The 50,463-nt window shown below is 36.3% G+C and overlaps 1 protein-coding gene across 1 annotated transcript; it reads right to left on the bottom strand.

Moving 5' to 3' along the window:
- Positions 1-36,371: 36,371 nt before the first annotated feature.
- LOC103956987 lies at positions 36,372-40,837 on the bottom strand. The gene is made up of 5 exons (XM_048581278.1): positions 40,248-40,837; positions 39,343-40,091; positions 39,173-39,262; positions 37,153-37,905; positions 36,372-36,949 (listed from the first exon to the last, which is right to left on the bottom strand). The coding sequence occupies exons 1-5, from the start codon at positions 40,354-40,356 to the stop codon at positions 36,815-36,817; spliced, it is 1,836 nt and encodes a 611-aa protein (XP_048437235.1). The 5' UTR covers positions 40,357-40,837; the 3' UTR covers positions 36,372-36,814.
- Positions 40,838-50,463: the final 9,626 nt, after the last annotated feature.

The following is a 50,463-nucleotide window of genomic DNA, read 5'->3' as shown; positions in this document are numbered from 1 at the left end:
GAAAGTATAAATAAACTCTAAGTGTTAGTCAATCTATCGTTTTGATGGGATACGAATTCTCCAAAACTAATTTCAACGATCCAAACCGTCAAAATTGTTTGTATATGCTTGGAGATCACATCAGCAAAAAATCACAAAAAAAAAAACATTCAGAGATCAAGTAACGGGAAAAAACTTTTCAACGGTTATAAACGAAAAATCACGATTTAACGGTTGTTTTAACTCCGATTTTGATGATTTTTTATAACTACACTCCTTGACCCTATATGAATACAATGAATGAATTCGATCTTCAATTTAAAATATTTACACAAGTGGATACCACAAAATCTTATGTTATACTTAATGAAAGTATAAATAAACTCTAAGTGTTAGTCAATCTATCATTTTGATGGGATATGAATTCTCCAAAACTAATTTCAACGATCCAAACCGTCAAAATTGTTTGTATATGCTTGGAGATCACATCAGCAAAAAATCACAAAAAAAAAAACATTCAGAGATCAAGTAACGGGACAAAGCTTTTCAACGGTTATAAACGAAAAATCACGATTTAACGGTTATTTTAACTCCGATTTTGATGATTTTTTATAACTACACTCCTTGACCCTATATGAATACAATGAATGAATTTGATCTTCAATTTAAAATATTTACACAAGTGGATATCACAAAATCTTATGTTATACTTAATGAAAGTATAAATAAACTCTAAGTGTTAGTCAATCTATCGTTTTGATGGGATATGAATTCTCCAAAACTAATTTCAACGATCCAAACCGTCAAAATTGTTTGTATATGCTTGGAGATCACATCACTAAAAAATCACAAAAAAAAAACATTCAGAGATCAAGTAACGGGACAAAGCTTTTCAACGGTTATAAACGAAAAATCACGATTTAACGGTTATTTTAACTCCAATTTTGATGATTTTTTATAATTACACTCCTTGACCCTATATGAATACAATGAATGAATTCGATCTTCAATTTAAAATATTTACACAAGTGGATACCACAAAATCTTATGTTATACTTAATGAAAGTATAAATAAACTCTAAGTGTTAGTCAATCTATCGTTTTGATGGGATACGAATTCTCCAAAACTAATTTCAACGATCCAAACCGTCAAAATTGTTTGTATATGCTTAGAGATCACATCAGCAAAAAATCACCAAAAAAAAAATTCAGAGATCAAGTAACGGGACAAAACTTTTCTACGGTTATAAACGAAAAATCAAGATTTAACGGTTATTTTAACTCTGATTTTGATGAATTTTTACAGCTACACTCCTTGACCCTATATGAATACAAAGAATGAATTTGATCTTCAATTTAAAATATTTACACTTGTGGATGTGGATATCACAAAATCTTATGTTATAATTTATATACTTAATAAAAGTATGAATCAACTATAATATTAATAATTATATACATTAATTTAATAATTTTATATCCCTAAAAAGTAAAAACTATAATAATTATATATATTAAATTAAATTTAAAAATTGATGACCATTGGATCGGCTGAGATTAAAAATTGATGACCATTGGATCGACTGAGATTAAATTTAAAAATAGCTTTGTTGTGCACACGAGATTGGCTATTTGGAAAAGGAGGTAATATATTTTTATATGGTATAATATTATTATTTTATTTATTTTCATAATTATTTTGTTTAACTTTTCATAATTGAATGATTTTTAATGTTTGCTTTTTCTATACTTAGTTTATGCGGAAGAGAGTTCTGACGTGGAAAAGCTTACTGAAAACATCTTCAACATAACTCTTGAAGGCAATAGATCAAGCTAAAGTTCCAATACAATTTCATGATGATCGATGTAAATTGAAGATTTTGTAAATGGAGGTGTAAAATTTTGAGAAAGACTTACAATCTTAAAAACAAAAACTCTTTATCCTTGCACATTTAATATTTGTAATAGATTAGTAGTGTATGTATTATTTTTTTATTAGGCTTTTATTTTCGAGTGTAGATATAGTACTTGAACGAGAAATGTTTTAATGTTTTGAAGTAATATTTATGTGGCAATGTGTGGTATGTGCAAATTTTAAAAAAAATATTTTTTTTTCTTAACGGGTCATAACGGATCATAACAGGTCGGGTCACTTTACCCGTTGGGTAAAGTGACACGACTTGTTAAGGACCCGTTAAGATAACGGGTGTGACACGACACGGCCCGTTAAGATAACAGGTGTTACACGAAAACGACACGAACACGATAGACACGACCCGTTTGCCAGGCCTATGTGGAAGGCACGTTTTAGGAGATATTAAAATGGAGATATTATTTTAAGAACAATACCTCGTTACTTAAAAGATGAATAGCACTTCTACAGAAAATTCTTAATGTTTTAATCAGAAAGTTTTGTGTTTATAATCAGAACCGTCTATACTATGAATCACACTGTAAATATTATATTTGCAAAAAATAAATTAAAACTAAGATCGTTTTGTCAATTTATTATATCAAATATATAGATGGTTTGTAATGTTTTTTGTAACATCCCACATCGCCCAGGAGAGTGGATCCTCTAAGCCTTATATGTATATTCTCATCTCTACCTAGCACGAGGCCTTTTGGGAGCTCACTGGCTTCAGGTTCCATGGGAACTCCGAAATTAAGCGAGTAGCACGCGAGGTCACTCCCATGATGGGTGACCCACTGAGAAGTTCTCGTGTGAGTTCCCAAAAACAAAATCGTGAGGGCGTAGTCGGGGCCCAAAGTGAACAATATCGTGTTATGGTGGAGTTGAGTCCGGGATGTGGTGGGGGTCTGGGCCAGGATGTGATATTTTTACCAATACTATTCATTTGTTCTTAAAAGATTGATGACTAAACAACCTTAGTTTTAATTAATTTTTTTGTAGATGCGATCTTTATAGGGTGATTTATAATATGAACTGTTCTAATTATAAACACGAAGTAATATAAATTGATAACGAACAATTTTAATAAATTTTGAGTAGGAGTTCTTACTCATCTTAAGTAGCCAAGTATTGTTCTTATTTTAATACGTGGAGGCGGCATTGTAGCGTGGATTGATGCTAACACATTTGAACTCTTACAGTGGCACTGATTTACACGTGGCGTCCATTCATATGATGGAGTTATGGTTTTCGCCAAGTCATTTGTCTAATTTGGCACATTTTTAGCTTTTAAACTTTGTTTTTTTGTACTAATTCATTTACATTTTGGTTCCATTTTTTTTGTCAAAAAGAGATTTTATTTATAATCTAATCGAAATGTTTACATCCATAGCAAGAATATTAAATAAAAACTCAAAGCCTATTCCGTCCCAAACAAATGGAACACCATGTTTGGCAATAAATGAGGCAACCGTATGAGCAGCAAGGTTGCTAACCCACGGCACAAACCCAAATATGCTTCACCAAATAATTAATATCAAACAGAAGACATTCCAAATTAGTATCCACTTCAATCTCCTTTTGTAAACTAAAAATAAAGCTTTTTAACTAAAATGGTTTCTGAGATTTGCACAACTCCTCACTTTTGTCCATAATCAATCATTTTGGCCATTCCGGAGAAAATCTCAATAAAATAAGGGTAACAACAACAACAACAAAACATTTTCCCACTAAGTGAAGTCGGTTATATGAATCCTAGAACGTTATTGCGCTCGATTCTGTGTCACTTCTTCCATTAGATCCATGTACTCTAAGTCTTTTCTTAGAGTCTATTTCAAAATCTTCCTAGGTTTTCCTCTACCCATTCAGCCCTAAACCTCTATCCCGTAATCGTATCTTCTAACTAGAGCGTTAGTAGGCATTTGTTTCACATGTTCAAACCATTGTAACCAATTTTCTCTCATTTTTCCTTCAATTTCGGCTACTCTTATTCCTAATCTTATCTTTTCTTGTGTGCCCACACATCCACCGAAGCATTATCATATCTGCTACACTCATTTTATGTACATGTTGATGTTTCACCGCCTAACATTCCGTGCCATAAAGTATTGCCGGCCTTATTGACGTCCTATAAATTTTTCTCTTAAGATTCAGTGGCATACGACGGTCACACAACATGCTGGATGCACTCATCCACTTCATCCATCCAGCTTGTATTTTATGGTTCAGGTTTTCATCCAACTCTCCGTTCTTTTGCAAGATAGATCCTAGGTAGCGAAAGCGGTCGTTTTTTTGGCACTTCCTGATCTCTAATCCTCACCCCTAACTCATTTGAGCCTCCATTTGCACTGAACTTACACTCCATATACTCTGTCTTTGACCAACTTAGGCGAAGACCTTTAGATTCCAACACTTCTCTCCAAAGGTTAAGCTTCGCATTTACTCCTTCCCAAGTTTCATCTATCAACATTATATTGTTTGCAAAAAGCATACACCGAGAAATATTATCTTGAATATGTCTCATTAACTCATCCATTACTAATGCAAAAGGTAAAGACTTAAAGATGAACCTTGATGTAACCCTACAGTTATGGGCAAGCTTTAGGTTTATCCTTCATGAGTTCTTACGGCAGTCCTTGCTCCATTATAAATATCCTTTATAGCTTGAATATATGTTACTCATACTCTTTTCTTCTCTAAAATCCTCCAAAGAATGACTCTTGGGACCCTATCATACGCATTTTCTAAATCTATAAAGACCATGTGCAAATCCTTTTTCATATCTCTATATCTTTCCATCGATCTTCGTAAGAGATAGATTGCCTCCATGGTTAAGCACCCTGGCATGAACCCGAATTGGTTGTCCGAGACCTGTGTCTTTTGCCTAAGTCTATGCTTAATTACTCTTTCCCAAAGCTTCATTGTATGACTCATTAACTTAATACCCCTATAGTTCATGCAATTTTGTACGTCGTCCTTATTCTTGTAGATAGGCACCAAAGTTCTCTTTCGCCACTCATTTGGCATATTCTTCGTTTTCAAAATCCTATTGAAAAGGTTTGTAAGCCATGCTATACCCGTCTCTCCCAAAACTTTCCACACTTCGATCGGTATATCATATGGGCCCACTGCTTTTCTATGCTTCATCTTTTTCAATGCTACAACCACTTATTCCTTCCTAATTCGGCGGTAAAAGGAGTAGTTTCTACACTCTTCTAAGTTACTCAACTCCCCCAAAGAAGTACTCCTTTTATGTCCATTGAAAATATTATGAAAATAACCTTTCCATCTATCTTTGACCGCGTTCTCTGTAACAAGAACCTTTCCATTCCCATCCTTGATGCACCCCACTTGGTTTAGGTCCCTTGTCTTATTTTTCCTTGCTCTAGCTAGTTTATAGATATCCAACTCTCCCTCTTTGGTATCTAGTCACTTATACATATCATCAAAAGCCGCTAGTTTATCTTCTCTCACAACTTTCTTTGCCTCTTTCTTCATTATTCTATACCCTTCATTGTTTTCATCAGTCCTATCCTTGTATAAAGCTTTACAACATTCATTATTAGTCTTAACTTTTGTCTGTACCTCTCCTTCCACCACCAAGATTCCTTTTAGTGTAGAGCAAAGCCCTTGGACTCTCCTAATAACCCTTTTTGCTACTTTTCAGATACAACTAGCCATGTAATCCCACATTTGGTTAGCTTCCCCCTCTCTATCCCAAACAAATTGGGTGATTACTTTCTCTTTAAAAATAGCTTGTTTTTCTCCTTTTAGATTTCACCATCTAGTCCTTGGGCACTTCAAGGTCTTGTTCTTTTTTCCCTTTTTTGATATGTATATCCATCACCAACAAGCGATGTTGATTAGCCAAGCTCTCTCCCGGTATAACTTTGCAATCCTTACAAGTTATACGATCTCCCTTCCTCATTAGAAGAAAATCTATTTGTGTTTTTGACGACCCGCTCTTGTAGTTGATCACATGTTCTCTCTTCTTAAAGGTGTTGTCTAAGAAGAGATTGTATGTCATTGCAAAATCCAAGATGGCTTCCCCATCCTCGTTTCTCTCCCCAAAACCATGGCCACCATGAAAACCTCTATAATTGCCTGTCTTCTTGCCCACATCTCTATTTAATTCTCCTCCTATAAATACCTTCTTCATTTGAGCAATTCCTTGCACCAAGTCTCCAATGTCTTCCCAAAATTTCTCCTTCAAACTCGTATCCAACCCTACTTGAGGTGCGTATGTACTAATCACATTGATGAGTTCTTGTCATATTACAATCTTGATTGTCATAATTCTATCTCCAACCCTCTTGACATCTACAACATCTTGTGTCAAGGTCTTGTCCACGATGATGCCAACACCATTTCTCGTTCTATTTGTTCCCCAAATACCAAAGTTTAAAACCTGAGTTTTCGAGATACTTTTCCTTAAGACCAACCCACTTAGTTTCTTGTAGGCACATAATGCTTGTCTTTCTCCTCACCATAACTTCCACTACTTCCATAGATTTTCCCGTTAAGGTTCCTATATTCCATGTTCCTAAACGCATTCTACTCTTTTGAACTCTACCCTCTTGTCCTTGCTTCTTTACCCTCCCCCATATAATAAGGTCAAAGTACTTCTTTTGCATGTTGTATGTAAAGTTGATAAGAGCAAATGCTTCCAAACAACTTTGGATGGAGTCGTCCAAAAAGAAGTTTCTATGGCCCCTTTGCTCATTTAACACTGCATTCGAGCGTCGATAAAGATACAGTGTAACGCCTCACCCCAGAAGTATATATTTCCGAGAAATAATTCAGATGATAGTCCCAAATTAAACTCTTGTTTACATTACTATGAATAATCATGATTCTTTATCTAAATTTCATAATCCTTCACAAAAAACTATAACCAAAATTAACTTCTGAAAACTTACGATTAATTTTTTATAATTTATCACCAATTTCTTCTCTTAAATCAAATTCCCAACTAAAGATTAAATCTCGATTATAAAGGTTGCATCTAACTCTTGTTAGACTGTATTTCCGAAAATATTCTAGAATTGGAAATATTCAACATTAGTTTTCACAATCGAATCACATCAAATGGTTACCAATTACAGATTTAAAATATCTAAATTTGCATAAAAAGGCAGCGTCAGCCTACTGGCCACACATGGTGGTTGGCCGTCTCGACTTTCTGGAAAATTCAACTATTTTCAAAAATTACCAAATTTTAGAAAAATCTAAATCTCAATGAGTGGAGCAACTTTTATACCTGTGACCAAGGCCAATTTGGCCTGGAAAAGCCTCAATTTGCCATGAACCTACCGGAACCCTAGAAAATGATGTTCCTTGATTCGTCCTCAAATCAACTCCGACGCTCCAACCAATGATTGGGCATTGTTCCTGAGCTCAAGCAAGGTATTTTGGTGGTGAGGATCGATGGGAAAAGTTGCAGAAAATGGCGAATCACCGCCAAGTTACCACTACACCCACCAATGTTTTTTTTCCACGAAACCAAGGCCAATACTTTCGATTTTGGTTGAAATTGGAAGGGAAAGGATTGTGGAATATTTTTCTAGGTGGTGAGTGGCTTCAATTTGCCTGAAAATCACCAGAAATGGCGTCAAAGGCCATGGAACCCGTCGGGTCGGGTTGCGCGTTAGAAAAGGGATCCGGTTCCCTCTTTTTCTTCTCCCTCATTTCCCATCCTTTCCTCTTTTCCTGATTGACCGGTCACATTCCTCCTTTCTCTCATTTCTCCTTTCCTTCTCATCTTAGCCATCCATCTCTCTCTTTTCTTTTCTTTCTTTTCCCTTCATCCCAGCCACACATAGGGGTGGGCATAAAAACCGCAAAACCGCAAAACCGCATCGAACCGTAAGAAAAAAAACCGAAAAGAACCGTGTTGACCGGAAAAGTCAACTTTAAGTGAAAAACCGAACCGAACCGTTCAAACCGGTTCCGGTTCAGGTTTCGAATGACCAAGAACCGGCCGAACCGAACCGAACCGTTTTATTAATAATAAATAAATAAATTATATATACACACACATGTCATGGTATAATAGGTTGAAAAATTGTGTACAGGAGCTGCTGCTTCCTGCTTGCTCTCTGAAGTCTGAAAACCTGCAATTTGCTTCATCATTTTTTTGTTTGTTGACTGATTGACCAGTGCATATGTATTTTAGTTGTCTCTTTTTGTTGACTTGGTGCCACTACCAAAGACATTTGCATTAAAAAAGATGTGTTGTATGCAACTTTATGTAATCAGTTTTAGAAGATGTATTTGAATGCATAATGATTTGGTGTTCAAATAATTTATTATTAAGAACCGTAAACCGGTAAGAACCGAATCGGAACCGGTATAAACCGAACCGTAATGTTCTAGTAATAAATTTAAGTGGAACCGCACCGAATCGAACCGTTAATATATTTCGGTTCCGGTTCCAGTTTAGAGGTGGAACCGCACCGAACCGCACCGTGCCCACCCCTAGCCACACACGTGGCATATCACATGGCTCCAGAAAATTTGGAGCCTTCTAAAGAAGGTTAAAATTACAAAAACATCTCTGACTTCAAACGTTAATAACTTATTCGTTATAACTCCGTTCCATAAACGGTTTGTGCCTACGCATTCGTGAGATCGAGCTTTATTTAAACATATAAATTGTGACCTCAAAAGGTCTACGTATTTTAGGAAATAAATTTCCAAACTTCAAACTTTGTAACTAGTTTAATTTGGTATCAGAGCAAATGATCCTACTTTACATTATGAGATATTATTGAGTTTGTGGATGTGAATTATGAATTACATTGATATTGCATTATTTCATAAGTTATATGAATAACGAGGAATTCTTGTGGAAAGTGTATGTTGTAAATCATCATGAAATGAATTGAATTGAATGGGAGTATATTAAAATGTCATATTTCATGTAATAGCCTTAATGATGAGCGCTTGATTAAAGTTTCGGATTAACCTTAAATTAGGGTTGAACTTAGGTTATGCATTATGGAAATTTGAATGTTAAAGTGATTGTGAAATTGTGACAAGTAGATGGAAAAGTTGTAATATACCTATGCAATTTGAGAAATGTTGAATTGGGTGGAAAAAGGCCCATGAATGTTGAATTGGGTGAAAAAGGCATGTGGATGTCGATTTGGGCATGATAGCCAGTTGAATGAGAGGATGTGTGATTGGGCAAAGTGGTCCCGTGGATGATGAATTAGGTGAAATGACCCATGAAATGTGAAGGAATGATTGAATGGGCACAAAGACCTAGTGTTTTTGGGAGAAAAACTCCACGTGTGGGCTGCGAGAATGAGTTATCAAAGTGATAAATATGTGTAATATGTATATTGGCCAGGTATATTACGATTCCTTCCAGACTTCTAGTTACTAGTTTGGATGAACAGAAAGTTGTGGGAAAAATATTTGTTTGGTCAATGATGACTATGTTTAGAAATTCTTTATATTTGTATGGCTAATGATCATGATGGTTGGAAATTTTATTATTTATGAAAGTCATGGAGATTTATTGAACTGGAATGCAATCATAAACTAAGATTATGATTTGCCCATTAGAAATGGAATGGTGGAAAAACCATGAAGATTTCTTCATTGATCATTGGAGGACATAAATAAAATTATGGAATGAGACTTTGAGTTCATTTAATATAAACGATTTTCCAGTTGTGTTTTTTTTTGTTTGATGAAAAGAATTGATGGACAAAGTTTGTAATTACAAATTTGATTAGTTTGGTTGCCATAGTCATGAGTTGTCATTATTGGATTTGATATCACAAACAGAGCTGATGAAACGCACATATTCTCATGACCATATGATTAATAAGGTTTAATTTTGTTGACCGTTAGAGTCGTGATATATAAATTTCTCTCCTTTGGTTGATGGAATGTGAATAGTGCTCTGGAAGTGTGAGTCACTAATTTATTCGATCTGTGGCTACATTTCGAATCAATTTAAAAGAGAAACAATTGAAAGAAAGATTTAAAAGGCTTTTAAATTTACTATGGGTAATTTAGTTTAATTGTGGATATGAATGAAATCATAGAAAGAGATTTTGATTTCGTTCTGTGTTAACGATATTGCGGATTTGGTTTTAAACTTCTTTCCATAACCCAGTGAGTGTGATTGGAAATTTCAATGATTTTGGTAGGAATTTTTTATATTTGATTTGCCAATTATAAAGGTTTGTCTTGGAATTTTGATATTTAGTTAGCCAATGACGATTATGGCTTGAAATTTTGATATTTATTTGGCCAAAGATAGTTATGGCTAGAATTTATGATATTGTTTTTGCCAATATTGAGTATGGCAAAAATTTTCATGATGTTGGTATCGGTTGTGTGTGTAGTTATTATGATAGTATTTATCTAGTCAATGGTAGAGGGGGTTTAAAATATGGTATTATTTAGCCAATGGTAAATGTGGCTTGATGTTTGACATTATTTTTGCCAATATGTATAGCTAGAAATTTTGATAATTATTCTACCAATGAGGGTGGTAGGAAATCTAAATATAGTTGATTGCTTCGTGGAATTATTTATTTTTCTGAGCTTGGATTAAATCGTAGATTGAGACTATGCTTTTATTCACTATAAAAGGAATGGTGAGAACAAGTCTAACTTCTTTTCGTAATTCAATGGTTGAAATCTCGGGGACGAGATTTATTTTAACGGGGGGTAAATGTAATACCTTGAAAATTTAAATATATGAATATGTGGAGAAAATCGAAAATAAATTGATTTATGGTTATGAAAATTTAATTGAGGAATTTTAAAATTTTGTTACCGGAAATTATTATTGTGACATCCCACATCGCCTAGGGGAGTGATCCTTATATGTATATCCCATCCTTACCTAGCACGAGGCCTTTTGGGAGCTCACTGGCTTCGGATTCCGTAGGAACTCCGAAGTTAAGCGAGAAGGGGGCTAGAGCAATCCCATGATGGGTGACCCACTGGGAAGTTGCTCGTGAGTTCCCAAAAACAAAACCGCGAGGGAATGGTAAGCCCAAAGCGGACAATATCGTGCTACGGTGGTGGAGCGGGCCCGGGAAGTGATCCGCCCCGGGCCGGGATGTGACAATTTGGTATCAGAGCCTAACCCTGGTCGCGTGTGTGCCGACGAGGACGTCGGGCCCCTAAGGGGGGTGGATTGTGACATCCCACATCGCCTAGGGGAGTGATCCTTATATGTATATCCCATCCTTACCTAGCACGAGGCCTTTTGGGAGCTCACTGGCTTCGGGTTCCGTAGGAACTCCGAAGTTAAGCGAGTAGCGCGCGAGAGCACTCCCAGGATGGGTGACCCATCGGGAAGTTCTCGTGTGAGTTCCCAGAAACAAAACCGTGAGGGCGTGGTAAGCCCAAAGCGGACAATATCGTGCTACGGTGGTGGATCGGGCCCGGGTTGTGGTGGGGGCCCGGGCAAAACATGCATACATGAAAAGCATGATTTGATGATTATGTTTTATGAAACGTTTTACGAGATAACATGCTTACTGAGGTTAGTTTGAATTATTACTATTTTTCCTATAACCCATGTTCTTGTAGAATATCTGATGGATGACGATATGATATTTAGAACATATTTAGAACACCTCTTTATAGTATAGATGATGGATGACTTTATACTATGAAGTTGATTTTCAAATATATGTATGTTCACTGGTTTTGTACTTACCTAGTGGTCCTTTCCGCTACGGGACGTAGGGATAGATCTGATCCGTCCCGGGCGACGGTTTGGTGTTGGCATAGGGCCTGGAGTGTGTTTTCCTCTAACTGTCTGCTCAGAGACGGGGAGCCGGCATGGGGCCTGAAGTGTATTTTCCTCTGACTGTGTGCTCAGAGACAAGGAGCCGGCATGGGGCCTGGAGAGTTGTATCGGACATTCACTAGTGTTTATTATTTATGCGAATTATGATTTGAGACATTGCACGACATGCTAGGTTTCGGAAAACCTATGTTTATCATTATATATAAGTGTTTTCATAAAACCTGGGGGTTAGTATGTTGATAACTGTTTTATTATATATATATCAACTTGGTCCACTCATGTTTGTTTTGCGCCCCCTTCAGGACTTAGAATCGAGGCATACAATCCCGACGTCCAGGCACTTCCGCATCGGCATCTTCGAGCCCTCTCGGTGTAGGACCCATTCATTCATTTCATTCAATTTTATATTATTTTCTTTTAGTGTTCTAGATTAGTGGTGTGCTCTGAACACGGTCCTTATTTGCATATTCATTATTCTTTTATATTTATAAACCTTATTTATCCTTTATTTTCAGCATTTGTACTTAATAAATGGCTCTCGTCACCCTCGGGTGTCGGCCAGCACGTGCCTATCCTGGTATTCGGGGAATATCGGGGTCGGGGCGTGTCAATTATAATTTACGTATTTGTATTATTAAGATAACTAGTTACGAAGTTTGAAGTTTGGAAATTTATTTCCTAAAAATCGTAGACCTTTCGAGGTTACAATTTATATGTTTGAATAGAGCTAGATCTCATGAACATGTAGGCGCAAACCGTTCGTGAAACAAAGTTATAACGAAGAAGTTATTAACGTTTAAAGTTAGGAATATTTTTGTAATTTTAACCTTCTTTAGAAGGCTCCAGATTTTCTGGAGCCATGTAATATGTCACGTGTTGGAAATGTGCCCTAAAACCAATTATATGATGATACTTTACGGACATTTCAAACTAATGTAGTTTAAAGGGCAAACATTATTGTTTGAGCCGTCTCATATAAATGTTATATGCTTAAACGATAAGTCCAAGGAATATGTGATTGGAAGAATGCGATCTAAAGAAGTTAGATTCATGAGACCATTCTTTCGTTGACACATCCTAAACGTTCCTGATCATAGGATTGTCAATTGGGCATTGACAGTCCGTTAAGATCAGTACGTGCTATGTCTTCTCTCAGGGAGAGTGACTAGTCTCGAGTCATTGGTGTGTGTGACATCAAGACAAGTACGTAGGTGCTCAATAGAGAATGAGTTCACTGAACACGATCAACGAAGAGTTCTCATATTCATGTCACATGAGAACTCATGGTTGGGATAATGCAAATTAGTCTTTTGACCTGAGGCATCACAGTTGTCTTGTGGTTAGGTCCTTAATCTTTGATTATGTCAACGTCACTCTATCAGGGTGTCCACGGCATCGTTGGGGTTAAGCCACTTAGCCATGGAGGCAAGTGAATGCGCAACAAGGGATCTCTAACCTTCAAACTGTTTGAGGGAGAATACTCTATGATATGATTTGGAATCTCTGGCCAGAGTATGAATGAGATGTTGGAATGCGTTCCAGATCACATTCAAGGTAATCATATAAGCACAAGATTCACATTGGATAGTAGACATGAATAAACTATCAATCCAAACAATGTGGTCAAGAGTATTGTATTAGAGAAAGACCGTATTGCATTTGTAATCCTAAACTGAATAGGTTCTCCACCTCTTCTGATTAGCTTGGGTAACCATGATATGCTGCTAGGTGTCACTCATGGTTTGTGGAAGCCCTAAAAGTGTATTATCACTAACGGGAGAATTGAAAGTAAGTTTCAATTCACAATCGATTTGAAAGAGTTTGAATCGCCCACTGCCTCGCTAAAAGGAACCTAATGGATCGTACACCGTGTAAGGTAGAGTTTGAAGATTCAACGGAGATGAGTAAGAATAATTAAATGGTTTAATTATTTATGGCAAGGATTAATTAATATGTTAATTAATCAAACGAATAAGTTCGTTAAAGACCTCGGGTTAGTTTTGGGCCGCAAGGCCCAATGGGATTTGAATGTCAAGCCCATTAACTCAAGTTGTATGACAACTTGAATAAAACAAAGGGCTTGAAAGCCCAATAAACCTATAGGCTAGCCATGTGTAAAAGAATAGGGCTTTTGGTCCATTAGGTCACTTATTTGAAGGGACTATATAAAGGACTTTATAGCCTAAAATTTACTAAGGGTTATTTTTGGGGAAAGGATGAGAACACAAGCTCTCCTTTCTCTCAAAAATTTTGGCCAATCTAGAGGGGAAAATCTAGCAATCTTACTTCCTCTAGGTCACTCATTTCTTCTTTCAATATACCTTGGTGTGGAGACTTAGAGGTTCTCAATTTTGGGAACTTGGAGAAACCTTTTCATCCATCCAAATCCATGGATCCAAGATGCAAGGAATGAAGGCCCTCTCTTTGGGTGATTAGCCTTTGCTTATGCAAAGAGGAATCTACAAAGGTATTGATTTTTCAACTCACTTTGTTTTGAGTTGAGTCTTGATTCACCTATCTACTAGGCTTTGAATTTCATGGGTAAATGTTTTGTTTTAAGTGCATACAAGCATGATTCCGCCTTTAATTGTTAATTGCATGCTATTGATGTTGCTTAAATGAACATGTTTTTCACAAATTTTCCTTCAAGTGGTATCAAGAGCCTAAGTCTAGTAGTTGGTGAATCCTTTTGGGTTTTGTAGTTCATAGTTTGTGATTTGAATGTTGTAATTGTTACAAGCTTTATTCTTGCTTCTTTGAATGTAAATTTTGTTAGAAAATTTGCCATCTCAAATGTTGTAGATGTAGTTCATATGAGCATGAATTTTGGAGCTAAAATTTGGTGCCATGTTTTTTGGGAAATTCGGCCAAATCCAAAGGGTGGAATTTTGGGTTCTTGTTTGACTTGTTAAAATTGTTTTAAAGTGACTTTTGGAACCCCTATGTACCCTAGTATGGTTGTATGTTATTTCCCTTAAGTTTGAGTGGTTTTGGTATGTTTTTGGGTGAAGAATGTTCATGGAGCTCTTATGGGTTTTCATGAATGTTCTTCATTGTTCTTGATATGTTCTTGCCAAGAACAAAAGGTTTGGTGTTTTGATTCAAAGTTTTGATTTATTTCATAAAGTTTTTGTTTTGAAATATTTCTTATGTTTAAATATATTAGATATTTATTTTGAAAAATTAAAGAAATTATAGTGGGTTTGGTGTGTAATGATTTATTCCATTACACACACCCCACTTACAAAAACTTTGAAATTTTTTTTATTACTTTGCTTCAAAATCAGCCACCCTACTCAATTAGGGTCCTTGTGGGGCTTTTGTGCAATTATATAAAGTTTTGATACTTTTGTGTATTTGCATTTTGACCCAAAAGTTTACGTTTTTACGTAAAGGTCCAAAATCACTAAAAGGACAAATTGTTTTGCTCCTTTAATGAAGTTTTATTTTTTGTTGAAAATTTTGGGTTCTAGTTGTAATTACATGAAGTAGTGGGCTTTTGTGTTTTTACAAAGTGACCCCAAAAGTTTAAGTTTTTGCAAAATAGCCCAAAAGTTGAGGTTAATTGCACTATGGCCCAAACAAGTTGAGGTCATAGCATTTTGGCCCAAATTAGGTAGAGAACAAAAATTGTTTTGTCTCTTTAAATGAGAATTGGATTTTCATTTCATTTAGCTCCATTTAAATCAATTCTATGGATACAAAAACCAAATGAAAATGTTGCATTCAAGTTTAATTAGTTAAAGCGTTAATTAATTAAAGAAAGGGTGATTATGAACCTTAGCCTACGATAATTGAGCTATGTGAAAGGCCGTTTCAAATTTGTTTGAACCATGGGAATGTGTAGATTAAATTTTGGTTGTAATTTGATATGATCAATTGTTGTAAAAGAGCATAAGCTCTTCTTTACTTTAAAGTAATTTGATTTGATCAATTGTTGTAAAAGAGCATAAGCTCTTATTTACTTTGAAGTACTCCTTTCTTGTTTTATTCGATATGCATGAAAATGGAGTAGTTGGGTCCAACGCCCAATAAGACAACACGCCTTAATGTGATTAAACGCGTAACTAAAATCAATCTCCATCCCTAGACCGAGATTCAACACTAGGCTCGTGTTTGAATCGAATCAAAGGTTCATAGTCATCCTAAGGCCCTAAGGCAACTATATAGTCCATCAATGAATGCAAACCTTATGTTAGTAGTATCATATACTCTTGCTTTAAAAACCGTTTTAAAAGCTTAGTGGGAGTATTATATACAACTAAATCAATCAAATGGACCAATAGTTGTAATAGGACCAAAATGTTTTAATTGGATTAAAATGTATGTTTATATGTGATGAGACCTAAAAACCCTCAACCAAATCAATATTAAGTTGATAAGCGAGAGATGCTTTGAATATCTCTTCGTGGCCTTCCACCGTGGTAGGCTCCAATCGTTTGTGACTTGTACACCGGCTTCACCCTATCATGGGGGAGTACAAAGTGCATGCTTACACTCAGGAGGAGTCTATACGCATATGATGAGGTGAGTGTAGGCAACGAGGATGGCCAATATCATATCATTGTGAGGCTATTCTTGAACCCCTTCATGAACTAAGCATGGTGGGAATAACTTAACTAAGTGCAATGGCGCCGATATCATATCATTGTGAGGCAACATTCTCTAGAGGCCAAATAAGATGGGTACTTGCATGAGATGCAAATGAGTAAGCGTACTCTCTCATTATTATTAATGCTAGCCAATATCGTATCATCGTGAGGTGGGCTTGGTAATAGTGAGCCTCCCATACCCTACTAAGAGTTTCCTCCAAAACTCTCGAATTCCGATGAGGGATATGGAATTTGCCAAAAATAGTGGGTGGTGCTATTTGATTTAAAGACCCGAATCAAATGGCTTAAAATCGATCAATTTATATTCGTTATGTATTTGTTTACCAATATATTTGCAAACGCTATCCAAAACTTGACAAAGAAAAACCGAACGCTTTAATTTCCGGACTTAGTTCTACAATCCCATAGATTGTCTTTAATGGCTTGTAGATGTAACTAAGTAGTCTCATCCTCACAATCTTCCTATTGATAATGTATCAATGGAAGAACATGTTAGATAAGTCTACCATGAAGAGGACAATGCAAACTCTAGTGCTTGTCTCTTTGTTACACAAACAAGGAACTTGAGAAGTAAGCACAAGGGCATGGACACTTTATGTGCCATGATTCTTCACTTACAAATTGTTGTATGAAGAAATGAGAGTTGCCTTGAACAACTCTTGAGAGTTTGTTGTTATGTTTAGAACATAATGGTTGGTTGACAAAAATAGTCCATTTAGATGGACTTATGATGATTTTGAATCATTGAGTGTTGAAGTGTTAAACCACTTAACGAGACGGAAACTAGGCAAGGACTTCACTTTTGTGTCCCTATCCTAATGGTTCACTAAGTTTATTGTAAACTATATAGTGAACAATAACCGCACGCTCTCCAAATCGTTTGATGTGTATAACACATTTGAAATAAGTTTCAAGAGAGATAGTGGGAGTTTAGGGACCATGACTATTGTAGTAAAAAGGGAAGTCAAATGAAGAAGGCAAAATAACTCCAAGGGAACAAACTTTCTTTATGAAAGGATGGACATTGGAAGGGGTATTTGCAAGAAATGTCTTGCAAGTGTCAAGAACACACCTTTCGAAGATGTTGTAAAATGTTCTTGAAAAGTTCACAACAGTTGGTTCTTCTACTTGAATACATGATTCTATATTAGTAACTATGTTTTACAATGATGTAAAAGTGTGCTAATAAGAAGTAGAAGATTAATGAGAGAAGAGAAAGTACTTCACATTCCAAACGTGAATCGAATATAGATCTCTGCGAAAGCGGATTGTACTTACTTCCTCATATGAACTACCAAAGAAATTGGAAAATACTAAAGATTGTCTTTACATTCCAATTTTAAGGAACTTAAATCCGTCACTATAGTAGAGATGGATAAATGTTTTGTTTGACAAAAACATTGTTCTTTATTAATCAATAAATTAGATTATTGTAATTTAATTGGTTGTCTCTATAGTAGAGATGATGTGGTAGTTTAACTGTTTAGAATACGATGATGCTTAAAACCCAAAAGGTTGCAAGGTAGTGACTAATCCCAACTAAGTTGTGATACCTCTAAAACATAAGTTACGAGTTGGTCATAGATGGATGCTTTGGATCGTTAGATCCGGATCCAATACCTTCTTGTTAAAATTGTATAAGAGGCGAAATGTTCGAATCTTTATTCTTTTGAAAAGAAGAAAGAATCACAAAGTTGTTGAGGTTAATTCACTTAGATGTTAGTGGCACTTGTCCACAACATAATACTACTCATGTTGTATGACATTCACCGAAGATCACTCTCGGTTGGACTATAGTTTATTTTGAATAAACACAAGTCCGAATACTTTGCAAAAGGTTTCAAAGAATTCAAGAAATGTAAGTAGATGAGTAAGACATCTAAAGTATTTACCTCCTTAGATTTGATCCAAGGAAAAAGTAACACTTTAGATTAATTTCCTTGAAAAACATCAAGGAAAGTAGCATCATAAGATAATGAATTTCTCCATTAGGAGAATAATGAACATAAATAAGATTTAGTTCGTTGGACATTATCAATTACCCATATATATATGATATATACTTCTAAGACATGTTAGTTGTAGAGATCCATCCATCATGGATCTTAGCAAGCTAGTGGGAGCCATAAGCGTCTTATGAGAAAAGATCAATTGTTTGATTTCTCATAAAGATGTAAATGAATCTTTTGTTTACTAGGTTTACAAAAGATTAGTGGGAGTTAATCATATTCCTAAATTTGAATATATATACATGATATATATTAATTTTGAAAATGAAAGGAATTCTTCATCGTTAAAGTTATGACTTTAAACATTCTATAATGATAGAATGTATATGGGAGACATAGTCTATATACATGGGATGGAAATCTATAATGATAGATTTCAAGATATAATTGGATTATATCAATCCCTAAAATAGACAATGAGATGCTAGAAAGTTTCTCATATGATGATAAACTTCAATTAGAATGACAATTCTAGTGAGACTAGGAAGTTGTTCTTCTCAAAGGGAATGTACCCTTTGACTCCCAAAGAAATAATGCGTAAATAGAATCCTTTATGCATACGCAGAAAGGTGATTTATGTATTTCATATTGTATGGAAACATTGATATAAGTCGTACCTAGAACGGTACAAGATGATATCAGTGCAAGCCCAGGATCAGAACCATGGCAACTGTCAAGTGAATCCTTAGGTATTTAAGAAATACTAAGGATGGATTCCTCAAGAATGAGGAAGAATTAGAGTAACGTAATGGAAGCGTAAATGTATTAGATTATGAATCCAATCCATCATAGAATATCTCTTCATTATGAATGAAGTGATAAAGAGATATCTCTTTATTATGACTAAAGAGATATTTGGGTGGAAACGTTAAAAGTAAATGACTTTAATGTGTTTCATCATGTATGCAAAATATATTGCCATATAGAAGCTTACAACATTGTTGTTTGGATGGGAAAGTTCATTCATGAACTCTTCATTCGGTTCCAACCACAAAGTGTATGACACTAATGGGGCGATAGCTCAAGCCAGGGAATCAAGGTCTCATCAAGGTCCGAACTCAAATGAGAGACTGAACCACATGATTGAGAATCATGTATAATGGTGACGTCGTTATTCTCAAGGTTGCTTCTATGGATAACATATAGATATCCATTGTCTAGGCCTACTACTCAGCCATTTATGAAATGAATTACAGAAGAGGTATCATCAATGATGACTAAGCTGATTGGCTCTAGTGCAAGTGGGAGATTGTTGGAAATGTGCCCTAAAACCAATTATATGATGATACTTTACGGACATTTCAAACTAATGTAGTTTAAAGGGCAAACATTATTGTTTGAGCCGTCTCATATAAATGTTATATGCTTAAACGATAAGTCCAAGGAATATGTGATTGGAAGAATGCGATCTAAAGAAGTTAGATTCATGAGACCATTCTTTCGTTGACACATCCTAAACGTTCCTGATCATAGGATTGTCAATTGGGCATTGACAGTCCGTTAAGATCAGTACGTGCTATGTCTTCTCTCAGGGAGAGTGACTAGTCTCGAGTCATTGGTGTGTGTGACATCAAGACAAGTACGTAGGTGCTCAATAGAGAATGAGTTCACTGAACACGATCAACGAAGAGTTCTCATATTCATGTCACATGAGAACTCATGGTTGGGATAATGCAAATTAGTCTTTTGACCTGAGGCATCACAGTTGTCTTGTGGTTAGGTCCTTAATCTTTGATTATGTCAACGTCACTCTATCAGGGTGTCCACGGCATCGTTGGGGTTAAGCCACTTAGCCATGGAGGCAAGTGAATGCGCAACAAGGGATCTCTAACCTTCAAACTGTTTGAGGGAGAATACTCTATGATATGATTTGGAATCTCTGGCCAGAGTATGAATGAGATGTTGGAATGCGTTCCAGATCACATTCAAGGTAATCATATAAGCACAAGATTCACATTGGATAGTAGACATGAATAAACTATCAATCCAAACAATGTGGTCAAGAGTATTGTATTAGAGAAAGACCGTATTGCATTTGTAATCCTAAACTGAATAGGTTCTCCACCTCTTCTGATTAGCTTGGGTAACCATGATATGCTGCTAGGTGTCACTCATGGTTTGTGGAAGCCCTAAAAGTGTATTATCACTAACGGGAGAATTGAAAGTAAGTTTCAATTCACAATCGATTTGAAAGAGTTTGAATCGCCCACTGCCTCGCTAAAAGGAACCTAATGGATCGTACACCGTGTAAGGTAGAGTTTGAAGATTCAACGGAGATGAGTAAGAATAATTAAATGGTTTAATTATTTATGGCAAGGATTAATTAATATGTTAATTAATCAAACGAATAAGTTCGTTAAAGACCTCGGGTTAGTTTTGGGCCGCAAGGCCCAATGGGATTTGAATGTCAAGCCCATTAACTCAAGTTGTATGACAACTTGAATAAAACAAAGGGCTTGAAAGCCCAATAAACCTATAGGCTAGCCATGTGTAAAAGAATAGGGCTTTTGGTCCATTAGGTCACTTATTTGAAGGGACTATATAAAGGACTTTATAGCCTAAAATTTACTAAGGGTTATTTTTGGGGAAAGGATGAGAACACAAGCTCTCCTTTCTCTCAAAAATTTTGGCCAATCTAGAGGGGAAAATCTAGCAATCTTACTTCCTCTAGGTCACTCATTTCTTCTTTCAATATACCTTGGTGTGGAGACTTAGAGGTTCTCAATTTTGGGAACTTGGAGAAACCTTTTCATCCATCCAAATCCATGGATCCAAGATGCAAGGAATGAAGGCCCTCTCTTTGGGTGATTAGCCTTTGCTTATGCAAAGAGGAATCTACAAAGGTATTGATTTTTCAACTCACTTTGTTTTGAGTTGAGTCTTGATTCACCTATCTACTAGGCTTTGAATTTCATGGGTAAATGTTTTGTTTTAAGTGCATACAAGCATGATTCCGCCTTTAATTGTTAATTGCATGCTATTGATGTTGCTTAAATGAACATGTTTTTCACAAATTTTCCTTCATCACGTGTATGGCTGGGATGAAAGGAAAAGAAAAGAAAAGAAAGAGATGGACGGCTAGGATAAGAAGGAGAGAAGAGAAAAGAGAGAAATGAGGAATGGGACCGGCCAATCAGGAAGAGAGGAAATGAGGGGAAAGGATGGAGAAGAAAAGGAGGGACCCTTGCTCACTTATCACTGTGCTTAGGCCACACAGTGCACCACTTACGGGTGACGACCTAGTTTTAGCGCAATTTCGTTTAGGATTCATTATCATAAGGATTCGACGTAAGATAGAAGTGCCAACTGTTAGACGCCCTCCCCCAGCTCCTTTATCTGGGCTTGGGACCAACAGGTAATGTAAGATAAACTTACACAGGCGGAGTTCTCCATAAAATAAGGATAATATAACAAAAATATCCTCAATTTTTGTCAAATCATTTTGATATATTGTTTATTAAATTGAGCGTAATTTTGTCACGTTGATCCTTATTTAACATAATTTTTCACCAAATGACTAAAATGATTGATGGTGGACAACCTTGATAACCATTTCTATTGATTTCAAATCTCAGAGATCAAAAGGTGAAGTAATGAAAATCTCAAAAACTATTTTGACTAAAAAGTTAAAAGTAAATTACAAAGATTTCAGGAATCTTAAAATAATTCATGTTAAAAATAAATTTACAAAGAAGTACGTTGAAAATTACTAAATTAGATATAATAGTAAAGATGCTAATAGCAGAGTCATGATTTATTATATTTATTTCGATGTACGTGCAATAGTAATTTGAGGAATTTAGTGTAGAAAATATCAAATGTCTTATACAATTGAAGAAATTTGTCATGGCAAACAACTTTTTTTTTTCTTTTCATATCGTTTCTTCCTATCTCTCAAATCAAATCCGTATACCTTCTTCCCTGCAACATCCTCGATTCCATGAGGTTTTTTTTCTTTTCCAAAAAAGCAATTTGTGTGCGTAACCCAGCTCTCTCCCCTATGTTCACGTGGATAGAAGATTTTTATTATAAAGGGAAAGAGATTTTTTCCGGATCTCTTTTACCAAGATCACCGAATCAAGTGATCCGATTTTTTGAAATTTCATCAAACGGTCCACCTATTTTGATCCTTTAAAAGTTACAATAATTTGTTACCGTTGGATGAAATTTCAAAGGATTGGATCACTTAATCCAGTGGCCTTGGTGGAAGAGATCCGGAGAAGATCTCTTTCCATTATAATGTGATTGTGTTGTATATTGGGTGCTTTTAGATCCGAAGGTGATGGGAAATGGCTAGGCAATCGTTGGGGGAGAATTGAGTTGTTGTGTTATTCTTTCTTATGGTTTTTCGTGTATCATATTTGAGAGCTTTCCGGTAGCTTGTTAGGAATCTACCTTTTGTTTCTTTTGTTTTATGGAAGTAAAAATATGACCCTTTTTTAATACTTTAATGAATACTTCTTTCATTTGTGCAATATTGACAGAGGTTTTTTAAAGTACTTCATATATTTTACAGGTTGAAGTTACAACTAAGGGTAGACCTGGCATTCGTGTCGTATTTTTCGTGTTCATGTCGTTTTCGTGTCATACCCGATAGCTTAACGGATCGTGTCGTGTAATACCTGTTAAAGTAAACAGGTAATATGACCCGACCCAAAATCAACCCGTTAATATTATCAGGTAACATAACCCGACCCGTTACCCGTTAAGAAAATTATATTTTAAATCAATAAAAATGAAAAGAAAAACATAATTTGACCCAAAAAAATGTAAAACATAATACTAAATTAGTATATACATACTAAATGACACACCCCGACCCAGAAAGTCCACTTGGACCCTGAATCGAGCTGTGCTGGCCGACACCTGGAAGGTGACGAAGCCATAAAATGTGATAGTGTATAAAAAGTGAATGAATTTGATTCCAAAAGTGTCTAAATACCAGAGTGCGCTACGAGTGGGAGCGAACCCATTTCACGCGCGATGTCAGAGCATAAGTAAGGTACAGTAATGTGAGTAAGAATCATACCCTCAAAAATATCCATCAATACTAAGATTCGCCACAGATTCTTGTCGATACAAACTCAGTAGCTAAAACCTGGAGGGCATCAAACAAAAGGTGTGAGTAAGCAATAAAACCAAGCTTCCCAAAGTTACTACCTCTCTAAAAGTAATGCCCCTAAATGTAAAACCCGTATCGTTTTCCATAAGACAGTACAACATATATACATATATCCAAACCATACTCGGAAATGACCAAAACCACGGTTTGCCATCAAATCCACCATACATTAGTAAGTAGGCCAAATGAACTAAATCAATACAAAGTGATATATCAGTCAGAGTCATCTAAAATGACATGTACAACTTAATCGTATCTCGTCAATCATGGCTAGTATATAAGTCGGAGTCACCTATAGTGACCTGTACGACTTATCTATATCTCGTCAATCCTGACTAGCATGTAAGTCGGAGTCACCTATAGTGACCTGTACGACTTATCCACATCTCGTCAATCCTGGCCAGCATATAAGTCAGAGTCACCTATAGTGACCTGTACGACTTATCCACATCTCGTCAATCCTGGCCAGCATATAAGTCGGAGTCACCTATAGTGACCTGTACGACTTATCTATATCTCGTCAATCTTGACGAGCATGTAAGTCGGAGTCACCTATAGTGACCTGTACGACTTATTTATATCTCGTCAATCCTGACGAGCATGTAAGTCGGAGTCACCTATAGTGACCTGTACGACTTATCCACATCTCGTCAATCCTGGCCAGCATATAAGTCGGAGTCACCTATAGTGACCTGTACGACTTATCCACATCTCGTCAATCCTGGCCAGCATCTAAGTCGGAGTCACCTATAGTGACCTGTACGATTTATCCATATCTCGTCAATCCTGGCTAGCATGTAAGTCGGAGTCACCTATAGTGACCTGTACGACTTATCCACATCTTGTCAATCCTGCGTTCACCTTGCACTTGAAAGCATTCTCAATAATTATATGCAAGTAATATACATATGGATATAACATGATGCAATCTAATACTGAACCATGTCGTAGCATTTTCAATTATAAACAATATGGTGTGAAGTGTACAATCAGTAACGCCCTACTCCCAAACTACTTATTTTCAGAGATAATTATCCATGACAACCCAATTAACTCTAATTTAACTAACTAATTCACAAAACTAAAACTTGTCTTTACCAATTTTCTCCGCATTACTCAATTTCCCAAGCAAGGCTTTTGTCTCAATATTTTATGGCTGCATCTAACGTCTCGTTAGACTGCCTACGTACCCTAGACAGGGATCAAGCCATTCGTAGTTCATATAGGTACTTCAAGCATTCACAATAATTATACGAAGGTAATGTACCTAATCAATTTAAACGTGTCGATAGAACTCTCAATAATATGCACAATAAAAAGGAAAAGATCCACTCACCTGGAGTCCACGCTATACTACTCTAGCACGCGCATCGAGGCGTCCTGAATGATCGATCCCTGTGGCCAATTATCAAATCACATCTCAGAACTCTTATCTGAAGAATATGCAATTCACATAAAACACAACCTCAACGACATTCTAAAATAGGTTGAGACCTATTGACCACAAGTCAACCGTCGATCAAAGATCGACGGTATGGTTTACAACCCTGTATAACTTGACCCGGAAGATCCGCATATCAGATTTCCAATCCGTAACTCCCAACGATCCACAATATGTTTCTAGAATAACATATTAAAATTTCATTACGATCCAACGGTCAGATCTCCGCCAATTGCCTAAAACAAGTGGCCGTGAACATTTATTTTACTAACTTACAAATCCAATTCAGGAAGATCCGTAAGTCAGATTCCCGATCCGTAAATTCCTATGATCTTTAAATATTACGTATTATAATGTATCCAATTTTGGTGACGATCCAACGGTCAGATCTCCGCCAATTGCCTAAAACAAGTGACCGTGAACATTTATTTTACTAACTTACAAATCCAATTCAGGAAGATCCGTAAGTCAGATTCCCGATCCGTAAATTCCTATGATCTTTAAATATTACGTATTATAATGTATCCAATTTTGGTGACGATCCAACGGTCGGATCATCGATTCACATTTTTATCAAGTAACGTATCGTAACGAATTTAGGTTCCAACTATCAACCTACGTCATTCAAAGGACAAAACTGAATTCAAAACATTTGACATAGCCTAAAAATAGCATTGGCGGCCCACTGGCCACGCGCCGCCGCACGCGCCGCCGCGGGTGGCGGTCGGCCGCCCCGACTCGCCGGAAAATCCAACTATTTCCAAAAATTCTCAAACTTCACAGAAATGAAGATCTCAGTGAGTGGAGCAACTTTCATACCTGCCACGAAGTCCAAAAATGGACGGAAGATGGTCAATTTTGCCCACGAAGCCGGCGGGTGCCTAAAACTTCCCGACGTCGATTCGTCGTCCACGGTGGTCCAACGGGGTCAAGGTTGGTTGGGTTTTTCTCCTGGGATGATGGGCTACAAAGCCCAAGTGGTGGCATCGGCCATTGCTTTGCCGATTTGCCGGAAAATCGAAAAGGGTGGCCGGAGCACCATTGATTTTCGTCAACTTTCGTGGCCTCAAACCGCCTCATACCATGGTTAATCAAGGTGGTTCTTGGGTGCGTTTTGTAGAGGGGAATGAGAGCTTCAAGATGGTGGTGGTGGCATCGAAAAACTCCACCGGAGTTGGCCGGAATCGGCCTCGGAAAATGGGCACCCGCGGTGGTGCGGGTGGACGAAACCCACTTTTTTTTTTTTTTTTTTCTTTCTTCCAATTCTGATTGGGCCTTTCCCCACAAGGGGGAATTTAATTTAAATAAACGTTAACCCTTGAATAACCAATTTCGAACGTCCGTAACTATACCGTTATAATCCGGACTCGCAAACAGCTTTCACCGATACGTTCGTACCAATAAGTACTACGAGGATATGCTAAAAGAATAAGGCCCACATCTCTCGAGTCGATGGTCAACGGAAGTCAAAGTCCTTGCCTCTAGGCCAATTTTGTAAATTCACGCTTTTAAAATAAAATAAAAACGTAAAATTTGGAACGGGTTGTCACACTAAATTTCGGAGTTGACCCCTTAATGAACGTTGTAAAGTTTTTCATTACGTGTGATTACATTTTTCACACTTATTATTATTAATTTTTCACTCAAATAAATAACATTGTTCATGAGATTTTTAAAAATCTACACTTATTTATACTTTCATCAAGTATAACATAAGATTTTATGGTATCCACTAGTGTAAATATTTTAAATTGAAGATCGAATTCATTCATTGTATTCATATAGGGTCAATGAGTGTAGCTGTAAAAAATCATCAAAATCGGAGTTAAAATAACCGTTAAATCGTAATTTTTCGTTTATAACCGTCAAAAAGTTTTGTCTCATTACTTGATCTCTGAATGTTTTTTTTTTTTGCAATTTTTGGCGTATGCGATCTCGAAGCATATATAAACAAGTTTGACGGTTGGATCGTTGAAATTAGTTTCGTAGGATGAGTATCCCATCAAAACGATAGATTCACTAACACTTAAGAGTTTATTTATACTTTCATCAAGTATAACATAAGATTTTGTGGTATCCACTAGTGTAAATATTTTAAATTGAAGATCGAATTCATTCATTGTATTCATTTAGGGTCAAGGAGTGTAGCTGTAAAAAATCATCAAAATCGGAGTTACAATAACCGTTAAATCGTGATTTTTCGTTTATAACCATCGAAAAGTTTTGTCTCATTACTTAATCTCTGAATGTTTGTTTTTTGCAATTTTTGGCGTATGCGATCTCGAAGCATATATAAACAAGTTTGACGGTTGGATCGTTGAAATTAGTTTCGTAGGATGCATATCACATCAAAACGATAGATTCACTAACACTTAAGAGTTTATTTATACTTTCATCAAGTATAACATAAGATTTTGTGGTATCCACTAGTGTAAATATTTTAAATTAAAGATCGAATTCATTCATTGTATTTGTTTAGGGTCAAGGAGTGTAGCTGTAAAAAATCATCAAAATCGGAGTTAAAATAACCGTTAAATCGTGATTTTTCGTTTATAACCATCGAAAAGTTTTGTCTCATTACTTGATCTCTGAATGTTTGTTTTTTGCAATTTTTGGCGTATGCGATCTTGAAGCATATATAAACAAGTTTGACGGTTGGATCATTGAAATTAGTTTCGTAGGATGCATATCACATCAAAACTGATAGATTCACTAACACTTAAGAGTTTATTTATACTTTCATCAAGTATAACATAAGATTTTGTGGTATCCACTAGTGTAAATATTTTAAATTGAAGATCGAATCCATTCATTGTATTTGTTTAGGTTCAAGGAGTATAATTGTAAAAAATCATCAAAATCGGAGTTAAAATAACCGTTAAATCGTGATTTTTTGTTTATAACCGTCGAAAAGTTTTGTCTTATTACTTGATCTCTGAATGTTTTTTTTTTGCAATTTTTGGCGTATGCGATCTTGAAGCATATATAAACAAGTTTGACGGTTGGATCGTTGAAATTAGTTTCTAAGATGTGTATCCCATCAAAACAATAGATTCACTAACACTTAAGAGTTTATTTATACTTTCATCAAGTATAACATAAGATTTTGTGGTATCCACTAGTATAAATATTTTAAATTAAAGATCGAATTCATTCATTGTATTTGTTTAGGGTCAAGGAGTGTAGCTGTAAAAAATCATCAAAATCGGAGTTAAAATAACCGTTAAATCGTGATTTTTCGTTTATAACCGTTGAAAAGTTTTGTCCCGGTACTTGATCTCTGAATGTTTTTTTTTTGCAATTTTTGGTGTATGTGATCTCGAAGCATATATAAACAAGTTTGACGGTTGGATCGTTGAAATTAGTTTCATAGGATGCGTATCCCATCAAAACGATACATTAACTAACACTTAAGAGTTTATTTATACTTTCATTAAGTATAACATAAGATTTGTGGTATACACTAGTGTAAATATTTTAAATTGAAGATCGAATTCATTCATTGTATTCATATAAGGTCAAGGAGTGTAGCTGTAAAAAGTCATCAAAATCGGAGTTAAAATAACCGTTAAATCGTGATTTTTCATTTACAACCTGTTGAAAAGTTTTGTCTCATTACTTCATCTCTGAATGTTTGTTTTTTGCAATTTTTGGAGTATGCGATCTCGAAGCATGTATAAACAAGTTTGACGGTTGGATTGTTGAAATTAGTTTTGTAGGATACTTATCCCGTCAAAACGATAAATTCACTAACACTTAAGAGTTTATTCATACTTTCATCATTTTGATGGGATACGCATTGATGTTATACTTAATGAAAGTATAAATAAACTTTAAGTGTTAGTGAATCTTATCGTTTTGATGACTTGGAATAAATATATTAATTATTTATATATTTTAAGTGTTAATTAGACTATGTTTCAATTAGTATGTGATGATATTTAATAATAATATTACATTTATGTTTTTTTATTACGTATTTTCTTTTTATTCAAGTTAAAATGTTATAAGAGATAAAATAAAAAAAAAAAAAAAAAGCTGGTTACTTTTTTTCTTTGGGTTAAACATTAGGCGGGAAATGGATGGATATAGGTTGCAAAATTTCCCAAACATTAGATGGGAAATGAATGAAACTCTTGAAATATTAGGTGGGAAATTAATTATTATAATTTTTTTATGTTTTTGGTATTTTTAAATTACTTGATATTTTTATTTTTAATGTGTTTTATGATTTTTAATCTCAATCTTTGCCTATAATATATTATAAAAATAAATAAATAAATAAAACTTAAATTTTAAAATTTATATAAAATAATAATAGAATAATAATTAATAAACAATATATACATATTCATTATATCTATTGCATTTTATAGTAAGTTTTTTTTAGTAGTTTAAAAAATTAAAATCATCAAAATAGCATTTTTTTATCGTGTCGAAACAGGTTACCCGCGTGTCACTTTCGTGTAAACCTGTTAAGGACCCGTTATTAACGGGTTATTATCATGTGATCCGATAATGACCCGATTAGTTATCGTGTTGACCCGAAGCCCGTTATTTTCGTATCGTTTACATGTCATGTTAATGGGTCGTGTAATAAATTGCCAAGTCTAACTAAGGGTTTTTTAATGGGTAGCGATGAAGATGTTTGACAATGTTGTTATTGGAGGGGAGAATAAAATCTTAATACATACACAAAAAGATCCAAAATTCTATGACAAATTTCATTTGTTTCTTATCTGTATGACAAATTTCATCATTCGTCAAGGGTATCTAGTATTCATTAAAGCATATTCCTAATTATACTATTACTCAAAGTTTTAGGAAAAAGCTAACGTGACAACCAATGTTTTGCTACTTTTAACACATAAAAGCATCTCTAAGAGAAACTGTAAAACTACTAAAATTCTATTTTAAAGAGTCAAAAAAAAAAAAAAAAAAAAAAACTTGTCTGTAAGAGACTCTATAAAATACACTATATGATACAAAAGTGAACAATTGCCCTTTAAATTTATAGAGCCACTGTTCATATGTTATATGTCAAAAAATTAATAAAACTCAATGATAGGCTCGTGAGCCAAAGAGAAAAGGAAGAGAAAGAATGTGGTTTTAGAAAATGAGTAGGTTGTGATTTTTCTTTTTGAAGATAATAATATGTTTAAAGATTATTAAAATAGAGTGTGTAATAGGAGATGAAAAATTAAAAAAATTAGCTAAAGTAGTTTTTCGACATTGTTCATCCGTTAAACTAGTAAAAGTTTAACAAATTGTTGGAGATACTTTGGCTACTATCAATCTTGTATTTGTTTTTGTAGTTTCTTTTTACCATGATGTTTAAGTTATACCATTTGAATTGTACGGTGAAAAAAAAAATTGACAAAAAGAAAACCATTTGAATTGTACGGGTAGTTTGATCTTCTTTCTAATGTCTTTCATTTTTCAAAAAAAAAGTAACTTAAGTAAGAAAACCAAAAAAATCTATAACAATTATTTGCTTTTGCCAGTGGCATGAAAGTAAAATTCATAAATTCATACTATTTAAAGGGGCTTGTATTCAACTGAGATTTTGAAAGATTTTAAGATGATGTAGTCAAATTAAGATTTTAAATGATTTTAAAAGACTTTAAAATCTTGGAGCAGTCAATTACGATTTCAAAAGACATTTTTAAAGTTCATGCAAATCCATGTGTAGTCAATTAATATTTTAATGGATTTTTTTTTGTGCATGCAAATCCATGTATAGTCAGAAAGTTAAAGATTTGATGGGATTTCATTAAGTTGGGGATTTTGGTGAATTTTAGTGGATTATAGCATACAAAATATATATGTCAAAAGCTATAAACAATCTCCCCTTCCCTTGAAGATTTCATTTGATTCTCACCCTTTACCTACCCATCCTTACATGTCAAGCCACCATCACCTAACCCACACCCTACTGGTCACCCTTCTTCTCAGCAGCACCACCACCTCCTCTCTCTCTCTCAAGTCTCCTACCACCACGTTCTCTTTACACCACTACCTTCGGCATCTTCCCATAGCAGTCCTGAGATTTTTTTATCAAAGTTGTTGAACTAATCCTTACGGGGTAAATCTAAGGGGAAGAACCCTGAGAATTCCAAAAATGATTCACATAAGAGATCAACCATGTTAACTCCAAGGTCCACTAGTAAAACCCAGTTTGTCAAGAAAGCGTTAAAAACTGTTGAAGTTGAGGTCAGTATCTTATTCCGATTCCATTAAAGGAAATCCATGCCATATAATTACATTCCAAGGAGCTCGTGTCATGGCCAGACTTGAGTTTTTCCAAGTTTTATTATAGGCATCAATGTGAGGTCCACACCGTTTATGCAAAGCTTCATAATTTGGCTATAAAGTGGAAAAAAAAAAAAAAGGTTTATAAGGTGGCTCTTTACGTTATGAGAACGCTATGACCCGTACCTTAAATAAATGTATTTTATTCTTGAAAAGTGTAAAATGACTAAAATGCCCCTGGTGAGGGTTTTGTTGAATAATTATGGGCCACTAAGTTTAAATTCGTTTTCTCGTGGTGTTTCCAACCCATATACAAGCAACCAAGTCCCTAACAAACGTTCATCTAAGATTCACTAGGGACAAACATGCAATTCGAACTAGGAAGAAAACCCCTTATTAGTGACACGCTGCTACCGTTAAAATCCTCATACTCGAAATGGGGCAAGGTGAATGAACAAACGAGCAACATTATACTTGAACAGAAGGGGATACATCAAAGTCGAAGTGCTAGATGACATTCCAGAAAAACTTTTTCACCTTTTCATCTTTAATTCAACCAACACATTATGGCAAGTGTAGAGTAAAAGATTCCTCATGTGCTTAGACTCGATGTCTGAGTAAGGTGGTATTCTTATTCTCGTAGTGAGAATCTATACAAACACCAAGATTAGGAGATGATGTTTTCCGAATCAACATTACCTAGAGGTTTCCAGCTCTATCCCAGACCTATAAACTTGCTCGTGTTTCACTTCGTTACTCATTGCTCCAAAGTTAGATTACTTATAAAAGATTTATCGAATTAAAGTATTATTCTTTGATTGGGAATCAAAAGATGAAAAGTTTCAAACACTTTATCTAACATGACGAACGACTTGAATAAAGTTACATGTTTATTACCGAAGTCCCATGAATATGGCAAAATGAGTACAATTCGTTGGGGGAGATATGCCCTCACTCTAGAGCAAAAAATTCCTAAGGATACTAAAAAGGCTAACTTAGCCAAGGTCATCATCTCTAATGAGGGTCATCGGGCCGATTAAGAAGAATGATGCTTCAAGAGAACATTGAGAGGACTCCAATGAAGAAGAACCCTCTTAGGAATCTTCATGCTCTCCTCAAGTTGAACGTATGTGTGAAAAAGATGTCGTTTTTTTTTTTTTTTATGGAGCAAAGTATGGAGGCGATGAAACACATTAAGGGAAGCAAGGTTAACTATTGAAAGGTTATGGCTCGTCCTTATTTCACTTTATCTTTGTAGACAAGAGTGAACAAGGATGTGGCAAACCTTTTGGTTACATATCCTAATCATCGAAGGCTTAACGTGGAGATTAGGTTTGAAAGCTAAGACATAAAAGAAACAAGGAGAATCCATGTTGAAGGTTGAAACTCAGAAGGAAGGACTTGGAAAAGTAAAGCTAAGTTTGATGTATTTAAAGAGGAGGTGTTGGGAAATCTCATAGTTGAATTCAAGAAGTCTCACCTAAAGATTCGCTTGTCCGAAAGTCGAAGGCCACTCAGTGACGCAAATAATTGTCTCTCGTTAAATGTGCACGATTTCCAAGGTTGCATGTCTAAATCTGGAACGTCAAAAGTTCGTGATTACCAAGCCAAGATTGCACGCGTAAGAAGAATTAAAATTGTCCGTATTTTGAATTACTTAGATCGTACAAAGCCAAGATTGCATGTGTAAGAAGAATTAAAACTGTACGTATTTTGAATTACTCAGAAAGGCATGGTCTTTGGATAACTACTTATCCTCAAGGGGAACTATTTATTTTTCTGATAAATAGTTAGGGGCAATTACGGGACCATAAATTGCTAGGGCCAAAATAAGGCAAATCAGAATGTGAATGCCTAAGAAATCCGGTCATGAACTCAACAGCTTCACAGCTGAATAAACGGAGCAGCGATGCCACCATCACCCTATTTCAAAGTAGTGGGCAAAGTCCGACAATTGCGCTGAGATTGGTCAAGCTTATCTTGCAAGATACGGAAACCTAATCCAGCAAAGAATCAACAGGTTTCCTATAATCTTGGAGTTCTTACAATCTCAAGATTGGTGTACACCACAAGTCATTACATACATAAGAGGATGCAATATCTACTTCCTAGATATCCTATGAGATTCTCCTAGTTTAATTCGAATTCTCTACCCTAAAAGGTCTCTACCTTGACTGGTATAAATACACCATTCTAAGGTTCATCTCTAGTAACTATCGCACACTTATTCTCTTGCCTACTGCTCGAGTCTCATAATATTGCTCACTAACTTGTACCCCCTTATTCTTTGGCTACTTATGATAATTTACTGTTTTGCAGCTAAACAGATTTGTGCATCTCCACTCTTCACCACAATATGCGAATTTGGTTCCAACACTACATAATACACTTTAAGGGCTATTTACACTTTGTATCCATCACTCTAACCATCAAGTTAACTTTTACTATTTTGACATTGTAGACATCGAAATTTCGGAATTTTTCGTGTTCACAGACATACCATTCTTAGTTGTCACAAGTTTTGCTTTCATGAAGTCAATATTGATAACAAATAAATTAACAGGTGTTATATCCATGACAAATAAGAAGTAAAAACATACCTTCAAGATATAGATAGGATTAAGTAATAACCTATATGACATGAATATGTCATTCATGTAGGCAATAAGTGTGTCCATCAAAGTTCCACGTAAAAGAGTGGTTAACTACGGGAGGGCCATTTTCACAATTCATAGCTTTAGGGTAGTAAAGTGTCCATTTAAAAGACAGACCAAACTATTACATACCATAAATGCAATGGTACAAATTGTACATAGTTAATCTTAAAGAGACTACACCTTCGTACATTTTTATTAATGCGTCATGTGTGAGGTAACGTATATAACCAACATCCAAGGACAAATTGTTAGCTATCGTAACATTTATACCAACAGACTGTAGTTAAGTGACATAAGTTTTCTTTTGGGTAAATTACAAAAAACTACCTCAACTATTGGTGTCACGACACTTTCATACCCTATCTTTTAAAATTAACAATGTCATACGTCATCTTACGAATTTGTGCCAATGTCAGACCTCCGTTAGTTTTTTTTGTTAATTTCTCAGTTAAGTGCTGACGTGGCTAGAGACGGGACCCATTTTTTATTAAAAAAATATTTAATATTAAAAAAATGAATTAATTATTAAAAAATTATAAAAAAAAAAACAAAAAACCAAAAAAAACCCCTCAACCCGTGTCCCCCCTCCCCAAAAACCTAGATCCCTTTCTCTCCCACCCAACCTTGAGCTGGTCCCTGTTCATGTCAAGGAATCGGGGTCATCGATGATGTTGATGTCTTCCTCGGGAAGAGATTGAAGGCTTTGATCAATTGCGTCGCGTGCACGGATGGGAAGCTAGACCTGGCGAGCCCGAGAGGGTTCGTGAGCTTGGCGGTGGCAATGGAAAAGAAAAGGAGGAGGAGGAGGAGGAGGAGGTGAAGAGAGAGAAAGGTGATGAGGTGAGGGAAGAGAGAATTTGTGCATTCCATGGCTTGTAAGTCTGCGTTTTGGGGAGAGATAGAGAAAGAGAGAAATGAGAGAGGATAGAAGGGGACCTAAGTTTTTGGTGCACCTTCTCGAACCTCGCCTATTTTTTGAAACTTGATTCTGGGAATTGATGGTTTGGGTGTGTAGGAGAGGAAGGGGATCTGGGTTTGTGTAGGAGGGTGATGGGTGTGTGGGAGTGGAAAGGGATTTGGGTGTGGGTTTGGTTTTTTTTTTTTTTTTTTTTTTTTTGGGTGTGGGACCTGGGTGTGGGCTTGATTTTTTTGGTTTCTTCAGTGTGGTGGTGAAGATTGAGGAAGAGAGGTGGCGGTGGGGTGGTGAAGGAAGGTTGGGTATGGAGGGACCAAGGGAGGGATGGGTCGGGTTGGGAGGTCGTGGTGAGGGAATGACGAGTGCGAGTGGGGAGAGGGACGGAGGAGGGAGACTACATCCCAAAGAGAAGAGAGAGAGAGAGAAGAGAGAAAGAGGGTGACAGAGGAAGGTTGGGGGGACGGGGAAGGGTTTGGTGGCTGTCAAAGAGAAGAAGAAAAAAGGTTGGTGTGGGTGGAGGAAAGGGAAGGCCAGATCCCTTAGGCCATTTGTTAATTTTTTTAGTTTTTTAATTTTTAATTTTTAATTAATTTTTTAATAAAAAATGAGTCATATCTCTAACCATATCAGCAATTAACTGAGAAATTAATAGAAAAACTGACAGAGGTCTAACATTGCACTGAATTCGTAAGATGAGATATGACATTGTCAATTTTAAAAGATAAGGTATGAAAGTTCATGACAACAATAGTTGAGGTAGTTTTTTGTTATTTACCCTTTTCTTTTTCTGATACAACATTTATCAGGGTTACTTAATACTATGACCTAATGACATTCTTTTTGTAAATAAGAAGTTTTAGATTCAAATCTCATGAATGACAAATTCAATATCAATTTGTTCTACCCCATAGGCCCCCACAGTGCGCCGAAAAATTGAGTGTCGTATCAATAATATACAAATCAAACTTCTAATGGGAGCTGAAAAATCTGAGAGTAATTCTTATTCTTGAGTTCAATATATTAACCTCACTAAGTGAAAAACCTATACAATAAATAGCAAGAAAGAGAGAAATGGAAAGAAAAAGACGAATCCCATATTTAACGTATAAAACTTACACCGTTGTAACAAATAGTTTCATATAAATTAAACTCACGTTGGACAATTCTTATATATAAACATTACGCTCGCTTGAACTGCTGTGAAAGACAATAGTTCGTTGTATACAACGATTTTGAGGCAAAAGTGACATGATGCAGTGGCTTTGGGAATTGAGCATTTGCCAATTTGGGAAAGAATACAATACACATAAGAATCATTTCCATGTTTAGCAAATTCAGTTGTATAGGTTGTTATTAACTTATTACCAACCATGGACACTATCTATTCTTCTACTTTTGTTGAAAGCAATTCTCCAAAAAGCGCTGAAAGTACCTTTTATCTACTTCAGCATCTGCAAACAGTAACACACCCAAACGCTGCTCTGGAGATCATGACACACTCCTGAAGGTTACAACTCGATATTTTCTGGTCTTATTTGTTCATCGTCATCAGCGTTGTTAGATCCATCGAACAATAACAAGAACTTAAGAAAATAAATAATGCCATCGAACAATAACAAGAACTTAAACAAGAAAATATTAACGAACGACTGCAAAAACATTCATACCAGGAAAAACTAGAAGTAAAAATAAACCCCTTTTTAATTTATCCTTTTCCGTAAAATTTGACCAAAAAACATCGTAAGCTTTTTCTTGTAGAATGAAAACCCTCCTGGAAGGAAAAAAAAATGAAGAAAAGGACCCAAATACACCGAAATATCAATTCCTCATTCTTCTTCCACTGCAGAGAAAATAGCCCCTAACCTATCTCCCCCCATGAAACTTAAAACCTAAACGAACGAAAAAGAAACATTTTAGGCAGACAGGATTGGGGCACCTGTAACACTTATTGCACTATTTGCAGGATCCAGAGTTCGAACCGAAACCCATTCTCTTTCTTTCATACCCAAACTCATCAGTTTTCTTTCTTTTCTTTCTTTTTTCGCAAAACAAAAGAGAAAAGAGACTAACCATCTGCCATCAAAAAATTGAAAATTCTTGGATCTATGTGTAAGGGAAAATGTAAATCAAGCTTCAGACCCAGAGTCAGTTGAGCTCAATTCAGACCGAGCCCCACCCAAATTAGTCGCAGGAGATTCAGATGCCACAGCAAGCTTTGGCTGCATGCCTCGGCATTTTAGAGATGGTCGTGATTTCATGTACTACAAAAGAACAAGCACGAGCAAATAGTTAATGAATTGCATTAACAAATTGTTAAGACATCAAAGGATAACAAAATACCAAACACTGCACCTATTTAGTTTACTAAACAACAAAATATATAAACTCAAATATGTCAATTCAGCTTAAGCTCGGAAGGTCCCATCTTTGGAGCAATCATTGAAGCCAAACAAGAGTTCTTTACCTGGTCATAAAATGCATTTATCTCTTCTTCTGTAAGGCCACCATCATCCCCAGAGTTTTCCTCCCAACCAAGGGATCGAAGAAAACGAGCCTCTTCCTCATCCGGATAAACAGCCGCACTGAGGGCAGTATCGGAAAACTTCTGAACACCTTCAGAGCTATCACCATTGCCAGTCACCAGAGCACCATTTTCAATGGTGTGAGGGCTCGCAGGATCACTGAATACTTCCCTATGTATTTCTCCAGATTTCTCCTTAGTAGGAGATGAAATGTTTGGGCCTGGATCTGGGAGAGTAATTGAACTGTTCATCAAGGTTTTATTCTTCAAGCGTTTGAAAAAATCATTCCGGCTCTGGACTTGAGACAAAGAAGGTCTCTTTTCCAACGTAGATCCAGATTTCAGATCCAAGGCAGCTACCTTGCGCTCCACAGATGAAAGCTTCTGGTTGTTGGGGCTCCTTAAGGGAGTGGATGCAACTGGGGGAGCAACAGCAAGTGGGCTATTTGCTGCTTTACTGCTGGCATTACTTGTTGGGCTAGTGACATCCTTTGGTGAAGAGGAGACTCCATTTTCCCATCCTTTGGTGAGAACAAGGAACTTAGAAGTCTTTGGAGCATCAGACTTGACAGAACTACCACGAAGAGATTGATTGTGCAATTGAGAGGGCTGCTGTTGTCCAACTTTAACTGGCGCATTTGTTTCCCCAGTTCTGGCTGCTGTTTTGGGCTTTGATTTGTCAGAAGAATTGAGAACCTGAAAAGAAAAAAGATAGTTGTTACCAGAACTCAAAAGAGTAAAGGCTTCTAAAAACTGGTAAATTTATATGGACATGTTTAAAAATACATTTATTGTGTGCGCACAGTACCACAGAAATTTAAGGTTGCATTGTTTTGACACATAATCAATGTCTCTTACAAGGTAAATCACAAAAGTATGTCATATTTTATTCAGTACCTAAAATAACATGAAAAAAAAAGGAGGAAACCTCCAAGAGTAGTAGTCAGAAGACAGCCTGTAAACTAGTTTCGCAACAAACTATCATGCCCACCTACTCCTAAAATCCCCATCATGCATGGACCAATGACAAGAGAGGCAGAGAGGAAAACAAAAGTCCCAGGGAGTAACAGAGGGAGGGCACATGAGCATCAGAAGAAAGAATTGAAGTACTCCAAACCGACGGTATCTAAGTTATATAAAATAAATTGTTCACGTCTCTGGAAATGGAGCCAAACCAAACAAAGCAGAACATCAACTTACTTGCATAGTTTTAGATTCAAATTAAACTACTCAACTAGCAACTGTCAATGAACCTAAAATTAAAGCCCCATCACTTCAGTTCAGACTAAGAATAGAAACTCAAGTAAACATGTATTCAGAATTGCTATCAGACATACACCTCTAAACATTTATAAGTTGCAACTTGAAAGGTCCATCTAATAACAGTTATGTATCTAAAATAGAGCATCAATCCTACAAAACTCAGTTTTAACCTCTTCCATATGCCTCTACAGTCTGCGCTATAAGTGAGATTGTGAAGTTCAATGTCAACAATGGTAATTTTAGTCCCAACCATTAACCTAACATATTGATATAAGGGGGATGAAAAGTCTAAAAGAATTAAACATTCAAGAAATTGAATACTAACGCACGCTGAGATATGGATTGTTGGCCCACTCAGATTGGAGAACTGAAGCTAAGCATCAAAGAAAAGGTACATGGGGAAAAGTCACCAGGTAAGCTTTCAATCTCACATCACAATTTGAGTTTTCAATGGAATTCCTCAATGCTCGATGGTAAGGTAAAAAGTGCAAAAAAAAAAAAAAAAAAAAAAAAAAAAAATTTATATATATATATTGAGAAGCATCAAGGTAAACAATATAAGTACTAAAACAAGAAAACCATCTTGAACAATACAAATGACCAACAAAATATTATTCTAAGAACTGTCTGCCAAATTAGAATTCCAAAGCTTAATATCCATCAAAACAAGCTGAAGCGAACATCAGTGGAATTTACTTACAGAAGCTTTGGGCATTGAAGGTGTCACTGGAATTAATTGCCTTGATTGCTTGATTGCCAATTCTTCAAGCCTCTGTGTCTTGATAGACAACTACAAAAGAAAATGTCTCATTAGATCAGCCACTGACACATATTATTAAAATGGCACGAGACAAATCAAACTGCAGCTACCTGAGGAGCAGTGCGAGCTTTTGCTGGAGCTTGTGCTAATGCTTCAGCCATGTTAAGACCAGACATTGCAGTTGATGCCCCAGAACTTGAAGTAGTAGCAACAGTTGGTTGAACAGGAAAGGACCCTGAGTTACTGCTCGCAATGATAGTTGAAGGGACCTCTGCCAGAGCTGAGGTCCACCCCTCCCCACCAATTAAAGCTGAACTACCAACAGGCAAGCTTTGAACAACTGTGCTAAATCCAGGGGATGGAACTCTTCCAATATCAGTTGCAGCTGGCCTTTCTTCAGTTCCAAGTGAGGGGAAATCCTTATCAAACACAACCTTCTGACTACCAACTCCAACCCCAGAAAGCAAACCATTGCCATTTTGATGATTGCTGTTACTAGAACTTTTTGAGTCAATAGCAGCTCTTCGGGGCGAAGGCTCACTCTGCTTCCTGGACACCATAGACTGAGAACGTCGCAAAGTATCCTTCTCAACCCTACTGGTGAAAATGTTTCCCAGAGGGTCAGAAGAGTCATGGTCCCAATGGTCTCCAAAATTTAATCTGTCTTTTTCCTTCTCACGGTCCTTATCACGGTGGCTTCTGTTAAAACTACTGTAAGCATGCTTTGCGGAACCATTACTAGAACTCCTCCGGGAATTGGAAGAGGAAGAACGGTCCAGGAAAGCAGAGCGCGGTGTATCAAAATCACTTATGCTCTTTGAGGTTCTATTTCTCAGATGATTAGCCAAAGAAGAAACCTCTGTATAAGAGTTACAAACATAATCCAAGTCAAATGATGTACCCGAAAGTTCCATTGTAATAGAAGCCTCTGCAATATGTATGTGTGTGCATGCATGTGTATGAAAAATCAAAAGAAAGACATTGAGACCATACAACTTGGATAGCGAAAAAGTACCTGAGTGAGAAGAAGATGATGCAAAATGGTGGGCTGAACTGCCACCCCCAGTAACACTTCCTGTACCTCTCAACCATTCTGGAACTAAGGTGGGTTCACTTCTTTCCATAAGGAGCAGTGAACATGATCAGCTATAACAACAGAAACACTTCTCACCTTCTCCACCACCTCTTGCCCTTACCCCAAACTTATTATATTTCGACAAAGATATACCGAGTTTGAACAAAACTATTTCTCTCTTCCACTTCAACAGCCAATCTTGCTTCACAATCAACCACGATAAGCAAGTGACTACCACAACTCAGATTGTACTCCTCGAAACAATAAGTGCCAATTGCTTTATCCCAATCTATCACAACTAAAATTGCCTCCGTCAAACTTATGAAAGATGAAAATATCCACAAGTTGGGTACCCAGAAGGTACTCTTCAATATAGAAGAGCCAAGGTCCAAGTTTCCTTTCCCCTAAATAAGCAATCCTGCTTTCCAGCCACTGCCAGTTAATCAAGTAAAAAGTCTCTGATATTGCTACGATCCTACGGACTGAATGGGTATATTCGACAATCTACCAACACTATGGGACCTAGGAAAAGAAAAAGATTCTAACCCAGGCGTGTACCCAGAGCACAAAAACAAGGGCAATGCCAAGAACAAGGTGCATGTCCCGAATTGCAACACGATGGAATCGAACACCACTGAACGCAAAGAAGATAAAGGGGAAAAAACTGTCTACGCCTCCATCTCCAATTGAAAGATGGATTTGCAGAAAGGAATTGCAATCTCAGCAGACCCTCATCTTCAAGCCCAATAAAGATAGAAGCAATTGGGTATGGATTTGTTCACTATGGCAACAATGAATAACAACAACCCACGATTCTCACAAGAAAATTCACACCCATCCAACTCTTCAATCTCACAGAGACGATAAAAAGAAACCCTAAAATTTGGGACTGAACGCCGAGTAAATGCGCTGAAATAGAAACCCTAGCACATATTATATGTCATATTTATACATCTTCTCTGTTTCTATGGAACTCCCAAAAGACCTAGGATTTGCAAAGGCCCCAAATTATTCCACCAAAGCGATACGAAAAATTCAGAGAGGGGAGAGAGAACTAACCCTAGACCCGCGCAGTGATTGGCGATTAAACCACAACGTAACCGTTTTAATAACCGCCCCCAATATATTCTCTCTCTTGAAAACAATGCGTTTCAGAGCCCAGAGAGAGAGAGAGAGAGTTTCAGAGTTGCGGTGGAGAGAGAGGGAGAGCGGCGGAGGGGGGGTAGCGCAGCAGAGTTGGAGAGGGAGGAGGGGATTGGGGGACAAAAACGGAGAATGGGGTTAGAGTGCTGTGAGAGTCTGAAACAATAGGGTTTTGTTGGTTTTGTTTGCGCGAGAGGAGAGAGAGAGAGGGGAGGAGAGAGAGATAGAGCTTTCAGCGACACTGGGGAATGAAACGAAGAACAACCTCTTCTTCTTTAAGGTAAAAATAGAAAAAATTATATATTTTTTCATGTTTTTGTATATATATATATTTAACATAATTTTATTTATATAATTTCGTGTGTGTATATATATCATAATTTTGCTCTTCAAGTATTAATTAATAAAAAAACGTATGTCTTGTTTTTTGTTATTATATAAGCTTATTTATCAAAACGCCCCAGTACGTAAATATCACTTTACTTCATACTTTTGCAACTAAATTTATTTTTCCGTAAACGTACCATTAAAGAAATTAAAGATAAGTGTGATATTTATACGTAGCATGATAAAAAAAGAAGAAAAGGAAAGTCCATGTGGAAAAACCAAATAAAGATTTCTATACACTTATTACATTATTTATTCGCAATTTATGTTGGTGCTCCGGAAAAAATTAGTTTGCACTACTTCGAGTGTAATTTCTTTCTTATATGATTTTATACACAAAAGTGCATAATAACTTTATTAGAGTGTCCATAATGAGGGTATAGTAATAAACTTAGATGGTCCCGAGATCATTCGGAAGCTCGGATAAGTAGTTGTGAGGAACCACCCAAGTCTGGGCATGTAGTGGAGGAGAAAGCAGCAATAGCTGTACTGCGGATTTTGCAAACTAGAAGGAGAAGAAGGCTACTTTTTTTTTTTTTTAATGACTATGGCAAAACAATGTTGTTTTAAGCCAAGCATTTGAAAAATAAATAAAAACCTAACCTTCTTATTAACCACGTAACTTGGCCAAATCAATGTTTTTTTAAGCCAAACCATTTAAAAATAAAGTAAAACCCCAACCTTTTTATTAAGCATGTGAGATGCCCGAATCTCTAGATCTCACTTCACCCAATCCCGTTTCATTCACTCATCTGCCCTAGACCTTAAGACTTCTCTTCACCCAATCCCATTTCATTCACTGTCCTAATTGGCTAACTAGCTATTCCCATCCAAGCGATCCGTAAGCCACCACTAGTCTCCACTACACAACCACCACATGTCTCCTCTTCACGACCTGGTTCACTTCTCTCAAGGTTCCTTAATTGGCTAATTGGCTATTCTCATCCAAGCCATCCCCAAGACCACCATCAGTCTCCTCTCCACAACCACCACCTGTCTCCTCTTTACGACCACCACCTGGTTCACTTTTCTCCACGGCCACTTAATCCCCTAATTGGCTAATTGGCTATTCCCAAACGATCTCCAGGCCGCCACCAATGTCCTCTTCATAACCACCACCTGTCTCTTCTCCACGACCACCACCTGGTTCACTTTTCTCCACAATTACTTAATCTCCTAATTTCTAAATTTAAATAAGTTTTCTATTTTAGTCTAAATTAACCATGTAGAATGTTAAATTCATAATATATTATAGTTATTGTTAATTTGTTATGATTTTTTTTTATATTGATTGGATCATGTGTTGGTTAGTTCATATATATATATATATATATATATATTTTAGCTTCATGAATTGTTATGGTTTTTTTGTTTTGATTAATTGATATTTGTAGAAATTAGAAGTATGAAACGATATTATAATCATTTAATTTTTCAGTGTTATATTCGTCTAATTTTTTTTTTTTTGTAACTTTTATATTAGGACCAGCCGATGTTAAAATCCTGGATTCGCAAATTGGTCAACAAAATATTGTTTTATATGTATATGTGACTAGACACCATAAACTGCGAGATAAATTCTCAGAGTATCCTACAAACATGGTACAAGATAATAAGATGAAATTTATAGATAATATAGATGCAATGTTGACAAAAACGCGTTAGACCTTTGGAGATCAAATATGACAAATAAGATTAAAAGACATTCATGTGTTCTCCTGACCCGTCTCGGATTTTACGAAAACACAGAAAGTTGAGGGCAATTTTGTTACTTCGGTTAGGATATTTATTTTGAATTTTGCCTTTGGTGGATCTTGTTTGGTGTGCCAGAGGGCCCCACCAATTTGTTTTGGTCTATTGGCCCTTTCTCATTCTTCCCTCTCCCTGTGACTCTCTTCCCTCAGGTTTCTCTTATCTCTCCCTCTGTTAACTCTCTCTTCTTTTTGTTCTCTCTTACTTCTGCACGGTCCTCTCCTCCTTGAGGCATTGACCCTTATGAACAAACAAACAACGCCAGCGAACCACCATCACCACCACCTTAACATCAAGATCTCGAACCCAAGCCAAGGTCGTAGCACTCAACAGTGGCAGAAACCATTGTTCACCTTCCTCCCCGATAAACCCACGACGATGTCTCGCCACTCCTAACGTTAGTAAGTCCGTAGAACCCTTTCGAGTGCATTTTAGGGTTAGATTAAGGTAGGTTTTAAATTGTTTTCACTTGTTACATGCAGAAGTGACGCGAGGATCCTAAACCCAGTTTTCAGCAAGGGATACTATGACTTGCAAGTCGTTTTCCAACTAACTTCGACGATGACACATCTCCAAATTGGTATGAAACTCTTCTTCTCATTCTAAGCTTCATTTCCATAGCTAGAATGTCAAAAAAATGGTGAAAAAATGAGCTTGAATGGAGCTCTAGAACCTCTGCCAAGATTCCGAGCGATCCACGGCCTGAAACCGGGTTGACCTGCAACCCAGATCCGACCCGACCCAGGCCCGATACCCAATTGTCAAAGGTCGACGCGTGGGCTGTACGTGGATGCGCGTGAAGGGCTGTCATAGCCATCACGTGGAGCACATATTTGGCGGCCTGTACGATAGCGCGTGGCCTTCCAAGCCGCCATCCCGTGGCAGCACATGCAGCAGCACGTAGGTGAACCCTAGGTTTCCCCTTAGGTTATTCGACGTCTTGAATCTGTTTACGACGTTCGTTTTCCCAAATTTAATCATTTTAGTATAGTTTTATTAATTGGTCCATTTATGTGCTTAGGTGTGTTTGTTGTGACGACCTCGTCGTCTCTAGTTTGCACGGCTATTTGACGACGAAGTATCTGTGAATGGACCCCTTCCAAAATCCATGATTTAAATACTAGAAATGCATACATGAAAAAGCATGATTTTATGACTATGTTTTATGAAACATTTATGAGTAAATCAGATTTACGCTTTATGAAATATCATGCTTTATCAAATTTATGTTTACTGAGATATTTATGAACATGGATTTATGATATGATGTTTGAGTTATTAAGCTCCAATGAGATATATTTTGGAAAGATTATGTTCATGATTTTCTGTGCTTACTTAGTGGAGAATGATACTTATATATGCCTTCAGGCAGATGATGTAAGGCTTTCGGACAAATGATACTTATATATGCCTTCAGGTAGGTGATGTGGGGCCTTCGGGCGAATGATACTTATATATGCCTTCGGGGCAGGTGATGTAGGGTAGACGGGCAGGTGATGAAAGGTCTTCGGGCGAATGAAGATTTATATATGCCTTCGGGCAGGTGATGTAGGGCCTACGGGAGGAAGATTTATATATGCTTTCGGGCGATTGATGAAGGGCCTTCGAGCGGGCGATGTAGGGCCTTTGGGCGATTGTGATACCACTACTAAGCACGCTATATACAATATATGTTTTATGAAGGTTTTGTGGCATGCTAGGGTTTTCGAAAAACCTATTACTACTTAGGCTATATGAGTTTTCTAAACTGGGGGTTAGTACATTGAAGAATAATTGTTTTAGTATTACTAATATATAAACTTGGTTCACTCATGCTTTGTTTTGCACCACCTTTAGGACTTAGAATCAAGGTGTACAATCCTGGCCTCAAGGCACTCCCCCATTGATATATTCGAGTCTTCTCGGTGTTGGACCCATTCCTTTGTTCATACCTATTCATAATATTTCTTCTACAATATTCTTGATTAGTTGTATGCTCTGAAAACGTTCCCACATTTGTATATTCATTATAGTTAAAATCTTGTTTTTTGTGTAATAAAATGACATGTGTCATTTGAACAAGTGAAAACGTCTAACAACAAATGTTGCTAGCACTCCCCAAATAACAAGTGATCCAATATCTTAGTGGATATAGTGTTGGATTTCTACTTTCTACTTATGATTCCCCTTTAAATTATTGTAATAGTTTCAAATATTTTCTCATTCCTTAGTAATAATATTAAAAAAAATAAAATAAAATAAACTCCCCAAACAAATTTTGTATCATAATTACTGATTACATTGTTGATCAAGTTGTTAATGTAAGTAAAATTAGTACTTTTATAACAATTTGGTTCAGATAATGTCATTCATACACTTATTTCACCTCACACATCTTTGTTGATTTTGACATTTTATCTGTTTCAATTCGTTCTATCCGATGTTCAAAAATTAAAAAGCATGAATAAAAAGTAAAAATAGATATGAATAGCCCCCCTACTCTTTGTTTCCCTCGTTACAAACTCCAATTGCATGCACCAACTCCCAATGGCAATCAGCACTACATTTAACAGAGTCCATCAAGACTTTTGTATAGACTTTTTCCTTTCCTTTTCCTTGTGCTAATTAATTTTATTTTTATCTTATTGTTTAATAATAACAACGTTGAGGAGTAGGCTAGTAGCAATGAACTGGAACTTTTTTGTTTCTTTCATTTGCTTTTATTTCCCAAGCCAAACTAGAACTTTTATTTAATCGCAAAAAAAAAAAAGTAAAGAAACCATAACTTTATTTGGAATGCTCGTCCATCTAACCTACCTTCTAGAATTTAAATTACTTTTCTTATCATAATTCACTTTTTATTGTGTTATTGAATATTTTTTATTTTATTTTATTTTATTCGTTAAAACTTAAAGAGCAATTTCTGTGGCCAGATGCCTAAAACGATAAAACATAGCTCTTAATCATAAAATCATGTAAAAAGAGAGAAACAGATTTCTTCATACAAAATAGCGAAATGATTCTGTTAAGAACTCATCTAGTTTCGTTTTCAATCATTTTTTTTTATATATATAAAATTTGCACCTAGAACCACATGATTTAGGTTGCACTGAAATTTGATTCGTTGATGCGATGAATATCACCGCCGCATTATAATCTATATGTCATTGAATACCCAAATATAATTATGAGATTCATGGAGTAGGTAGATTAATCAAACTCATCAAGTGACAAATAATGAGCTATTAAAATATATTCTCTACACCGTATAATATATACTTTCATTTTTGCAATTTCTCAATTTTTTTGGGAAAAACAAGAACTTTCATTACCAAGAAACATATAACAGAAAGCTCAAACTAAGGCTAACAACGGACCGAGGAACAAACTAAAAACATGTGCACTACAAAAAGACGACGCTACAAGTACCATATAACAGGACAATCCGTCCTTGTTGAGAATGTGAACCAGCCCAAACTGCACACTTCTTATAAGCAAATTCTTCACGTGCTCATCTAATTTAAATTTCCAATTAGCAATTTGGTTGTTGCTAATATCCCTAAGTTTTTTAGTTTAATTTGTAGCACAAATCTTTCAAGTTAACTAGAGCAAAACGGTGGCAAAAATAGTTTATAATTATTGTCCCACATTTAGGACTAGTTTGGTATTTTTGCACATTAAAAAAAAAATGCTTATACTGTACTCTAAGAATAAATAACAATAAAATAAAACAGCTGAGTATTTGGTAATGAGCTAAGTGTTTGCCGACTTAGGTTAGAGATTTATGTGGATTCTGAATGGGTTGTCCCAAATTAAAAAATAATATTAATAATAATAAAACTTGAAACTTCCATTACCATGGCCAAATTTTTTTTGACATAATTATGACGGAAGGACCACACTGATTTGTGACATCTATTTTCACGAACTACATTGATCATTTTTCAATTTCAGGGACATATCAATGGTGTGTGTCAATTTCAAGAACCATCTGTGATAAAAACTAAAGTTTTTATATATTTTAATTTCACCTTTCTGTTATATTCTCTTTTTACTTGGCTAAACTCATTATGTTATTTTAATTTGTCAGATATTGCAAGTGGTGGTTTGCCTTAGTGGGTAGCCTCTCTCTCCTCCTTCTCCTCCTTTTCCACTTAGGATTACATTTGGGGCACGTTTACTAATCCGTAATTAAATTGAGAGGAATTGAATTGAGGAGGAATTAGATTGATGAGAAATTGAAATAAGGTGGAATCAGAATCAAATTCATGTTGAAGTTGGAATCGGAGTAGGAATGATGTTGAGTTCATATCAGTAGTTTACTAATTCACTTTAATCGGAATGAAAACTAAGTTGATTACTATATTTGTGGCGACCTATTCCAATTTTTCATCATAATTTTCTCCCCGAGTATGTAAGATGACGATTATGCCCTCGGTGGCTTAGTGACGTGGATGTACATATGCAGTTTTAAATTATCTTCCTCGTTATCGTAATTAAATCGTGCTCGATGTCATGAGTATGTTGACGCGAGTTAGACTCGAATCGGGTCATAACAAGACAATTACGATTATTAAAGTGCGTAAACGAGTAATTACGAACCAATTATATGGGCTCATTTTCTCTTAGGCCCAATCAGATTTTATTATTTTCTTCTTCTGCCAATCACACACACACGCACACGCATACCCTCACCCTTTCTCTCCTTCCTTCTCAAATCTTCTATCTGTCCGTACACCCGAGACACCCCAGCTCGTAAGTTTAACCAAATCGGCCCGAGACACCCTTTCTCTCATTCCTCCTCTTGATTTCACAATCATCACCATACCCTTAGTTTTCTGTTTTGGTAAACGCTGACCCGTCGATTCTCGAGCTCCGTCACGGTGGAACTTCGAACGACGTGATCGCGGACGATTCATGAAGTTTTAAGGCTTAATGAAACTTCCAATCAACTTCCCTAGCATTTTAGAGTAGTTTTGGAGGGGAATGGACGTTAGAATAGGCAAGTTCGAGAGGTTACATGGTTGGCTGAAACTTTCGAAGGTTTTTCTGACCGTTTTCTGTTGGATTTTGGATCTCTAATAGGTACGAACGTGTTATACTCTTCAAGACCTTCAAATCCATATAAATTTCATGGATTTTGGTTGAGAAATGATAAAGTTACAAGCTTTAGAAGAATTTTCCAGTTTTCGGCGAGTACAGACGGCAGCCTGCAATAGCAGATGGAGGAAACCGGCGAAGTGATCGGAGAAGAAGACGAATATTCCGTCAAAGATAAATGAATATTCCTAATGGTGTCAGGTACCATCAGTTATCTTTAACGGAATATTCCTAACGGCATTAGGGTTTCCATCAGCATGCTAGGCATGTGCTTGAGTGTGGTCGGCGCGTAGCGGCGCGTCTGACATCCAAATTTTTTTCTAATAATATGGGGGTGTTCGTGTTGTTGAGTAGATCACTTTGGTATATTCAAACACCTCATTTGAGCAACGTATGAGAAGTTGTTCCTAGGGTTTGTGTATATGCTTTAAATTAACGTAAAATTAGTGATTTCGCATATAGGTGAGACGTACCTCGAGGACGAATGTGGACAAGCGAGATTGGGGGGCTACGATCCTACTACTTATCAATGAGTGGGCATTTGCTTTCTATATATGTGTGTGTGCATGTGTGTGTATCTTGGTTTCCAAAACATTTTTAAAATGATTTATGCTTTAAATGCCATGTCGAAAATGAGTTACATTTTAAGTTTTGCATTACTATAAATTATGAATTATATCGTTTAATGTTGCGGAGGCCCAGGTAAGCTTCAGGTGAGTATATTGTGATGGTATTGGTTGCATTGCACATTGTTATGCATAGATGCATTTATAGCTCTTCATTGCTACACCCCGGTGTTAATGCTCCCGCCCAAGGTCAGGGCACAGTCTTTCACGTGATGTTCATCTCCCTCACCACACGCTCACCTTGGATCTAAGTTTGGTGCCAACCCTGTCGTATAGACCACAATAAGTGGTTCTGACTCGTAGATGACCTGCAATTATTCGCACAGCCTTCACGTGATTGTAGCACTTGAGCGTACATATTACACCCAGCCTTGTCATACGGACCATAATAGGTGGTTCTAACTCGTGTGCTAGCATATATTGATGAGCTATAAATCCAGTCGTACAGGTCACATTAGGTGACTTCGACTGGCATATTATTTTATATTGATTTCACTCGGCTTACATCTTTTAGTGTAGAAACGTTATGACATGGCATACTTCAGTTTTTACTGGCTTTATGCATTGGTATTCGTATGTATATACGTAGTATTATCTTCTGGAGACTATACAAGTTTTACAGTGAGGAGCTATGTTCAGAAAAGATAAATGTGTTTTCAAACGTTTTGTTTTTGCCCACTCACCCTTCTGTTTTGCACCCCTCGAGGTCCTAGGTAGCCGTACATGTTGGTGTCTCACGAGGACTTCTCAGCGGTTCTAACAATCTACTAAATAACTATAGGGATCTTCTCCCCGTTTGTATAATTTGTACTTCGTTTATCTGACTGCACTATTGATACCTATGCTTTGAATACTTGTGTTTGGTTATGTTCACTTTCACACACTTATTTCTAGTCTAAATAAGTTTGAGTTTCATTTTTTTTATTATTATATCCCACGATTTCGTGTAATTATCACTTCTGTTACGCATTTGAATAAGTCACCCTCACGTGGCGGCCATCACGTCTCGACTTCGGTCGAGGTATGTCAGTTTGGTATCAGAGCACTAGGTTTGGGTAATCCTGCAATTTTGTTTAAGTCCTAATTATTTTGATCTCTTATGTTAGAACCATGTCGCCTCATAGAGAGCACGTACTTCTTCTGAGTCTAATTTTCCAGATATTGGAAAA

This window comes from the organism of the source record quoted next, unplaced genomic scaffold (genome assembly GCF_019419815.1).
Source record: "Pyrus x bretschneideri cultivar Hongxiangsu unplaced genomic scaffold, Pyrus_bretschneideri_v1 Contig17, whole genome shotgun sequence".
NCBI lineage: Eukaryota > Viridiplantae > Streptophyta > Magnoliopsida > Rosales > Rosaceae > Pyrus > Pyrus x bretschneideri.
This window is presented reverse-complemented; position numbering and strand designations above follow the sequence as displayed.

Excerpts from the sequence above, each read along its gene's own strand:
- LOC103956987 (XM_048581278.1), bottom strand. The coding sequence starts at position 40,356 with ATGGAAAGAAGTGAACCCACCTTAGTTCCAGAATGGTTGAGAGGTACA. Across the intron at positions 37,906-39,172 it reads CTTCAATGCCCAAAGCTTCT|GTTCTCAATTCTTCTGACAA; the intron begins GTAAGTAAATTC and ends TTTTCTTTTCAG. Across the intron at positions 36,950-37,152 it reads TAAATGCATTTTATGACCAG|TACATGAAATCACGACCATC; the intron begins GTAAAGAACTCT and ends GTTCTTTTGTAG.